The following is a 64,655-nucleotide window of genomic DNA, read 5'->3' as shown; positions in this document are numbered from 1 at the left end:
TTGGGGCTCTGGAGACCTCGCCACGGGGCGACTGGGAACAAAGCCCCCAATTCAACCATCTGGCACTACAAGCTCAGCTGCTGATTTTTTTTTTTTCCCAGTACTGGGGATTGAGCCCAGGGGCATTCTACCTCCAATCTACACCCCAGTCCTATATTTTATTCTTATTTTGAAACAGGGTATCACTACGTTGTCAAGGGCCTAAGTAGCTGAGAATGTCTGCAGACCTGCGATCCTCCTGTCTCGGCGTCCCCAATACTGGGATTACAGTCATGAGCCACCAGCCCGGCTTTCAGCCACTGATTTGAGTTCTTGTTACCCCCGCCCCATTCACTTTTGTTTTCTTTTGATACTGGGGTTTGCTAATAATTGTGGTACTCAGGGGCTTTCTATCTCTGAGCTACAACCCCGGCCTATTTCATTTTTTTATTTAGAAACAGAGTCTCCCTAAGTTGCTTAGGCTTCGAACCCACGATGTTCCTGTTTCAGCCTCCTAAGTACTGGGATCACAGGCGTGTGCTACACAGTGTGAATGCACCATGGCTGGCTCATTCACATTTTTAAAAACAAAAACAAAATCAACCTATATCATTCATCCAATTCACCCATGGTTCAGATCTGTGCCTTAAAGACTGCCCTTCCCTGGAAGACAAGTCGGCCAGACTTTGGGTTTTCCTCCTAGGAAGAGGAGCTGGTGGAGGTCACCAGGGTAACAGTTCATCAGCGCACACGGGGACAAGGGGGCCTGTAGACCTGGTTTGCGGAGCAGTCTAGAGGGCGGTTGGGCCACGCCCGGTCGCCTGTATACAATACCTCAGAGCTTCGTACCTGCACAAGGCCGCGCGGGCAACGCTATTTCTGAGGCTTAGAGTTCTATTTTGATTCAAGTGAGGTCACTGAGCTATTTTAAGGATTTTTTTCCTACCCCCCCGTGCCGGGGATTGAGCCTGGCACCTTGCGCATGCTCAGCACACGCCTGACCCTGAGCTGCACCCCCGGTGCACTGGGCTAGCTATTTTAGAACAGAAGTGTGGCCCGATTCTCGGCCTCCCGCGGTGGTTTCACGTGGTTTCACGTGGCTCTCCAAGGGACAGTGGGGCAGGCCTGACTTTGATAAAATGGGTGAAAGGCTCCAGGCCAGCAACACAATCACTCAAAGTCCAGATGAGGGATCAGTAAATACAACTTGCCTCGGGCAGCCCTGGAGCGCATTCCTCTGGTAGACATTAACTTATTAAATCAATGCTGATGTCAAATATAAACTTTGCCCCCAACTCACTGGCAACCACGAAGACGGCAGGTGTCAGTCTATAAAAGGCAATGGGCACAGCCTCTTCCAGGCTCCAGCACCCTCCCTCTGCCAAGATGTGGCGCCTCAAACTCTTCGCAGCGCTCACGATCTGCCTGCTGCTGTTGGACCAGGTAAGGAAGGAAGCACTCGGCAGCCAGAGCGGACCCTGCCAGCCTCAGTCCCGGGAAATGGCGCCCCTGTGCGGGGTCTGCGGTCCGGGAAGGTCCCCCGTCCAAGGGCGGCCACACCTGAGGTGCTTGGTCTCTGCTCTGCAGGTGGAAGGCTCCCCAGTACCAGAGCTGAGTCCAGCAAGGAGGCGGCCCCGGAGAATGACCCCGTTTTGGAGAGGGGTTTCCCTCAGGCCCATCGGGGCCTCCTGTCGGGATGGCTCCGAGTGCACCACCAGGCTGTGCAGGTACCCAGAGCCAGACCAGGATCCAGAGAGCTGGAGGGAGGCAGACGGGCTGAGGCTGTGAGATCAGGGCAATGTTAGCTTGGTAGGGGAGCGGGGCGCGCCTGTCATCTCGGTGACTTGGGAGGTGGAGGCAGGAGGACTGCAAGTTCCAGGCCAGCCTAGGGAGCCTTTGTCTCGAAAATAAATAAATAAATGGACAAATAAATAAATAGCTTGTAATCCCAGCATTTGGGAGGCTGAGACAGGAGGATCGCCGTTCACAGCCTCAGCTACTACTTGGTGAGGCCCTTTGCGACTCAGTGAGACCCCGTTTCAAAATAAAGAATAAAAAATAGGGCTGGGGGTGTAGCTCAGACGTAGAATGCCCCTGGGTTCCATCCCCAGTACTGCAAATAAATAAGTAAATAAATAAATAGGGTTGGGATGTAGCTCAGTGGTCCTAGGTTTGACCATCCAGTGTCAATAAAAATAAAACAGAAAGAGAGAAGGATAGCACAGGTGGTCCTGGGCACTTCTGGACCCCCCTCTTTTTTTTGAACGCAGGAAAATTCTACTTCTGAACTATATCCTAGCCCTTTTTATTCTGAAATAGGGCCTTGCAAAGTTGTTGAGGTTGGCCTCAAACCTCTGATCCTCCCATCTCAATCTCCCAAGTCCTGTGCAAGCGCCACCATACCCCGCTAGACCCCGGGCTCCTGGGGATTTGGGAGGCTGAGACACAAGGATCAAAAGTTCGTGGTCATTTTCAACAATCCAGTAAGACCCTGCCTCAAAAAGTAAACAAATAAAAAAGTAAAGCTCATTGTAGAGCGCCCCTGGTCCAATAAAGAATCTTTCTTTTCCTCTAGAAAAAGACGCTGTTCCCTGAGTGTGGCGCAGGAATGACATTCACACCAGGCGGACAGAGGCCAGCACCAACGCCCGCAATGATCCGTTGTATGGAATATTAGTCAGCTGCACTCTGGCTGGAGATACGAAAGTGAAGCCATCTTGTGTTTTAATATTTAAAGACAGATGCATGCTTTAAACTGGTCTCCATTTCTTTTTAAAATGTTTATATGTAGATAAGCAGAACTAAGTTTGTCAGTTTAGAGTTTATTTTTGTATGGATACTATTAAATGTCTCAAATTCAAAGTCTGACAAGTCTGGAATTTATACTTGGAAGGATTTGTGTGTGTATAACCCACACTGCTGAAGAATGATACGCTTTTCCAGCTGGAAACGTGGTAAGGGTCAGCAACGTTCCAAGACTCGGAGACAGCACGTGGCAGGTCAGAGGGCTTGGCTGCGTTAGCTGCGTATCCAGGCTTCTGGGTGCAGCGCCGCCCTGCCGCCGCCCCTGCTGATGTGCACAACCCTGTCTGAGTCTCTGAGCAGACAGCAGAACCGAGGGGAAAGCCAGTTTAATCAAACCCAAGAGCCTAAGCCACCAAGAGCACCGGGGGCACGGCGAGCCGGGCCGGGCCAGCGGAGGCGGGCTGCGCAGAGCATCGGAAGCCCGGCCGCGAGCTGCGCGGGAGGGCCCGGTGAGCTGAAGAAGCGTAAGCAGCACAGTGTTTGTAAACTTTAATACAGAAAATCTATTTGATATTTATTAAACTTAGTTTCTCCAGCTATGGTTTGGCATTATACAAAGCATCTTAATGACACAGAAGAGTTAAAAAGATTTTTACAAATTGAAATGTGATACCCTTGTCTCCAAATATTTTAATTGCCATAAATTTGTTTAAAAATACACATTAAACGCATGTTTGACACTCTAAACTTTCTATAATCTCAATACCACAAAATACATATAATATACTATACAGATGTGGAAAAATCTAGTTAGTATATAATACTTTGCCCACCAATAACAGCTTTATTATGTGAAATGCACATATGACTTAGAAATTCTAGCCTTTGAACCCCAAAGTACCTCTGAAATTTTAATGTATTGCAACAAATAAAAATCACAGTATATAATTGAAATTTTGGTTGAAAATGTCAGATGCCTACATATTTTGGATAAAAGAAATGTAAAACAAAGATCTGGATCATGTACAAAACAAAGGCATCGTGTTACTCACTGACAGTGCCTCTCTGCAGAATCAACAGGCTTATCAACGATGTTACCTCCCCTTCAAAACCCTCCCCAAATAGCAAACTGTGTTTACCAAATAATTTTAATTTCAAATAAAAGGATCTTTAATAAATATATAAGCATTTCCATCCTCCATATACAAAATTTCTTAAAACCATTCAAAACGGAGGCTAGATAGAAATCCCCTCGCTGGTGGCCGCGCCCGGCCCCGGCCCTCGCTGAGTCCCCCCCACACTGCGGGGCGAGGACGGCCAGGCGAGTGCTCGGGCTGCACGGTGGGGCACCCGCCCAGCACACAACAAACTCAACAGAATGGGTAATGGCGGTGTTCATCGGAAAGGCAGTGTTTGCGACTGGTGTTTGCGGGAGGACAGAGCAGGTAAGCAAGTATCGCGACGGGTGATGACGGGACCGTCAGAAGCCACAGCAGGGTCACCGGGGCGCTTTCTGGGCAGCGCTCCCTGCTCACCGGTCGCCTTCCTGCGCAAAGGGGCTGCGTGCTCAGCGGAGCAAGGGCCGGGCTGCCACCCTGAAACGACGTCTCCAGGCTGCTGTTCAGAATGCTTGCGCACTGCGCGGCTTGAACCCAAGTAACTGACTCGTGACCAAATGGCTTTAGCTCTGTTCATTCCATTCCCTTTTCTGAAGACAGCAAGTTTTTTTTTTTTGTTTTTTTAAATTAACCACAGGGTTCATGTGAAGAGGATCTAGACCAGGCGTCCCTTTAACCAATGTTCCCATTTTTTGGTGCTGGGGATACAAGCCAGTGGCATTTTGTCTCCCAACTATACTCCCAGCCCCCTCCCCCCAAAAAAACTTTTAAATCTCATTAAGTTGAAGGTCTCACTAAGTGGCTGGGGCTGGGCTTGAACCTGTGATCCTCCTATCTCAGTCTTCCAAGTACTGGGATTACAGGCATGCACCACCCAACCCAAATTTTTATTAACTTTTAATAACTTGCCTTCTGTAGATTGCTAGTTTGGTTTCAGGGCCTAAAGATTTATCTAAATTTAACAATTCCTATCCTGAACTTGTCCATTAGCAAGTATGTGACAGATGCATCGTAAACACAACCCGCTGGCCCCTAGCCACTGCAGATTCCAAGAAGCCAACAATTCCTGAACGCACCATTAGGTCTGCACTGTCTGGCGGGAGCCCGCCCCTCCACGCCGAGGCCCGTGGCCCCAGTGACCGTGTGTGGCCCCGCAACGCTCCGGCCCCAAGTTCGTCAGTTTTTAAAGTATCACCATCTGCCTACAACAGCTGTCCCTGGGACAGACAGCAGCTCCTATAAGACAAAACACACCATGAAGCCATCTTGTTCAATTAGCTACTGGAAAATCAAAATCCTTCCCACCCTGTAAAAGCCCTAGTACACTACAGAAGGGCTCAAATATATTTTAAAAGTTAATTTACTACAAATCATAGTAATTAAGTTTTAACAATCTAAAGGAATACACATTGTACCCTTGAACGTTAACATTCAAGGGTCAACAAGAAAGTGTCTTAGATCAATTTAATAAATAATGTGGAAAGAGTTGCACTAAGCTAAAATACTAAACACACACATTTTTGACAAACTAATTTCATGTTCTCATACATACATACATACATATATATAAAGTGTGTATGTGTACATAATTTTAAGACCCAAAGTCGCACAGCCTCCCACCTGCCGCGCAGCTGGGCCCCACCGAGCGGCGCGCGGCCGGCCTCCCCAGGCCTCGGGAGCAGCCTCCAAGGGCCTGCAGCCCCGCCCCACGCGGGCAGGCGCCCCCAGCGCAAGGTGCCCAAGTCTGCCCCCAAACACAGTGCTGCTGCCTGATCTAGCTGGTCCAACCTTTAATGGAAAGAAACGGACAACAACAAAAGCCACAGTGACTACTAAAGCCACAGTGCGCCAAGCGCCGCGGGTGCGGGAGCCTGCCGAGACCCCGCTGCACGGCGCGGCCTCCTGGTTGATCAGGACCAGAGGTGGCCGGCCCCGCCCTCCCCAGCAGCTCTGTGAACGGCCCTCAGCTGCTCGCTGCTTGGACACCTACCGGCTCCTTGCCAGCGGCGGCCTCCGGGCTCATGAGCGTGGTCTTAAAGAGCGCTCAACAGAGTGATTTTTAAAATCGGTGCCACTTCTAGAATTAACTGTACAGTCAGTACAAGGCTCAGACTAAGCTGGTTTTTAGCCACTTGCCAAACTTAGTGTCAATGGTTGGAAAGCGCGGAGGTGCCTACGGAGGCGGCTGACCACCGCCCGGGAGGCCGACGCAGGGACACAGGCACAGAGGGTGGAGGAGCGGCAGTGACACCTCCCCGGACTGACGTCCAAAGCCCAACTACCAAGGACAGGCTTCCGATCTACTGCCCACTGCCAGCGGCACTAACCCTCCAGGACCAGCTCAGACAACAGGGAAGACAGCGCCCAGCAGCACCGTGAGACATGCAGGAAAGGCTGCGCTAAGGGATGCCAGCGCGACGCCAAAATGGTCCTGGGACACGGACACAGCGACCTCACTGCAGACGAGGGCCGGACGCGGGACGGGACGGGACGGGACCCACACGCACTCGCTCAACCACGCTACGGCCTGCTAAGTGACAGCGGGGAAGTGGTCCTCGAGAGGAAAACGGCTCCTGGAACACACTGAGGTTAGGCAGGAAGCTATCGGAGGCATTGCTCCCAGGAAAAAAGATCCTATTCGACATAATTTGTGGGCCTCGCTCTTGAGGGATGTGTAAAAATTACTTGAGGTACAACACGGTAAGCTCTGTAAGCACGAGGCCACAGGACGAGAGCTCCCTCGATCAGAAACAGTGTACGGCTGAAGACCCCGCCGCTCCGTTCCTGCCCGCCAACAGCTCCCGAGACGGCGGCCTGCTTCCCGGCCGGATGGAGTCGGTTTCAATAAGAAGCAGGCCAAACTCTACTGTGAAGCAGCATCACCCAACGGTTAGACTGAGTCATGTGCCAAAGTGTCAGCTCTTCTCAAGGAATCTGCGTGTCCCTCAAAGAAGTTTTAACAAAGCGAAGTTACCGTTAACCACCAGAGGACCGGCCGCGCGCGGACGGCCTGGTCCTACCGCACAGCTCCATCTGTAAACACCCGAGTCCTCGCTGAAGGTAAGAGTTAAGGCACGCCACACTCGATGGGGTCTCAGACGGCCTCGGAGCGCGCTCTCACCTGTGTGCACCTGTGGGAGGGACTCCGCCCCACGCGCTCCCCCCGGCCCGCTTCCAGGAGAGCTCGGGCCAACCAAGGCAGCCACGGTGCTCGTTCTGATGCCATCAGAAGCGTCACCGATGGCAGCCTTTGAAAGGGGTGCTGCGCCCTCTGCCCGGGCGTGCTGGGGACGGTAGCAGCCGCAGTGCACCGAGCCGCACCGCCCCTGCGAGCACCGCCACCCAGCCGAGGCAGGGCAGACTCGGGAGCTGGATCCCCTCAAGAGTAACCTACGCGGCCGCACGTGTCTAGAGACTGCCAACAGAAAGCACACGCTTCAGCAGAATTCAGGTCAAGACCGCCTGCGTGCCCGAGGGCGACGGCGGGCTCCGGGAACGCGCCTGCGCCCTGTGCGATGCGCTCCACGTGCGCGGTAGTCACCTTGGGATTGCTAGTGTCGTGAACACACAGTTTGTGAAATAATACATACCAGATCAGACACACCTCACTGTACAACACGCAGGCTAGCTCCTCACACTTAAAGTGATTCTTTACGTGTAGACGGATATGCTTAATGCTAAGCATACATTTTACACAATAAAACTTCCGTTAAGATTTGAAATAATATCAGGTAGTAGATACAGAAAAAATATCCCTATTTTAGATGAACCAACTCTTACTCACAGAAGAGCTATCACAAAAAGACGTAGGTAACAAAGCTCCCAAAATACATAAATAAAAATACCTACATTCAATTTATGCTAAATATTTAACAGAGTACATTTAAAGGCAGAAATAACTAAGCTTTAAACAAGCCCCAGTCTGGGAACTTAAAACATTAAAATAAATAGAATTTCATTTGATTAGTTACGAATTGCAACTGGAGTTTCAATTATAGCTCACTAGAACCGTCATATCAATGTGGCGCAGATTTAAAAGCATTTAAATACTTTTTCACATTGGGAATATTGAAGGGGTCGACTGACAGGGCGGCTCTGGACTCCGGACAGCAGCAGCGCGTGCAGGAGGAGCAGCCCTCTCCGCAGCGCTGGCTGGTGGCTATGGCGGCTTCCTTCGTGATGGACACAGTGTTGTGGAGAGAAGCAGAGGCGGCGAGAGCGGTCCAGCTCAGGGCAGCCTGGCGTCCTGGCGGAGCCAGTGCAGGCCCTGCCGCGTGTAGCGAGCCAGATCCGTCATGATGCTGGCGTTGAAGATGAGAGGGCCCATGACTTTATCCAGTTCAGCAAAGAATTCTAGAGAACCCCAAACACACAACGAAACCCCCGTTAAATAATGTATACACATTTTTTTTTTTGCGGGTCTGGGGATGGAACCCAGGGGCATTCTACCTCTGAGCTACACCCCCTGTCCTATTTTTTATTCTTTATTTTGAAACCGGGTCTCACTGAGTTGCAGAGGGCCTCACTAAGTAGCTGAGGCTGGCCGCGAACCCGCGATCCTCCGGTCTCAGCCTCCCGAATGCTGGGATGACAAGAGTGCCCACCACGCCCGGCTCTAATGTATACACTTCTGAATCATGGTTTTACAATTTGGAATCTAGACCGCAGTCACATTCATGTAATGTTTAAAAACGCTCCCTCCTACATTAGAATGATGAGTCTATGTTTCAGAACACAGCACCCAGAGTCTCTCAAGATACACAGCTCTGAAGCCAGACGTTTCAAACAGAATGCATGGTCAAGAGCTAAGCGCCACGCATGTATCAAGATACCACTGACGAAAGCTATACATTGCTGGTATGCAAATGGAGACCTGGTGCCACACACAACGCACTAGGTTATCCCAAACATTCTCTATGAACCAGGAATGGCGGTGCGTGCCTCTAATCCCAGAAACTGAGACAGGAGGACTGCAAGTTGGAGGCCAGCCTGGGCAACTTAGAGACCCTGTTTCAAAATAAAAAATACAAAAGGGCTGAGATGAGCTGGGAGTGACACACACTTGTAATCCCAGTACTTGGGAGGCTGGACAGGAGGATCGCAGGTTCAAAGCCAGCCTCTGCAGTGTAGCGAGGTTCTCAGACCCAGTGAGACCCTGTTTTCAAATAAGAAATAAAAAAAAAGAAAGAAAAAAGAAAAAAAATGCACTGGGGGTATAGCTTGAAGACAGAATGCCTCTAGGTTCAAACCCCAGCACCAAACCAAACCAATAGCAAAAACCACATGAAAAATACTGTGTGGTGTGTTTTTTTGGGCGAGGGGACTGAAGCCAGGGGCATTCTATCTTTGAGACACACCCCCAGGCCCACAGCCCTATTTTATTTTTATTGTGAGACAGGGTCTCACTAGGTTGTTGAGAATCACTACTTGCTGAGGTTGGTCTCAAACCTGCAATCCTCCTGTCTCAGCCTCCCAAGTATTGGGATTACAAACCTGTGCCACCACACCCAGCACGGTATATGTTTTTACACAAGAAGCCAGTTGTTACAGAGAGGAAAATATTCTTTTTGTGTTTCTTATAATAGCTCCTGGTTATGAGAGTCTACATCAAACTTTTCTGCTGTAATCATATGCCATCTACCAGTAATAAATATTTTTTTTTGGTACTGGGGAATGAACCTGGGCAGCAGCCTACCTCCCCAGCCCTATTTTTTATTCTTTTTTTCTTTTTCTTTTTGGCAGGTCTGGGGATGGAACTCAGGGGCATGTGATCCCTGAGCTATACCCCCTGCCCTATTTTTTATTCTTTATTTTGAAAAAGGGTCTCACTAAGTTGTGGAGGATCTAAGTAGCCTAGGCTGGCCATGACCTATGATCCTCCTATCTCAGATTCCCAACTACTGGAATTACAAGCGTATGCCACCATGCCCTGGTATTTTATTACTTTTGTTTTTGGTAGTACTGGGGACTGGACCCAGGGGTTTTCTACCTCTGAGCTATACCCCGAGCCCTATTTTATTTTTTACTTGGAAACAGAGTCTCACTAAGGTGTGAGGACTCATTAAGTTGCTGAGCTTGTCTGCAAACCTGCGATCCTCCTGTCTCAGTTTCTCAAGTACTGGGGTTATAACTGTGTACCACCACACCCAGCAAACACAGTGTTTTGAGACAGTAGTTTTTTTGGGGGGGAGGTTGTAGGGAGTGCTAGGGGTTGAGGCTAGGGACACGGCATTCTACCTCTAAGCTACACCCAATCCTAGCCATATTTTACCATATTTCATTTTTTATTTTGAAACAGGGTCTCAGTAAGTTGATGGTATTGGCTGTGAACCTGCAACCCTTTTGTCTCAGCCTCCCAAGAACAAGCGTGTACCACCACACCATATTGGCAAATACCATGTTTTGAGACAGGTGAGGGTGTGGGTGCGTGTGTGGGCCATTCTACTTCTGAACTACACCCCCAGCCCCAACCTTATTTTATTTTTATTTTACTTTTGTGTGGTACTGGGGATTGAATCCAAGAGCATTCTTGCTCTGAACTACACCCCACTCCTATTTTATTTATTTTGCTTTATTTTATTTTTTGCAGTACTGGGGATTGAACCCAGGGACATTCTAGCTCTGAGCTACACACCTAACCCTATTTTTTATTTTTTAAACAGGGTCTCACTAAGTTGTGGAAGGCCTCACTAAGTATCTGAGGTTGTCTGCAAACTATGATCTTCCTGTCTCAACCTCCCAAGTACTGGGATTACAAACATGCACCACCATGCCCGGCTCTATTTATTTATTCTGAAAGAGTGGAACTAGATTGATGTGTGCTACTACTTGCTGAGGCTATCCTCAAACCTGTGATTCTCCTGCCTCAGTTTCCCAAGTACTGGGATTACAGGTGTGCGACACCACACCCAGTTTATTATTATTATTATTTTTTTGGTGGTACTGGGGTTCCTGGAAGCCCTTCTAACTCCGGGCTACACTCCCAGACCTATTTTTACATTTTTTTAAATTTGGAAACAGGGTCTCCTAAGCCAGCGCACGCAGCTGGCTTTGAACCCGCGCGATCCTCCTGTCTCTGCCTTCCAAGCGTGGGGATGACAAGCGTGTGCCACCACGGCCGGCCAGTTTATTTTTTATTTTGAAACAGGGTCACACTAAGTTGATGAGGCTGTCTTAGATCTGGGATCCTCCTGTCTCAGCCTCCAGTACTGGGATAGCAGGTGTGTGTTACCATGTCCAGCTTCTTAGTCTCTTTATTTATTATATAAATATCTTCCAGTATACCTAAAAATCCAGCATGAACATGCTTCTTATATTTTAAACATCTCAGATATGAGATGTCTAAATGCGATCCTATATTTATAAGCAAATCCATTAACCACCCGATAGTAGGATATGTACTTTACTACTTTTGATAGTCTGAGCTGCATTTAACATGCCATAACAAACACGTCCTTGTCTAAGAGCAAGACTTATTTTAGTTTACCTGAGGTTTTAACTCAATTCAGCTATACTTAGCATGACTGGTAAGTGAAGGCGATCACGGGCCAACTATCAACTCTAAACCAGGTAAAAACACTAAACACACTCCAGCTGACGCTTATGCAGCTGAGTCACGGGAATCCTCTGGACGCGCCCTCCCGCAGGCTCGCCCAGAACGCGACCTACCCTTCTGCTCTCTGGACAGCTGCTCGGCCTGGTCCCAGATCTCGGTGGCGTAGAGGAAGTTGGATGTGACCTGCACGTAGCTGGCTGCCATCTGGTGGATCTTCTGTGGGATGGTCACCGACGAGCCGCTGGCGGAGGCCCCGCCCCCGCCACAAGAGTGACTTCCAGAATTGCCGGGCGACAGCTTGGGAGACACGGGGGACGGCATCCCCGCGGCTTTGCTAGAGGGATGGAAAGATGTCGGACACTCGGCAAGGCCCGGGGGCCGAGGTGCTCCTGCCGGGTGTGACACGAAGGCTCGCCCGTGTTTTGGTTTGGGGTTCAACTCCCAGTACTCCCCCACACACCTTTTCTTCCCCCGTACTAGGGAGAGAACCCAGGGGCATTCTGCCTCCAAGTTCTGCCCCCAGCCATGTTTTTATTCCCTTTTTTTTTTTTTGGCACTAGGGATGGAACCCAGGGGCATTCTACCTCCGAGCAATGTCCCCAGCTCTATTTTTTTATTCTTTATTTTGAAATAGGTCTCACTGAGTTGCAGAGGGTCTAAGTAGCTGAAGCTGTCCACGAACCACGATCCTTTTGTCTCAGCCTCCCGAACGCTGGGATTACTAGCGTGCACCACCATGCCCGGCTTTGTTCTTTATTTTGAAACAAGGTCTCACTAAATTGTGTAGGGCCTGTAAGTAGCCGAGGCCGGCTTCGAACAGCGACCCCTCTCATCTCAGCCTCCCGAGGACTGGGATTACAAGCGTGCGCCACCACGCCCAGCAATGTTTTTATATTTTTATCTGCACTTTTAGCACTGTAAGTTTGCTTAGGAAAATATGAGCAGGCCAAAAACTAAATGTCAATTCACAAAGACAAACTAAGCAAACAGATGAACTTTCGAAGTAAAAAAGGTTTCAAGGTGTTTTCTGTCTTCTGTTGTGGACTGGGTGGAGACTATTATAAAGTCACAATCACCCTGCGGAAGGCCAAGGTGCTGTGAAACTCACATTCTTGCAGCGGGAATGTCTCGGTTCTAGTCTAATTATATGCATTTATATTTCTAATTCATAAATCTGGTAAAAATAATTTCTAAAGATACTTGACAGCTGGGCACAGGATTGCAATCCCACACCTTGGGGGGCCGAGACAGGAGGAACGCAGGTTTGTGGTCAGCCTCAGCAACGCACTGAGGCCCTCTGCAATTTAGTGAGATTCTGTTTCAAAATAAAAGAATAAAATGGGGCGGAGGTGTAGCTCAGAGGAATGCCACTGGGTTCCATCCCCAGTACCGCCAAAAAAACAAGGTAGGGGGGACTTGACTAGGATGTAGTTCATGGCAGAGTTCATGCTTAATGTGTGAGGCCTAATATATATATATATATATATATATATATACATAATATTTATTGTGGTACTGGGGTGGAATCCATGGGCCTTCTACCTTTGGGCTATTTTATTTTGCCCTATTTTATTTTACTTATTTTTTGTGGTACGAGGGATTGAACCCAGGAGCATTCTAGTTCTTAACTACACCCCCTAGCCCTATTTTATTTTTTTGTGATACTGGGGATTGAATCCAGGCCCTTCTACCTCTGGGTTATACTCCCAGCCCTATTTTATCTTATTTTGAAATAGCGTCTATGTTGCTGAGGCTGGCCTCGAACCTGTGATCCTCCTGTCTCGGCCTCCCAAGTACTGGGATTACAAGCATGAGCTACCATGCCTGGCTTCTGTTTTTTTTTTTTAATTAAACAGGGTCTCGCTAAATTGCTGAGTCTTCTACCTCTGGGCTATACACTTAGACCTATTTTCTACTTGAAATCAGGTTCTAAGTTGCTGAGGCCGGCTGTGAATCTGTGATCCTCCTGTCTCAGCCTTCCAAACACTAGGATTACAAGTGTGTACCACCACTGCTGGCAACAAATAATATTTTATAGAATAAAACTTTACCTACCTTCCCAAGCCAGGTGATGGCGCTTGAGAATTATTATAAGAATTCTGTGGAAAAAATAAAATGTACTTAATTTAAGAAAACCTAACAACTTATAAAATACTCTCTATATTCAAAAGCATCAGGCCAGAGCTGATCTTAAGAAGCTTTATAAATTTAAGATACGTGTGTGTGTGTGTGTGTGTGTGTGTGTGTGTGTGAGAGAGAGAGAGAGAGAGAGAGAGAGAGAGAGAGAGAGAGAGAGAGAGAACTAGGGTGTTCTAGAAGACTTGACAGAGGCAAGAGAGGGGTGAACCCCAGCGAGGCGGGCTGCAGGGAACCGACACACCGGGGGCAAAGCTGGCCAGCGTGGGGATGCGCGTGGCCCACACCGCCTGCCCAAAGCAGAGGCTGGAGAGAATGAAAGCAGGATCACCACCTAAAGAAGGTCGGTGGTGACATGGAGTCACGCACGGCCGCCGCACACGGCTGCACGCGCTCCACACTCAGGCGCGCAGGTGCACTCCCCGGCCCGGCGCCGCCCCTCCCTGCGGCGGGCCCGCCCACCTTGAGGTGCTCCGTCAGCGTCTTGGAGTACTTCAGGGCGTTCTCCTTCTTCAGTTTGAACAGCCTCAGGTACAGCAGAGACTGGCATCGGAGGCTAGCGAAGGGAAGCGCAGCTGGTTACCAGGGCGGCAGGCTCGGCCGCCACCCGGCGCCCCGCTCACGCGGCACAACCGCAAGGCGCGCTGTGGTGCGCCAGGGGGAGGACTCGCAGAAACGCAGGGCCGGCCTCCCACGAGCGCTGGCATAGAGATCAAAAGATTCCCCACGAGACACCAACGTGGCACGTAACACGTGTTAAAAACCCAGCAAGGGGCAAGAGCTCCAGACCAAACAATAACCTAGAAATAGAAGTCAGAGGCAGGACACTCGACAATGGAGTGTGCAATCCTGACGGCAGACACAGACCTTACTTAACACGGCTTGCAGAAAGCCTTCCCTGCGCGCCCCGCCTGCTCCTCGCTGCTCCTCCAGGAGGGGTTACTACAGACTGAACCCAGAGGTGCTCTACCGCCGAGCTACACCCAGTTTTCACCTTTTACTTTGAAACAGGGTCTAAGTTGGCAAGGCTGGCCTCGAACATGAAATCCTCCTCTCTTAGCCTCCCAAATACTGGGACGGCAGATGTGTAGTGCCAGGCCCAGGCTCACTGGTATGTATCAGGTACATTCTGCCTCTAAGCTACACCTCCAGCCCCATTTTATTTTTTATTTTAAAGCAGAGTCACACCAAACTGCGGGCCTAAGTTGCTGAGGCTGTCCTCGAACTGTCATTCTCCTTTTTCAGCTTCCCAAGTGCTATGATACAGCCATGGCCGCCTTGTCTGGCTTGGCTGGTCCTCTCTTAGCAACTTGAAAGTTTCCTGTTCCTCTCAACATCCAGTCCCTGTACACACGTTGTACCCTCTCCTAGAACAGGTCGCCCTACTCTCTACCCTCTATTCTTGTGGTTACAGATCCTTTTTCGTTGGTGGTGGTCCTGGGTGTTGAACCCAGGACCCCAGGCATGCTAGTCGAGTGCTCTGCCACTGAGTCATACTCCCAGCTCTCTCTCTCGGTTAGCCAGGCTGGCCTGAAGCCGCAGCTCTCTTGCCCTGCGTCGTGAGCAGCTGGGAGGATAGGTGTGCACCACTGCACGGGGCTGGTCACATAGACTTTTCTTTCCAAGTACTCACTTCACATACTTGAAGTGAGACCCTGGTTAGTTTCTGTCTCCTTCCTCTAGACTATGAACTCCACAATCAAGACGCCGTGTCAGCGCGATTCCCAGCCACGGTGCCAGTGTTAAACACAGTGCCAGACGAGAGGATCACAAGTCAACCGATACTCTCTCCCCAGAACGAACTTTGAGTCACTTTTGACTCTCCTAAAGCACGTGTGTGGATGTCAGAGAAGGCGCCCAGGAAGAGCCGCGCGAGAGATCACGTAGGTCTGGGCTCTGCCTCGCTCCACCCGAGCTTCCGCCAAGAGGCGGTGCCCGGAGGCCTGCCACAGCGCAGCCCCAGCAGGAGTGGCGAGTCCTCTGCTGCTGGGCACGCTAAGAACAGCCGGTGCCCGGGGCACAGGCTTGGAGCGCACGCTGTCACTGGGCCGGCTACGACGCACACTTACCAGAGGACCGTCAGCCTTTTATCTGCAGCTGTAGCGTCGGGGGCCAAGTAATTTTTCAGCTTCATAGTGTATCTGTGAGTTAGGATAACAAGCAGATGGTAGATAACAGGATGGAACGCTTCACTAATCTATGACAAGCCTTAGAATCAAGCCTAGGTCAAGCACTAGGAGGGTATCTAGCAGTCCCCTTCGCCACGAGAAACAGCAGCAGGCATCCTCTTCCGTTTCTCTGGTCCCATCGGCCCTGCCTGGACGGAGCGGGGCCCCGCGGCTGCCCACCGGGGCAGACCTCCCACTCACTTGATGAGCTCCACAGTGTCCGAGTACATAGGGAACGGGGACTTGGATTCCTGCGCGTTCTTCTCCAAGGCGTTTCCACATTCGATGAAAGACACCACGGCGTCCAGATAGTACACGGCTTTCTCAAACCTGTCAGACTGAGAGAGGAACCAGAGGTCAGTGGCGAGCTGCTCCACCTGTGATAACCGGGGCCTCCTGGCCTCCGTGAACGCGCCGTAAGGCTGGGTTTACATACCAGCGCGTCTGCATTGTGCTTCAGCTTTTTTGCTTCTTGTAAATAATGGTCTGCTGAATAATTTCTGCAAGGTAAATTTTTGTCGTAAATAAAACGGAAAATACTTTCGTAAGCTACTAGTTCACTTCAGTCTGGTATCAAAATGTTCACACCTTCAGGTAAAAAAATAAAAAAAGAGCTATTATTAAATATTAGTTTCTTTTATTTTGTTTTTAATTTTTTAAAATTTATTTTGACAGGTCTGGGGATGGAACCCAGGGGCATTTGACCTCCAAGCTACGTCCCCTGCCCCATTTTTTTATTCTTTATTTTGTAACAGGGTCTGAGTTGCCGAGGGCCTCACTAAGAAGCTGAGGCTGGCCACGAACCGCGATCCTCCTGTCTCAGCCTCCGCGATCCTCCTGTCTCAGCCTCCCGAATGCTGGGATGACAGGCGTGTCCACCACGCCCGGCTCTGGAAATTGTTTAAATCAAGTTAAGAACACAAACTGTTTTGGCTAGCTCATGGTAAATCTTCTACTTAAGAAAACTAGAAATCAAGCTCTCTAATATTAAATGCTGACTCAATCATTTTAAAGATTAAAAGTAACTAAGATCTGGGCAGTAGAAATAACTTTTTCTCAAAATGCAGGAAGAGCCAGGCACAGTATCACGGTACTTGAGAGGCTGAAACAGGAAGACTGCAAGTTCATGGGTCAGCCTCAGCATTTTAGCGAGACCCAAGTAAAAAAAAAAAAGACAGAGCCGGGTGCCTGTAATTCCCGCACTTGGGAGGCTGAGCCAGGGGGATCGCGCAGGTTCGAAGCCAGCCTCAGCTTAGTGAGGCTCTCAGCAACTTAGTGAGATCCTGTTTCCAAATAAATTATAGTCTGGGCGTGGTGGCGCACGCTTGTAATCTCCGCGCTTGGGAGACGAGACAGGAGGATCGTGCAGGTTCGAAGCCATCCTGGCTGGCTTAAGAGACTGCTTCCAAAGAAAAATATTTATTTTTTATTTTATTTTATTTGCGGGTCTGGAGATGGAACCCAAGGGGATTTGACCTCCGAGCACATGCCCTGCCCTTTTTTTATTCTTTATTTTGAAACAGGGTCTAAGTTGCGGAGGGCCTCACTAAGTAGCTGAGGCTGTCCGTGAACCACAATCCTCTGGTTTCAGCCTCCGGAATGCTGGGATTACAAGCGTGCGCCACCACGCCCAGCTCAAATAAAAATATAAAATAGGAAGCTGGGTGTGGTGGCGCACGCTTGTAATTCCTACGCTTGGGAGGTGGAGACAGGAGGATCGCGCAGGTTCGTAGCCAGCCACGCTGGTTTAAGAGACCCTGTTTCAAAAATATAAAATAGGTCTAGGGGTGTAGCCCGGAGGTAGAAGGGCTTCCAGGGCCCCCAGTACCACAAAAAAAAAAAAAAAAAAAAAAAAAAAATATATATATATATATATATATATATATAAAATAGGCCTGGGAGTGTAGCTCGGAGATAGAAGAGTTCCATCCCCAATACCACCAATATATATAGTCTGGGAAATATATAAAATAGGTCTGGGAGTATAGCCCGGAGGTAGAAAGCCTCTGGGTTCCAACCCCAGTACCACAAAAAAGAAAAAAAAAAAAAAAAAAAAAAGAAAAGGAGAAAAGGCAGGGTGTGGTATTGGCACACCTATAATCCCAGTACTTAGGAGACTGAGACTGGAGGATTACAGGTTCCAGGCCAGCCTGAGCAACTGGTGAGACCTGTTTCAAAGTTAAAAAAAAAAAAAAAGAAAAAAATTGAAACCGGGTCTCTGAGCCACACGCCCAGCCCTATTTTTAAATTCTTTATTTTGAAACAGGGTTTCATTGAGTTGCAAAGGGCCTCACTAAGTAGCTGAAGTAGTCCTTGAACCCGTGATCCTCCTGCCTCAGCCTCCACCTGAAGGCTGGAATTATAAGCGTGCGCCACCACACCTGGCCAACCTAGAGGCCTTCTAACTCTAAGCTACACACTCAGTCTTTTTTTTTTTCCCTATATGTGTGGTGCTGGGGATGGAACCGGGGGGCATTCTACCTCTGGGCTACACTCCCAGACCTAATTTTATATTTTATTAGAAACAGGGTCTCACTCAGTTGCTGAGAGCCTCACTAAGTAGCTGAGGCTGGCTTCGAACCTGCGCGATCCTCCTGTCTCAGCCTCCCAAGTACTGGGATTACAGGCCTGTTTTATTTTTTGACACAAGGCCCTCATTAATTGCTGAGGCTGGTCTCGACCCTGCAATCCTCCTGGCTCGGCCTCCCAAGTCCTGGGATTGGAGGTGTGTGCCACCAGGCCCAGAGGGGAACACCTACAATAAACATATTCTCAGCAGTGACAGTGCACTAGAAGACACACTATTCACATTCCCTAGGGAGTCATGGGGTTAAGTTAAAGGAGCAAGAGCTGAACTAAGTGGGCGCCTTTCAGTTAGAATGAATATTCTGTGGAGCATACACAAGTACCGGGGCTCTAGTCAGTAGCAGAAATGAACATTTCCCATATACTGACTTATGTAATGACTGGAATGTCTTTCTTTTTCTTTTTTTGGAACAAGGGATCTGAACCCAGAGATCTTGTACAAACTAGGCAATTGCATTTCCAGAAGCACACCCACCCTTTCTTTTGAGGTGGGTATCACTAAAGTGCTCTGCCGCTGGGAGCTTGTAAGCCTCCTGCCTCAGCCTCCCGAGTAGTGAGCACCACTGTGTCCCAGCTTGAAATGATTTCTAAAATGTATTAAAAACAAACAGCTTAGCCTCACCTGTCATCAAAGGCAAGCTTCGTTCTCCGAGGCTTAGATGCATCAGAAGCTGGTGTGGATGGAGGGCAATTAGAGGAACTATTTGGAGCCTTTTCCTGAGCAAAAGAGAGAGAAGTATGTTGAAAATTGTGAGAAGATTAAAATCAGGGTAACAGTGTTTCTTCAGCCACTGCCACAATAGGAACAAGATTCCCCTGCCCCCCTTAATTTCCTTGTTACAACTTTCATGAGGTTTATAATGTAAAATTTTTAACAGAATGGATCCACTGTATGTAAACAAAACATTCTCTCTCATTTACTGAGGTCCAGTATGTGCCAAGCCCTGCCCAGGCCTTGTTGAAACAAGGAAGACACAAACTTAGTATCAAAACGGCAGTATTTTACTTAGGGAAAAACATATAGGTAATTATCCATGAAAACAGCAGTGACAATATCATGTTTACTCCGTACTTACTACTTACCAGGCAGTAAGTTAAATAAGAACTTAGTATAGGCATTAATCCTTAAAAAACACTCATAATATAGGTAATGCCGTTGGATAAGATTATTTAAAAAGCAGCTCAAGGAGGCCGAGTAACTTGCCTAAGTTCAAACAACTTTAAAGAGGCATCCCTGGAATTTGAGCGTAAAAGCCAAAAGCCACATCTGCCTGATTTCAAGAGCCTGGCCACTTTTCTTAAACTTCATCTTGCCTCTCAGTAATGTGTCTCTTCTGCCTCCTATTGATGTATCCCTTTATGGAAGCAAGGACTCACTCTTTCCTTCTACCCGGCCCTTTTGTCTTCTTTTTTTTCTGGTACCCAGGGGCATTCTACCTCCGAGTTACACCCTAGCCCTATTTTTTGATTCTTTATTTTTATATTTGGGAGGCTGAGACAGGAGGATTGCAGGCTCACAGCAAGCCTCAGCAACCTCATGAGGCCCTCCATAACTTAGTGAGGCCCTATTTTAAAATCAAACATAGACAGGGCTGGGTTGTAGCTTGGAGGAAGAAGGCCTGTTGAGTTTAACCCTCAGTCACACATACACCATCACCGTCACCACCATCACTGTCGTCAGGAAACACGTCCCTCGCCAGCTTTTCCAGCTGCGGCTTCTCTCTTCAGCGCTCTGAGGCTCCCTCCGACCCCCCCTCCCCGCCCCGCACTGCGCGGGCCACGAGCCTAACTAGATGTCTCGAGGGCTTGCGAGCACCGAGCAGGCAGGCCCAAGCACAGTGCGCCTGGAGGCTGTACCTTGGCCTCCTTGGCGCCGCCGGAGCTCTTGCCGTCGGGTTTCTTCTGCTTGGAGGCGGAGGAGCCGCCTTTGCTGCTGCTGCCCTCCTTGCTGCTGCTGCTGCCAGGCTTCAAGGATGACGACTGGCTGGCGGTCCTCTTCCGAGAGCCGTGCTCTGCTCTGGGCTCTTTCGAAGGGGCCGGCCCGGCAGGGGAAGGCAGCAAGTCCTTCTCTTTGGCCGCGCTCTGCTTGGATGACCTGCAATGGAACCAGTGGTCATCCCCACAGGAGCACAGGGTGACGGCGGCGCCGTCCTTTCTGCTGGTTGCTAACAGGCTTGTTTCTTCCCACGTGCTTACGAGGACATGCCGTCACTGCGAAGCCACAGCACGACAGTGCCTCCCACGCGGGGCGCATTTGATCGGTTTGGCTTCCGTGCCCCCCACTCAGCTTTCTGCACAGCCGTACGCCCGCTTCCAAAACATGGCCGGCCACACGCCGCGCGCTCAGAAAGCCTGGCTGAAGAATGCGCAGAGACGCACGGTGAAGACTAACACCCAACAATGAGCAACTAGTCTCGCTGAGTTACACGTAAGCTTGCCATCTACCCAGAGGACAACAAGGCTTTCAAAGCTCACCCCATACACGCTCCTAGCCCATCAAAAGAGAAAGCGAGCCGGGTGTGGTGGCACGCACTTGTAATCCCGGCATTCAGGAGGCTGAGACCCGTGGACCGCGGTTCGCGGCCAGCCTCAGCTACGGAGGCCCTTTGCAACTCAGCGAGACCCTGTTTCAAAATAAGGATTAAAAAAATAGGGCAGGGGGCGTAGCTTGAAGGTTGAATGCCCCTCGGTTCCATCCCCAGACCCACAAAAAATAAAGAAATTAATTAATTGAATTTTAAGAAGAGGAAAGCGTAACCCTTCAACGCTTTCCATCCCCGTTAGCTGAAGGCCAAAGCTCCCACTGCACAGCGTCCAGCTGCACGTGCCCCGCTGACGTCCACGTACTAACAGCGACACTAAGCGCCCAAAACCAAAATCACACAGACGCGAGCCGCGCGGACGTACTCCCTGCCGCTGGACGGCTTGTGGCCCGGCCCGCTCTTGTCCTCGCTCCTGGGCCTCTTGCTGTCACTGGCTCGGCTATCATCCTCGTTCTGAATGGAAAACAAAACACAGCACCTACTAGGTCGCATTTTTTTCAATTTAATTCCAGCTTCTACTACTAGAAATTCCCAAACAGTTTACCCCTGATAAAACTTCAGGGGTTAGCTGAATAAGAAAGCTGGGTGATACACACATGTAATCTCAGTACTTGGGAGGCTGAGAGGAAAGTCTTAAGTTCTAGGACAGCCTCAGCAATGTAGCCAGACTCTCAACAGGCTAGCGAGACAATTTAAAAATGAACGAATGAATAAATGGGGTGGGGGCAGAACTCCAAAGCAGAATGCCTTCCAGTCCTTGTCTTTTCGTTTTTTGGTACTGGGATTGGACCCAGAGGCATCCTACCTATGAGCTACGCCCCCAGTCGTATTTTTTATTCTTCATTTTGAAATAGGGTCTCACTGAGTTGTGGAGGGCCTCATTAAGAAGCTGAGGCTGGCCTTGAACTGTGATCCTCCTGCCTCAGCCTCCCGAATGCTGGGATTACAAGCGTTCACCACCATGCCCGGCTAATCAATAATCTTAAAAATGTGGCTTGGTCTGGGTGTAGACAAGAGACTAGTAGGGATTGATGTACTGCGATTAACAACCCCACAACTCAAAATGTCCAGCATGCTGAACATGCGCTGGGCACGGCTCACTTCTTATTCTAATTCAAAACTCTGCTGCCTCACTGAAGGGCACGGGCGGGCAGGACACGGAGGCCGTGCTGGGCACCCGCTGTCCTGCCGCGCATGACGTGTGCCGAGGCGTGCTGGGGCTTCTCCAGCACCGCGGGCCGGCTCCAGACCCCTCACAAACCTTGTGTTTCCTCTTGCCTCTGCTGGGAACCTTCTCGGAGGCGGGCTTCTGCACCTCGCGCGCGTGCTTCTCCGGCGCCGTCCTCCTGTCTCCCTTGGGCGCCTCGGTCTCCTTGCAGGGCCTCCCGGGCACTCTGGTGAGGAGGTTGAGGTCGATCTTGACGATGAGCGGGTACCTGTCGTCGGGCTCGCTGAGCGGGGAAAGGAGCTCCTTCTCCTCCATAGGTGAGAACATGCGCTGCCGGAAGAAGCTGTCGTCCTCCTCCACGGAGGGGGGCTTGGCGGGGGTCCTGCTGCTGTCGGGGTGCTTGGGCGTCTGTGAGGAGGGAGGGAGGCTCTCGCTTTCGTCCGACTCCGAGGACGAGGTGTCTGTTTCGACGATCTCCCTTGACTTCTGGGAGGACTTGCTGCCTGCCTTGTGCTTCCTCTTCTCGGCCGCGGGCCGCGGGGAGGACTTGGACTCCTTCTTTATGTTGGGCTTCCGCGAGCCTTTGGTGGCCGCCTTGTGTCTGCTGGAGGGCATGCTGGCGGCCACGTCCACGGGCGTCTCGCTCTCTATCTTCAGGCCCCCCCGGGGCTCCTCGGCGGCCGCCTTCTCGGCTCTTTTGGGCTGCTTTTTGCCCACTGTTCTCCTGGGGGCCGCGCCGTCGCTCTGCGCGGGGGACTTCTGCCTCCCGCGCCCGCTCTCGGGCCCCTTCTGGGAGGCCTTGGCGTCGCGGCCGGGCGTGGTGGAGCTGGTCTCCTGGGGCCCACCGGGGTCGGCATAGCTGCCCGCGGCGCCCGGCTCCCGGCCTTCCTTCTTGTAGCCTTGAGAGGGCGGGGCGCTGCTGTCCACAGAGGACGCGGGAGACACCTTGTGTGGGTTCACTTTATTCAGCCAGTTGTCGAGCTGCCATTTATTGGTTGGCGGCGGCTCAGGCTGAAAGCAGAAACACGCAGGCTTTTATCAATACGGAAGTATTCTCCCCCTTATCCCATCCAGGGAGAGGAAGATAACCCAAGGCGTAATCCGATGAGGGCATTCACTCTTCACCATCGGGCTGGGCCAAAGCGCAGTGCGAAACACTGGCCATCCGCGCTCATCATCGAGTGAGGTTAGCGCCACGTTTAAGTGGCTTTTTTTTTTTTTTAAGGTACTGGGGATAGAACCCAGAGGCATTCTGGGAGACACCCCAGCTTTATTTTTTTTATTCTTTATTTAGAAACAGGGTCTCACTGAGTTGCAAAGGGCCTCACTAAGTAGCCGAGGCTGTCCATGAACCGCAATCCTCTGTCTCAGCCTCCCAAATGCTGGGATCACAAGCGTGCGCCACCACGCCCAGTTTAAGTGGTCTTTAAATATCAAATGTTTCTGCTAGCAATTTAACTTAAAGGGACTTTTACAAATGATGATATAGTATATGTAATTCAAGAAAGTAAGCAATGATGTACGCAAAGATTTTTAATTGCATTAAAGCAAGCTAGAGTAACTGTATGTCCATAACTATATAGTATAAATTTCCATGTTGAAAGCCAGGCGTGGTGGCGCACGCCTATAATCCCGGTACTTGGGAGGCTGAGACAGGAGGATCGCGCAGGCTGGAAGCCAGCCTCAGCTACTTAGTGAGGCTGTCAGCAACCTAGTAAGAGCATGTTTCCAAATAAAATATAAAATAGGTCTGGTTGTATAGCGTGGAGGTAGAAAGCCCCTGGGTTCCACCCCAAGTACCCCCCACCCACCAAATACCACGCTGAGACACAAAAACAAAGATCAAAGTAAAGAACTCCAGAAGCACTTAGGTTTTCTGAGATACGCGATTCCACTGCCCTTTCACGAAGCCTAACGCCACTGTCCCTGCACGGTGCACACGCGGTCCGGTGTGCACCTCGGCCGGGGCCTCCGTGCCGCTGGCGGGAGCCTCACCTCGGGGGACGCGCTCTGGGATGGCTCGTTGGCCTCGCTGTCACTGGAGCTGCTCTCGCTCTCTGAGTCAGACCCAGAACTGCTCTCGGACCCGCTGTGGCTGCTGGAATCATCCCTGGAGTTATCTGCCCCTTCGCTATTATGATGTGAAGGTTCAGAGTTACTGGAGGAGGAAAAAACCCACGTGAACAAGTCTCTTTTACAATGACAACAGGAAACCACCCAAATCTGACAACTATCTTTAAATGCAACGCTTGAAGCTGTTACAATTCAGTGGGCCCAGGACGTAGTACAGATGAGAGACACTTCCCTAAAATCAGTTTCTGATGTACCATTCAAGCTATTAATACCCACCTTTAAAAAAGTCTGAGGTATAATTTGCATACCATAACTTGCCCAGTTAAAGCGTATATTTAATGGCTTTTGGTTCATCTATACAATTCTACAACCACAGTTGTCAATACCTACAAGCCCTCTATCCTGCCACTGTACCACTAAGTAGGGTGACCTCACTCTTTCAAAAGAAACGCAGCGCCTACCTTCCCGGGGTGCTCCGCGGCGCTGTCTTGTCACAGTCCTAAATGGAAGTGTAAGAAGGGAGGCTATGAATGGGTAACAGTCCTCGATTTCTCGATAACGTGAACACGTCAGCAGGCTTAGAGAAGCTAGCTTCCCCAACGCACGGGGCAATGCTTACTTAGCACGCTGCTTTTACTTATGAATAGCTGACTTGCAAGGGTAAGATAAAAACTTAGTATTTCTTCCTGTCAATAATCTCCTGCTTTACAAACACGCTCTGATCTACAGCAAAGGTTAAAAGGCAATTCTTAAAAATAAGGAAGAAAAAAGATATTTAAAGATAGCGCAGTGTCAGAGAGCTTACAGGAAGGAATGTGGTAAGTGGCTGGCCGCAAGCGTGCGGCACACGCACCCACCTGGTCCCCGTCGCTGTCGTCGCTGCTGCTCAGCTTCAGGTCGTCCTTCAGCATGCTAGGCGGAGGCAGAGCAGAGAGGAGGTTATTTCTGGAGCAGCTTACATGGATTCCAGAGCGTCAGGTATCCACCAGCACTTCCAGAAGTCACCACGGGCAGCCAGGGCCTGACTCGGACCCGGCGGCCTTCTGTGTCTGGCTAGATCCACATTCAGAGCGCAAGGGGAGGCTGCTCCGGCCTCAGCTCCCGCCCTCCTGCAGTGAGGCCTCGCCTTCCCTGCCTTTCTCCTTCCCTTGCCTTTTCTTCTCCCTCGCCCTCTCTCCTTTCTTTTTGTGGTACTAGGGTTGGAGCCCAGGGGCATCCTACCTCCGAGCTCCACCCCCAGCCCTTTTCTCTTTATTCTTTATTTTGCAACTGGGCCTCCCTGAGTTGCAAAGAGCCTCACTAAGTAGCTGAGGCTGTCCGTGAACCGGGACCCTCCTGTCTCAGCCTCCTAATGCTGGGGTGACATGCGTGTGTCCGGCTCGTGATTTAGAGACAAAGCCTCACTAGGTTGCTGAGGCTGTCCTCCAGCCTGTGACCCTCCTGTTTCAGCCTCCCCAGTACTGGGACTGCGCTTGCGCCACCAGCCTGGCTACAAAAGCCACTTTGTATAAACTCTCCTATTCATCTCTGTTACTGCCAAGTATTCTCTAACCACACAGTACATTTATAATGAAAAATAAACAAGGCAGTACCCTTCACTAGAGAGGTATTATTCCTAAAGAGAAAAAAAGGTAAAATTAAAACATCAAACAGTACTTTGTCTCCAGGGGTCTACGATGAAAGATCTGTAAAACTGTTGGTAGGTAACTGGGTAACTGTGAAAACCAGAAGAACATGCTTTCCTAAACGCAGGCTGGTTAACCCATTTTGTCTCACTGTTCTAAATATGGAGTATCCTTGAAAACTCAAATATAGTATGTAGCCAGACATGGTGGCACACGCCTGTAATCCCCAGCACATTTGAGGCAGAGGACAGGACAATCATAGGTTCAAGAGCAGCCTCAGCAGTTTAGTGAGACTCTCAGCAACCTAGTGAGACCTTGTTTCAAAAACAAAAACAAAAAGCCGGGCGTGGTGGCGCACGCTTGTCATCCCCGCGCTTGGGAGGCTGAGACAGGAGGATCGCGCAGGTTCAAAGCCAGCCTCAGCTACTGAGTGAGGCTCTCGGCAACTTAGTGAGACCCTGTTTCCAAATAAAATAGAAAATAGGTCTGGGAGTGTAGCCCGGAGGTAGAAAACCCCTGGGTTCTACCCCAGTACCACAAAAAAATAAATAAATAAATAAATAAATAAATAAATAAAAAATTTAAAAAGGGGCTAGAGGTATAGTTCTGACTGAGGTAGGAATGCCCCTGGGTTCAACCCCTAGTACCACCACCACCAAAAAATATATATATGTATATATAACATAATTATCCTACTATAATATGTAACTACTACATAATAACTATAGCATGTAATGTAACCTATAATTAAACTCTAGATTATGATTTTCCAACTATTTTAATGCATCTTTGTCAATTTCATTGAAATATGAGAACTGAAAGACTGACGCTTAAGGGGTTAACAAATGTCTTGCTATAAAAGACAAATTGTAGGAGCAGCATTTTTGGGTGAGAATGTTAGAAAAAAAAAAGGTTATAAATTTATAAAACTCTAAGCTCCATCCAAATCTTTCTTGATTAAAAAAATTCAAATCAGGGCCGGGCGTGGTGACTCACGCTTGTCATCCCCGCGCTTGGGAGGCGGAGACAGGAGGAGCGCGCAGGATCGAAGTCAGCCTCAGCTACTGAGTGAGGCTCTCAGCAACTTAGACCCTGTTTCCAAATAAAGTATAAAATAGGTCTAAGAGTGTAATCTGGAGGTAGAAGGCCTCTGGGTTCCACCCCTAGTACCACCCAAAAAAAAAAAAAAAAAAAAAAAAAAATCAAATCAGGCCACACCTGTACTTCCAGTATTTGCGAGGCTGAAAAAGAGGACTGCAGGTTTGAGGACAGTCTCAGCAAGTAGTGAGACTCTTATCAACTTAGCAAGACTGTTTCCAAATAACAATAAAAAATAGGGCTCAGGGGTAGAATGTTTCTGAGTTTCATCTCCAATACCACCACCCCCACACACAAAAAAGATGGCCTCAAACTAAAGTTATCAGAGGATTCTGTAGGAAGAGTAGTTTAAGACTAACTCAATTCAATGGATGAAGGAGTTTTCTTTTGGACAAGGGCTGGATGCATCTCTATGATCTCCTGAGAAGAAACGCACTTACTCTGAACTTTCTCAGGCCTTACAACTTAAATAATGGCAATTCAATAAAACTGTTCACACACGTGAACATGTCAGTGCTTTGACCTGACTGTAAACAAACACATTTTGGTGACTCCAGGAACCCAAATGACACGCGCAGCTACAACAGGTAAACGTCACATTTTTTTTGGTGGTGGTGCTGGGTGGACTGAACCCGGGGAGCGCTACCTCTAAGCCACACCTTCAGCCTTATTGCTGTTTTTCTGAAGCAAGGCCTCACGGAATTGTTGCACACTGGCCTCCAATCCTGCCATCCTCCTGCCTCAGGGTCCCAAGCACTAGGTTTTCAACCACACACCACAACGCCCAGCCATGCACCACCTTTTTGGATATAACACGATAAACAGAAATGTGATCTGGCTTCTTTAGCAGCAGGGGGAAGCCTCTGATTTTCACTCTCGGTCTTCCCTTTGTTCAGCTGAAGAGCATAAGCAGGCTGAGGTCGCAGTACAGTGTGCAGCTGTGTCATCAAGGCTGGACATGGCTGCAGTTTCCCTAAGAACACTGGATTTATTTTTCCCTACTGGGCACTGAACTGGGTGGCTTTCCACCTCCAGGCCACACCCCAGCCCTCAGGTCTTTTTATTCATTTTTTGTTTTGAAACAGGGCCTTCCTAGGTTGCTGAGCTGGAGCCGGCTATCCTCCTGTCTCAGCCTCCCAAGTACTGGAATTAAGGGTGTGCGTCTCCATACCTGACAGAACTTTGTTTTAATCCCCGAGGTGATTTATGGCCTTAGAAGTTCAAGAAGTCATGCTTTGGGGGAGTGTGGGGGTAGTAGTTGAGATTGAACTACCCTGAGTTAAATAGCTCTTTATTATTTATTTATTAAGTGGTACTGAAGGTAGAACCCAGGGCCTTCTACCTCCAGGCTATACCCCAGCCCTGTTTTTAGTTTTTATTTGGAAACACTAAGCTGCGGAAGCAGCATTCAAGCCTATGAACCCACTTCAGCCTCCCAGGTACTGGGATTATAGGCAGGCCCCACCAGACCTGTCTCCTATTTTTTATTTTATTTCATTTGTAGCACTGGGGATTGAACCCAGAGGCATTATACCTCAGAGCCCTATTTTAAACCCCCAGCCCTATTTTATTTTTTATTTGGAAACACTAAGTTGTCGAGGCTGGCTTTGAACCTGCGATCCTCCTGTCTCAGCCTCCCAAGTACTGGGATTACAAGTGTGAGTCACCACGCCTGGCATTCATTTATTTATTTATTTATTTATTTATTTATTTATTTATTTATTATTTTGTAGTACTGGGGATGGAACCCAGGGGCATTTTACCTCTGAGCTATACCCCCAGACCTACCTTTTTTCTTCTTTCTTTTTTAAAATTTTTTATTTTGAAACAGTCTCACTAAATTGCTGAGGCTGACCTTAAACCTGAGATCCTCCTCTCTCAGCCTCCCAAGTACTAGGATTACAGGCGTGTGCTACCTAAGCCAGCTAACAGTTCATTTTTTCTTTCAGGTTTGGGGATAGAACCCAGGGGCATTCGACCTCCGAGCTACACCACCTGCCCTATTTTTTATTCTCTTATTTTGAAACCAGGTCTCACTGAGTTGCAAAGGGCCTCACTAAGTAGCTGAGGCTGGCTGAGAACTGCGATCCTCCGGTCTCAGCCTCCCGAATGCTGGGATTACAAGCGTGCGCCACCACGCCCGGCTAAGAGTTCATACTTTAAGGCTGAATTTATCATCATCCAATATACTACCCTATTACACTCTGATATATATTCCTGGCTATGCCTACAAAATAAAAATAAAAAGAGCTGGGAGCCGGGCGTGGTGGGCGCGCTTGTCATCCCAGCACTTGGGAGGCTGAGACCAGAGGATCGCGGTTTGTGGACAGCCTCAGCTACTTAGTGAGACGCTCCTCAACTCAGTGAAACCCGGTTTCAAAATAAAAAATTTAAAAAATAGGGCAGGGGCTGTAGCTCGGAGGTGGAATGCCCCTGGGTTCCATCCCCAGACCTGCAAAAAATAAGAAAAAAAAAAAGAGCTGGGCATGGTGGTGCACACTTGTAACTCCAGTACTTGGGAGGCTGAAATAGGAGGTTCTCAGCAGGCCTCAGCTACTTAGTGAGACTCTGTTTCAAAATACAGAATAAAAAAAATTGGGCTGGGGGTATAGGTCGGTTGTAGGATGTTCCTGGGTTCAATCCCTAGCACTATGGGGAAAAAAGACAAAAAAAGAAAATTTAAAGAGAGTACAAACTGTGCTGCTTTAAAAAACAATTAGTGGCTAACTGGAGACCTAATCAGAATCCCGTACTTTTTAAATAATTTTCGTGTGTGTGTGTGTGTGTGTGTGTGTGTGTAGCTGGGGGTTCAACCCAGGGGCCTTCTACCTCTTAGCTATGCCCTGAGCCATATATCATTTTTTAAATTTCTAAACAGGCCTTAGCACCACATTAAAATATAAAGATTAATATTCCTAAGTATTATCCAAAATACCCAGACATCATAATGTTCAGCAAAACAGACAAATTTATTGAGCACTACACTTACGACTTGGACTGGTGCCCATTTGACGTTTTGGCAGAAGGATTGTATCTTTCTAGAACAAAAAGAATACAGGAATGAGCGACTATTTAGATCCAGAATATCTATGCAAAATCTGTACCTTGAGAAGACACACACATCCCAGCAGTGAGAAGGGAGTGTTCACCCACTAAGTGATGGCACACTCGAGTCTCCTGAGGCGACGGGCGGAGGTGGGCCGCAGCCACGCGCTCGGGGCGGTGAACACGGGTGCGCTGAGCGCGGGGGTAGCAGCATCTTACTAACTCTGTGAGTGCACTGCTCTGACCTATTTCAACCCAAGATCTTACCTCCAGGATACCTGGAGGTACACACATTTGTGACAGCATGGTTTAAAACAATGGAAAGTAGAGATAAACGTTCACGGTCCAGGATTAAATAAATTAGGATACTTCCATATAACATAATTTTAATATTAGAGAGATAAACAGGGCTTTCTACTGAGAGAAACAGTTTTGAAATAAATGAAGCCAGGTATGGTGGTGCATGCCTGTAATTACAGTGCTTGGGAGGCTCTAATAAGTAAAAATCGCTTATTCTGATCTCGACCTATAGTTTTTCTATTTTTTAACACTTTTTAGAGAGATAGTAAAATCAGGACAAGACACGCAAAAGAATTATTAAAGCATGCAAGGCGTGGCCCTGGGATAACGTGCTCAATAAACAACTTAATTTGAAACCAAGAGAAATACTCACTTTGTTCTCCAGGGCCAAAACTGGACTGCTGAGACTCCTGAGGAAGAAGGACACAGTCATACAGAGTGCTAGGAGGAGAGGGCCAGGGGCGGAAAGTGCTCCATGTACATAAGAAAGTGCTGAGGAACGTCATGGCCCGGGTGTGGGGCGCACACCTGTAATCCCAGCACGCAGGAGGCTGAGAGAGGAGGGCTGCGGGTTCGAGGACAGCCTCTGCCAAGTAGTGAGACTCAGCGACCTTGTGAAAGAGGCGAATGAGGCGGCACCTGCCTCTCAGTGCTTGGGGGGCTGAGACCGGAGGGTCAGAGGTTTGTGGCCAGCCTCAGCAACTCAGCGAGGCCCTACTGCAAATTAAAAATAAAATAGGGCTGGCCGTGTAGCTTGGAGGTAGAATGCTCTGAGCTCAATCTCCAGTGTGAGAAAACGAGAATGTGTTGGAGCCCAGACAGCTTTGAGGTCTGCAGTGGACTGTACCAGAGCTGGACTCCAAGGGCACTAAGTGACCCAATGGTTTTTGTCATTCATTTCTTTACTGCAGCAGCCAAGCCACTTATAACCCACTTTAGAGGCCTAAGGAATAAACAATTTCAATTAATTTCCTCGTCTTAGAAAATGTTTAAGGTTTTAAGAGGGCAATACCAAAACAGCACAGTAGGTTAAAACAGGCAACCGGTGTGTGTGCACTCAAAGGCCACTCCTTCCACGGTCTGCGAGCTGCATCCCTGTCCCCTCCCTGGCCTACCCTAACAGCAGCGGCCCGAGGACCAGGCGCCACGTCCGCCTTCCCAGAAGCCCTGCGGACAGCAGTCGGCACGTGAGCTGCACCAACGGAATGGAAACCAAAATGCCACTGTGGGCGAGAACCACGGCTCGCAGGTGCCTTTCAGGATCAGAACAGTGTGTTAGATGAAAACTGTAAGCGTTTCTAGGTACGCTTGGTACCAGACAGAGTTCTAAAGCTACACAGAGATCCCCAAAGAGCCTACCTAAAAATAGGCATCATTTCCATTTTTTTAATTTTGTGGTACTGGGGGACTGAACTCAGAAGTATTGTACTTCTGAGCTCCATCCCCAGCCCCTGTTTTAATTTTTGTTTTGAAAGAGGCTCTGCTGAGCGTCTAGCTACATTACTGAGGCTGGCCTTGAGCCTGCAATCCTCCTGTCTTAGCCAAAGAGTTGGGATTACGGTGTTGGGAGTTGGGATTAATTCTTAATCCCCAAAACTGGGGTTAAGGCTTGCACCCCACACCCGGCGATAATTTCTCTTTAATGACAAATTACCTGTGAAAGAGCAAGTCAAGCAGTAAGAAAGCTAAATACAGTCTGCTGTTTAAAACTTCGTAACCTTTTACCTAGAGCTAACTGGCTTTCATATGGTGCCGAGACCACCCACTGAGAAAGAGCAGCCTTCCTCCGCAGGGCTAGGGCAGCTGGAGAGCCGTGGACAAAGGAACAAGGCCACCTCGTGGATGAGAAGACACACAGCCTTAGAGCTGTAGAGCTCTCAGAGGAAAACGTGGCACCGAATCTAAAGGGCCTGGGGTCTGCCAGGGCATTCCCGTAGGATACCAAGCACGAGACACATGCAAGAGAAATGGACTTGGTGAAAGCTGACTGCGCCTGTGCCTCAAAGGCCATCGTCAGAAAAGTGCAAAGGGCGGCTCCCAGAGGGCGGAGAGGAGCGGCCCACACCTGCCAACAGAAGAAGGGCTTGCGAACTCAGTGATACAAGACGACCCCAGGGAGAGGGAGCTCAGGAACTTGGGAAGACCCCGCTTCAAAGGCCCTGGCTGCAGTCCCCACTATGCACAGAGGAGGCGGCCAAGGGCTGGAAGGTGTGGGCACACCAGAACCTGGCAGAAACGCCGTGCGGTGCACACGCTTCGGAAACGCGCTGCCACTTCCTCGGACGGTTAAACAGAGTTAGGCCGGGCGTGGTGCACACGCTTGTAATCCCCGCGCTTGGGAGGCTGAGACAGGAGGATCGCGCAGGTTCGAAGCCAGCCTCAGCTACTGAGTGAGACCCTGTTTCCAAATAAAATATAAAATAGGTCTGGGAGTGTAGCCCGGAGGTAGAAAGCCCCTGGGTTCCACCCCCAGGATCATAAGATAAATAAACACAGAGTTAACAATTCTATTCTCAGGTATCTGGCCAACTCAAATGAAAGAATACGTGCGCACAAGCACTTCTACAGGGATGTTTGCAGCAGCTTCATCCCAAATAGCAAAGGTGAGACGGGCGCGCCACCGTCCCAGCTGTCTGTACTGCGTTTTAAGAAGCATTACTGAGATCAATTCACCCGCCATGTGACTCATCCATCTCGTGTACAGTTCAAGCCGTGTGTGGCGGCTGAGACAGGAGGACTGCAGGTTCGAGGGCAGCCTCAGCAGCTTAGCAAGAGTCTCAGCGAGCTCGCAAGACCCTGTCCCAAAACAAAAATTAAGAGGTTTGGGATGCCGGGCGCGGTGGGCGCGCTTGTAATCCAGCACTCGGGAGGCCGAGACCGCAGGATCACGGTTCGAGGCCAGCCTCAGCTACTTAGTGAGGCCCTCTGCAACTCAGTGAGACCCGGTTTCAAAATAAAGAATAAAAAACAGGGCTGGGGATATAGCTGGAGGTAGAATGCCCTGGGTTCCATCCCAAATATCCAAAAAATAAAGCGTACAATCCAATGGTTTTGAATATGATAGAATGTGAAGCCACCAACACAATTTCAGAACATTTTCCTAACCTCTAAAATAAAAGAAAAAACTTCACTCTTTATCTGTCCTCTTCCCCTCTAGTCCCCCTCCCAGCCGCAAAAACCCGCTCAGCTGCGTGAACGTCCTACTGTAGACGCTTCGCATCGACAGAAGCCTACGTGGCTTCAGGCCTCAGTACTTTTCACTTAGCGTAAAGCTTTCCAGAGCCGTTCAGCACTCTGCGCGCGTATGCATACCGAGGACTGACCTCTAACCTCCACCCCTAGCCTGGTTGTGTTTCTTTATTTATTATTTTATCTATTTATTTATTTTGGTGGTACTGGGGTGGAACCCAGGGACCTTCTACCTCCGGGCTATCCTCCCAGACCTATTTATTTATTTATTTATTTTTTTTGGTGGTACTGGGGTTCCTGGAAGCCCTTCTACCTCCGGGCTGCACTCCCAGACCTATTTTTGCATTTTTATTTGGAAACAGGGTCTCCTAAGCCAGCGCGCGGGGCTGGCTTCGAACCTGCGCGATCCTCCTGTCTCTGCCTCCCAAGCGCGGGGATTACAAGCGTGCGCCACCACGCCCGGCTCCTATTTTTTATTCTTTATTTTGAAACCGGGTCTCACTGAGTTGCAGAGGGCCTCACTAAGTAGCTGAGGCTGGCTTCGAACCTGCGCGATCCTCCTGTCTCTGCCTCCCAAGCGCGGGGATTACAAGCGTGCGCCACCACGCCCGGCCCCCCAGTCCTATTTTATACTTTATTTGGAAACAGGGTCTCACTAAGTTGCTGAGTCTCACTCAGTAGCTGAGGCTGGCTTCGAACCTGTGCGATCCTCTGTCTCAGCCTCCCAAGCGCTGGGATGACAAGTGTGCCCACCGCGCCCGGCTTTTCATTCTGAAGCAGTCTAAGTTGCTGTGAGTGCTTCGCTAAGGTACTGAGGCTGGCCTCAAACTTGAAATCCTGTCTCAGGCTCCCAGGTTCTGAGATTACACTGTGTGCCACCATTACTTTTTAAGGTTAGTACTACTGCACTGTACGGATCACTTTTTATTTCTCTGTCCTCCCACCTCAGCCTCCCAAGTACCGGGCCTAATGGCACAGACTGCCATGGCTCCTGGGTCTCCCAGACCCTCCAACGGCTGCAAGTTTCCGAGGGACGAAGCCCAGACTTCTCAGCACCGCGCTCACTCCCGTACCCGAGCAGTGTGGACACAGAACGAGGAGAAAACGTGGGCAACAACCTGGCCGCGCGGGGCCTGGCCCCCCGGAGTCACGCCGATGACCGCTGTGCAGGTCAGGGTCCACGGGCCACACAGGCACACTGCGCGACGCAGACAGCTCCTGGGAGCTCGGCGCTGCTCTGAGGTCCATCAGGAGAGAAGCAAAGACTTCCAGGAGCAGCCGAGGGGGACGGGTGCGCTGGGAGCCAGCACTGTGCGGCAGGACACACCAGAGCTCGTCTGGTCTGAGACTCCAGGCCGCCCGCCAAGAGGAAGGACGCAGAGGAAGGCGGGACTGGAGGTGTGACCGCGAACCCGAGACGCTGGCCCGCACGCGGAGAGACCACTGCGGCTCTGTGTGTGTTCGCTGAGCACACAGAAGAGTCGGGTGGCGACACTGCATGCTGTGAAGGCCACCCTGGCTGGTGAGGAGAGAACAGCTTCGAGAAAGCCAGAGAGAAGTACAGATGTTTAGGGGCTGCCATGATGATAGGAGGAGGAGAGGACTGAGCGTAAACAAGCCCGTCTGCAAGCTCTCTGACCATGCATTCCATCCTTAAGGACGTTTCCAAAGCTGGGCGGGTGGCGCACTTGGAATCCCAGTACCCGGGAAACTGGGACAGGAGGATCGGAGTTCGCGGCCAGCCTCAGCTACTTAGTGAGGCCCTCTGCAACTCAGTGAGACCTTGTTTCAAAATAAAGAATTAAAAATAGGGCTGAGAATGTAGCTCAGAGGTCGAATGCCCCTGGGTTCCATCCCCAGTACTGCAAAAAAAACCCAAAAAACAAAAAAACAAACAAACAAAAACATATATCTCTAAAATATGCACACTATATGCATTATTACTCAAGTAATGCAGGCATTAAGTAAGGTTAAAATACTGAGACTTGAAGAGAGGAAAATAAAAATAAAATAAAATAAAATAAGTGGTATTTCAGAGTTATTTAAAAATTCTATTACTAACAACAAAACCTTTCTTCTAAACACACACACACCCCCCCCCCAGTGCGTCCAGAGTCAAGGACCGCCCCGACCCCTGGTCTGACTAGATGGTACAAGGGCAGTTCTACAGGGCGGCCTATGCTAACTACAAGCCTCTCACCTAAACCGGTTTGCAGAAAGAAATTAAAAGGCTGCATGGTAATCTTTTTAGCAAATCTGGTTAAAAGCCAACACATTTAGAAAACTGTTTCTACATCTTTAAAGTTTGTACAGGTAAGTCATAGCGGTTTTATTAACAAAAAACAAAAAATATAAAATGAAATGATTGATTTCATTTCTTTTTCTTTGTACTGGGGGCTGAATCTACAGGCAGTCTGTCTGCCCCCATCGTACACTTTGTTTTTGTGATTCTGGGGATTCAATTCAAGAGCATCCCATCATTGAGGCATACTCCCAGCCCTTCTGTTTTTTTAATTTTGAAATAGTCTTGTCAGATTTCTCAGGCTGGCTTTGAGCTTGTGAACCTCTTGTCTTAGCTTCACAAGTACTGGAATTACAGGCCAATTACAGTGCCAATGTGCCAAACTCCAAATTGTATACATTAAATACTGTTTATTGAAAGACAAACCTCAAAAAAGTTATTTACTTATTATACTAGGGGTTGAACCCAGGGGCATACCACAATTGGGCTATATCCTATCTATCTATCTATCTATCTATCTATCTATCTATCTATCTATTTTTGCAGTACGAGGGATTGAACCCAGGGGACATTCTACCTCCAAGCTACATTCTCAGTTGCGCGCGCGCGCGTGCGTGCGTGTGTGTGTGTGTGTGTGTGTGTGTGCGCGCGCACCCTAGGGATGGAACCCAGAGACTTTTCTACCTCTAGGCTATACTTCCAGACCTATTTTCTATTTTATGGAAATAGGGTCCTACTTAGTTGCTGAGAGCCTCACTAAGTAGCTGAGGCTGGCTTTGAACTTGTGTGGTCCTCCTGTCTCAGCCTCCCAAGTGCTGGGATTATAAGCATGCGCCACCATGTCTGGCTCAGTCCTATTTTTTTTTTTCTCTTTATTTTGAAATAGGGTCTCACTAAGTTGCAAAGGTCCTCACTAAGTAGCTCAGGCTGGCCGCGAACCTGCGATCCTCCTGTGTGTCTCCCAGGTTACTGGGATTACAAGCATGCACCACCATGCCTAGCTTATTTTGAAACAGGGTCTCACTAAATTACTAAGGACTTTGCTAAATCGCTGAGGCTGACCTCCAACTCCTAATCCTCCTGTCTCAGCCTCTCAAGTACTAAAATTATAGGTGTGTGCCACCACACCTGGCTTTATTTAAAAATCGTAAATAAACTGGAGTGGTGGCAAACACTTGTAGTCCCAGCATTTGGGAGTCTGAGATGTACTGGGGATGTAGCTTGGAGGTAGAATGCCCCTGGGTTCCATCTCCAGTATTGCAAAACAAAACAAGATAAAATAAAATAAAAATAAAAATCGTAAATAATATATTTTGAAGTTTGTAACAAGTATTATATTGCAGAGGGCCTCACTAAGTAGCTGAGATTGGCTTAGTAGCTGAGGCTGCCTTTGAACCATCATCCTCCTGTTTTAGCCTCCCAAGTACCGGGATTACAAGTGTGTGCCACCATGTTTGGCTAAATACTTATATTAAAAAACAAACAAGCCAGGCGTGGTGGCACACGCTTGTAATCCCTGCGCTTGGGAGGCGGAGACAGGAGGATCGCGCAGGTTCGAAGCCAGCCGCGCGCGCTGGCTTAGGAACCCTGTTTCTAAAATAAAAATGTAAAAATAGGTCTGGGAGTGTAGCCCAGAGGTAGAAGGGCTTCCAGGAACCCCAGTACCACCAAAAAAAAAAAAAAAAAAACAAAAAACAAGCCGGGCGTGGTGGCGCACGCTTGTAATCCCCGTGCTTGGGAGGCCGAGACAGGAGGACTGTGCAGGTTCAAAGCCAGCTGCGCTGGCTTAAAAAATATAAAATGGGTCTGGGAGTGTAGCCCAGAGGTAGAAGGGTTTCCAGGAACCCCAGTACCACCAAAAAAAGCAAACAAACACACACAAAATCTTGTTTTCAGTCAATGGTAGAAGCTTCTACCTTAAGAAGTTGGAAAAGCAAACAAACCTCAAAAAAAGAACCACTGTAAGTAAAAGGCAAAGGAAGAAAAAACAGAAAAAAGGATGGTTTGTAGACTGATGGAGGAGAGTAAAAAACAAAAAGAAAACACAAATCTCCATTACCAGAAAACAGGGACATTTGGGAGGCTGAGACGGGAGGATCGCAGTTCGCGGCCAGCCTCAGCTACTTACTGAGGCCCTCTGCAACTCAGTGAGACCCGGTTTCAAGATACAAAATAAAAAATAGGGCTGGGGTGAGTAGCTCAGAGGGAGAGCTCCCCTAGGTTCAATCTGCAGTACCACAATGAAACAAAAATAAAGGAAAGAATGCCCTTGGGTTTAATTCTCAGTACACAAAATACAAAACAAAACTTTTTTTTTTTTTTTTTGGTGGTACTGGGGGTGGAACCCAGAGGCTTTCTACCTCCGAGCTTTCCTCCCAGACCTATTTTCTATTTTATTTGGAAACAGGGTCTCACTACATTGCTGAGAGCCTCACTAAGTAGCTGAGGCTGGCTTCGAACCTACGATCCTCCTGTCTCAGCCTCCCAAGCGCGGGGATTACAAGCGTGCGCCACCACGCCCGGCAAAACAAAACTTCTTCAACTGTACATTAAGTATATGTGCAAGTTGAATGTGTGAGTAAAGCTGATTTACAACGTAGAGTGGTGTGGCACGTATGTATACAGAAAATTACATCTCTGCCTACGTCATCCTCGAAAATAAGCGGGGTTAAAGATAAACATGAGACAAAACCAAAATCACATTAAAAAGAAAATAAAGCCGGGCATGGTGGCCCTCACTTTGTAATCCCAGTACTTGGGAGGCGGAGACAGGAGGGCTGCAGGTTTGCGGCTAGCCTCAGTGACTTAGTAGGGCCCTCTGCAACTTGGTGAGACCATTTCCAAGTAAAAAAGAGGGCTGGGGTACAGCACGGAGTTAGAATGCCTCTGGATTCCATCCCCAGTACCACAAACAAACAAACAAAAAAAAAAAAAAAAAAGAAAGAAAAAGAAAGAAAAGAAAAGAAAAGAAAAAAAAAGAAAGAAAGGGTATGTTATTATGTTACAAAACTATGGAATATGTACACAATGGAATATTACTGAGCCAAAAGAAGAATAAAATTGTCACTTGCAGGAATACGCATGGAACTGGAGAACAGTACGCTACGTGAGATTAGTCTGTCCCCAAAAGTGACAAGTTGGATGATTCTGGTAACAGAAAAGCATCCTTTTTACATGACCTTAAAAAGGCAAAGGCTACAGAAGGAGAGAAGGCAGTAGCTGGGAGGCGGAGACGGGGACCCAGGGCCAGGCTAGCAAACAGTAACTTAGTGAGACCTGGTTCAAAACGAAAAATAAAAGGGCTGGGGGTGGAGCTCAGAAATAGAATACCTCTTGCCAGGTGTGGTGGCACAGGCCTGCAATCCCAGCGCTTGGGAGGCTGAGACAGGAGGATCACAGGTTCACAGCCAGCCTCCACAACTTAGTGAGGTCCTATCTCAAAAAAAGAACAAAATAGTGCTGGGGTAGATCCTGGAGGTAGAATGCCCTGGGTTCCATCCCCAGTACCTGAGGAAGAGGATGAAGAGGAGGAGGAGGAAGAGGAGGGAAGACAAGGACAATAACAACACCCCCCACCACCACCAGCAGCCCTGAGTTCAACAAAAAAGAAAGGGAAAGACATATTTATTCATCAAAATTAACATATTCTAAGCTGGGCATGGGGGTGCATACCTGTCATCCCAGTATTTGAGAGGCTGAGACAGGAGGATCACAGGTTTGAAGCCAGACTCAGCAACTTAGTGAAACCTTGTTTCAAGATAAAAAATAAAAAAGATTTGGAGTGTAGCTCAGAGACGAGTACCGCTAGGTTCAATATTCAGTACAAAAAAAAAAAAAAAAAAAAGAACATAGAATAAAATAAAGTTTTCTTGACCATAAAGCTTAAGAGACAAGACGCCAACTGGGAGATAAATTATTAATCATCAGAATCAAGAATTCAAACAAAATAATGCAAAACCAAACAATACTCCCAAAACTCATTAGGGAAAAGATGCAACCCAAGCTGGGTGTGGGTGTCTGTGAACCCAGGACTTGGGAGGCAAGAGGGAAGATCGTAGGTCCAAGGACGGCCTCAGCAACACAGGGAGACTTCCAGCAGCCTAGCAAGACCCCGTTTCAAAGTAAGAACACAAAAAGAGCTGGGGGTGAAGCTTAGAGATAGAATGCCCCTGGGTTCAATCCCTAGTGCCAAAAAAACGCCAGAAGAAGCCCACCAACCAAAGGCCAGCAAGAAGGAGCAAATTCATCACAAAGAAACGGATAGGACTTGAGTCTCACCAGCAGGCCAGCAGGCGGGCTTACTTTTCACCCAAAAGACGGGCACTTCCTATCAGGTGGTCTGTAGGCGCGGGCACGCGAGGGGAGCCCTGACACAGACCCTGCCCTCTGGCTGCGGAGCCTCTGAGAGTGCGGGAGGACTACACTGAACGCTCAGCGAGCTGCGTCCTGTTTTATACCATAAAGAGATGCCGATACAGAGGAGAGGGCGTGAACAAAGGCAGCCACTGAATAAATGTTTAGAGAAACCGACTAACAATTTAAATAACAACGAGAAATGGCTATATGAGCTTGAGTATACTCACACTAGAGTTCAAAGAAATAGCTATGTTTAATAACACGAGAAGTCTCTAAGACTACTGCTGACAGATCAGTGATCAGACAATTTGATCAAGAAAATGAGAAAATGCTTATGTAATGATTACATGAATACCATTCCATCCATGCATGTAAATGCATATAAAGACTTTAAAGGTATATACAGAGTAGGGGTTAAATCGGTGATGTGTGCATGTCTGTACACACAAGTTTTTACCCCAATATGATGTCTGAAAATAATGCACCAGTAATAAAAACGGAGTATGCAGAGGCGCCGTGTGGATGGAGAAGCAGGAGTGGGAGGCTGACTCACGGGGCCTGGTCAAGCTCAGAAGGACTTACTGTGTGTGCCTTGTGCACGTGTGACTCGTGCTGAGACCCCCGTGCTCGCCGTGCCCGCGAGGCTCTGAGCCTCCGGCCTGGAGCAGCAGCTGGTGCGCAGTGAACCTCAGCGCCCAGCTCCTCCCGCTCTGCCTTGGCTCCGCGTCTGGACCCAGCGCACCCCTGAGCTCTCTACAAGCGCTCCCAGAACGGGGTGACAAGTGTGACCTCCTATGACTTTAGTCGGGGCATTTAAAGTTTCTTAAATTATCAAAGAGATATTTTATTGACTTACCTTAGTTGGAAAAGGAAATTTGGAAGGTTCTGTTTTGCATGGTGTATGAATAGCCGTGAGAGGGGGAGGCCATGAATGCGTCATCTCCTGAAATGTAATTATTACAGTTTGTTTTCAACCAGGTCAAGGATAGAAACTATACAGCTAAAAACCAGATCTGTACTTATCAATACTGGTTTCATGAATGCGCCTCTAAAATCACACATACTTAATAAATACTAACAAAGCCCAGCGCGTGTAAGGCACTGTGGGCGGGAGAGGAGGGAAGCGCTAACACTCCCTGGCTAGGAGGAGTTACACTTGGGACAACCGAGTCTGCGAAGGCTCACAAATCGCCTGTGCCCAAATCCAAGACGCGCAGTGAATGGCAGCCCGGGGCGCGGAGGGAGCGCGGGCGTCCACTGTGTGCGGGCCAGGCAGCTCAGCTGGCACTCATAATGCCATTGTGAGGTAGACGCCACTATTATCCTCCCTATGAGGGTGACGCTGAAGCGCACTTAATGGTGGGCAGGATTTGGTCCTGACAAGCCCGACTGAAAGGCCCAAGTGCTGACAGAAGAGCGTGGTCTGGGGAAGAAACAGGAGGAGAGCAGGTGAGGAGGACAAGAGGGAGCCCGCCAGGCTGGCTGGGGAGCCCGGGGCGCGCGGGGGCCCTGGGGGGCGCGGGCAGGGAGGCCTGCACAGCCGCCACCTCACTCAGCCAGCGAAGGCTGCGGGCAGGACCTGGGACGCCCACGGCGAAGGCCAGTCGGTAAAGACCGGCTCGCACTGAAACGGTGGCGCCTGGGAATCCATGCCGAATAAAGGAACTGGCAGACAGCCACACAACGGAACACCAAGCACACAGCAGAAGGAGGAGCTGACGGACACGGAATGCTGTGCAGAGCAGGTGCCGAGCGACTGTCCTAGCAAGTGTGCTGGACACGGGCTCGGGAGGGACAGCGAACATGGCCGCCACTGGGCAGGAGAGAGGCAGTAGGGCAGAGACGGGCACTGCCACGCGGTCCCCGCGGCTGTCCTTCACAGCGCTCTGGCTGCTCCACACCCAGCGCTCCACTGTCAGCTCAGAGGTACAGCGGGCATCACCACCCCGCGCCCCCACTGCTTGGTACATAATAGGTGCTCAGCACACACCGAATGAAATTTCCAATAAACATATACTGTTTTTAGATTTAAAATGTTCCTTGGGTTCCCAATGGTGTTCCTAGAAACAGCATTTCTACAAACCATATGAAACTAAAAAATAGAAGAGAAAAGAAAAAAAAAACCACGAGAGGAATGTGAACCCAGAGTTGCTGGCACACTCAGACAGGAAGAGGAGGAAGCACACTGAGCCCAGGTGTTAGTACTGGCGTTTCGGAGCTCAAGCACCAGAGCTCCCGACTGAGAGCCTGTTTACTCTCCACCATCGAGTGACTGAGAAACCTCTACTCGAAGGGTCCCGGTGCCAAGCTCCGCAGACGATACATGAATGTAGAATAAACAGCAACACCCAACAGCTAATTAAGGCTGGAAGTCTTTGTACTGAGATCCCACACACTGCCGAGGGTTCAAGGGGAGACAAGCTCCCCAGACTTTTGGTCTACACATCATCTAGAAAAGGAAGGCTACACGAAATTTATTGTGGCCTGACACAGGAGGAAGGGTTTCTCACTGGTATTCTAAAGAAAAAGAGAATCAAGCCGGGCGTGGGGGCGCACGCTTTAATCCCAGCATTGGGAGGCTGAGACCGGAGGATCGTGGTTTGCAGCCAGCCTTAGTGAGGCCCTCTGCAACTTAGTGAGACCATATTTCCAAAGAAAGAATAAAAATAGGGCTGGGGGTGTAGCTCAGAGGTAGAATACCCCTGGGTTCCATTCCCAGTACTGAAAAAAAAAAAAAAAAAAAAAGAGGGAGACTCTATATACTACTGAGGAAGGAAAAGCACATCCAAGGAAATGTATAAAGTGACCACAAGTGAGCACATGGCACAGAAACACCATTTGGCAAAAGCAGTCAACTGGTAGGAGAAAAGGTGAGGTCTGACCCGCGGAAGGTCTGGAATGTTAAATTTCGTCACAATTCTTTCCATGGGTCTTAGCGAACCAATGAATATTCCTACGGTATGAAGATCAGGGACTGAAGCCAAGGACTGGAAGACACAGACGGCAGGCGAGCAGAGACCGGAGGCAGAGAGGGTGAGGACTGTCGGGTCACTGCAGCCCTGGGCGGCTAGAGTGGCAAGAGCTGGGCATGCGCGAGGGACTCCCCGTCCACACCCAGCGGAGTGATTCACCAGGAGGAAGATGCTGGGGCTAATTAGGGCTCTACACTCGCAGGCTTGGGAGAATGGTGGCTCCACCAGTAGAGGGAAGTCTGCTAAGTGTCGCCTGAGACACGTAAGGCCTGAAGAAGCAAAGGCGAACTCAAAAGGACACCCATTAAGAGCAACGAGCAGCCACAAATCAAAACACAGGAGGCCAAGGCCACACACAGCGCATGATGACGCCAAGCACGGCGGGAGGGGAGCGGGAGCGCAGAGAGGAGGGAGAGGCTGGCGGTGGCACCCCAACTCGAGGCAAGCCAAGAGGACCCCAGCAGCGGAGAGAGAGGCTGGACAGGCGAACAGGAGGCAGAACAACGAAGCCAACAGAGTCGAGGAAAGAACAGAGACGTTCTCAGAAAGAAACACGTACGGCTCTTCAGCAGCAGAGGGAGCGAAGAAATAACTCAAAACAAGCCCCTGGAAGGAGGAGAAGACCGTGACTGGAAAAGCAGGCTCAGCACCACGCGAGGGGTACTGGGCAGAGCGGGGGGTGGCGGCGGGGGCACAGGCGGCCTCTGCGCAGAGGCTGGCGCTCACGCTCACTGCGCCTTCTTTCCCCAACAAAGAAACAGACTTTTTTGGTAACATGTAGATCTTAAGCTTATCCAACAGACACTTAAAATATATAGTAAAAAATGCTTTTACCTGTAGGGTTTGCCCACTATGTATAGATGAATTATAAAGCAAGCTATTATTCAACATAATGTTCTGACTGATAACTCCTAGATTTTTTTTAACACTTCAAATTATTAAGTTATAAACCCAAGAAACTGCAGTTACATCTGGTTTCTTCATATCGTTTTTCAAGGCAAACTGTTAAAACTATGTTTTACTTAAAAACGAAGGCAACTCTTTGAAGGTAAACAGTAAGCAAAGCACAAGACTGAGAAGCTCGTGTAAGCAAAGCGTCATTGTGATGGGCAGAATGAAGCTACACGTGGAAGCAGCCCGCTGCTTCAGATCCTTTGTGAACCTGGTTGAAGAGGGCGGGGCTGGGAGCGTCGGAGTGAGACTGAAAGGACTCTTCTCGAGACTTACTTTAAGGATCTCATCCACACAGCTCACGTCACCAGAAGCCGATGCCTGAGGAGAGATGGAAAGATCCGTTAGAGTCGGAGACATAGGTACTAGACTTTGGGTCTTTACTACACAAATTTTAAAACATCATCAGAAAGTAAAAATTTTCAGTGTTTATGACCTCATTCCTCTAAGAACACCGACAATTTTTAGACTAATTTCCCCGAATACAAACTTTGTAAGCACTAGAAAATTTTAACCCCTAAACTGTACAGAGCTGGGGAAATATTACTTTTCAAAGGCTTTAAAATTTTTACCTCTTAAACTTTAAATATTTTTAAAATAATTTCCAGGCGAGCAGTTCATCCAAAAGTTCAAGTGTACTCACATAAAAAATATCCCATGACATTGACATGTGTCATTCACACCAACTAATATAACAGTAAGGCAAGTACTGGGGTCTAGAATACGATGGCGTTTTACACTACTTTAAACTGCAGAAAGTAAGCTGCTTATTCTAAGGCACAGATAAGACTTGAACTCAAGTTCCACCCTAAGGAAAATGCTGTTTGAAGAGAGAATGAATGACCGCTCTGTTTCCTAGAGAGGAGTAATTAGATGGCAAATGCCGCCAGCATGGCGTTTCCCGAGGCCACAGGACAGACTCTTACATGTTCTCAGAACGGTAGTGTATGTATCTCTGACTCCTTCACAATTCTGAGTTCTTATTTTTGGCTACTGACATTCGTTTCGTAATTTTTCATTGCATAAACTACATTAAAAGATAAAATTTCAGCCGGGCATGGCGATGCACTCTTGTAATCCCAGCATTCGGGAGGCTGAGACCAGAGGGTCGCGGTTCACAGACAGCCTCAGCTACTTAGTGAGGAGGGAGGCCCTTTGCAACTCAGTGAGATGAGACCCTGTTTCTAAATAAAACATAAAAAAATAGGTCGGGGAGTATAACCCGGAGGTAGGAAAGCCCCTGGGTCCCACCCTCAGTACCACAGAATAAATAAATAAATAAGACTAAAAAGTAGGGATGGGGGTGTAGCTTGGGGGTATAATGCCCCTGGGTTCCATCCCCGGTACCTCAAAAAAAAAAAAAAAAAAAAAAAGGTCAGCTATTCCACAATCAATGTTTACTTCTTTGGTTTTATTTATTTATTTATTTATTTAACTTTTTAACTTTTTGCAGTGCTGGGAATTGAACCCACGGGTATTCTACCTCTAAGCAACATCCCCAGCCCAATTGTTTTTATTGTTTATTTTGAAGCAGAGTCTCACTCAGTTGAGGAGGGCCACTAAGTAGCAGAGGCTGACTGCGAACCCAAGTATTGGGGTTACAAGCATGCACCACCACGCCCGGACTGGTTCTTTTAAATACTGTTTGAGTTCACAGTTGTTGTAACTGTCGTGTGTGTGTGTGTGTGTCGGGGTGCTTGGGATTGGACCCAGGGCCATTCTACCTCAGAGATGCACACCTCATTTTGAAATAGGGTCTTACTATAAGGTTTCTGAGGTCCTTACTAAGTTGCCGAGGCTGACTGCAAGCCTGTGATCCTCCTGTCTCAGCCTCCTAAGTGCTGGGATTACAGCGTGTGCCACCTTATCTGGCCACTTCAATTCTTTAATTTAAAAAGGATGCATCCAGACTCTACAACATTACCATTCCACGAACCCAAAGCCCCAAGCAGGAGTCACGCCCACATATTATCCATGGCATAACTAAAAACAGAAGTTAGCCAGGTGTGGTAAAGCCAGACTCAAGCAACTTAGTGAAGCTGTTAGCAGCTTAGGGAGACTGTTTCCAAATAAAATATAAAATAGGGTTGGGGCTAGAAGCCTCTGGGTTCTATCTCCACCATTATACACACAAAAGTTAATGTTCTTAAAAACAAAAACAGCTGGGCATGGTGGCGCACGCTTGTAATCCCAGCACTTGGGAGGCTGAGACAGGAGGATCGCGCAGGTTCGAAGCCAGCCTCAGCTACTGAGTGAGGCTCTCAGCAACTCAGTGAGACCCTGTTTCCAAATAAAGTATAAAATAGGTCTGGGAGTGTAGCCCGGAGGTAGAAAAGAAACAAGCAAACAAAAAAGAAGCTGCAGGCTATGTTATTTTGTAAAAATCAAAAGGAGGAAATCTAAGGTATTGGTGGGTCATGCTTTTATTCTATAACTGACTTATTTTAGAATTTACAAACCAAGAATGACATCTTCTCTGTCTTCCAAGAGGGGAATCGCACAGCTCTATGGGTTCACTTGGGAGTCAACTGACAGGTCTTTCCTTAAACCTTTTTCTTTTTTTCATCTTTAAACTTTGATACCCCTTACTGATTTATTTTTTCCTTTTTGGTGGTGCTGGGGATTGAACCCAGGGGCATTCTACCTCTGAACTATACCCCTAGTCTGATTTTTTATTCTTTATTTTGAAAAGGGGGTCTAAGTTGCAGAGAACCTCACTAGGTAGTTGAGGCTGGCTGTGAACCCCGATCCTGTCTGAGCCTCCCAAGTACTGGGTTCACAAGTGCGCGCCGCCACGCCCGCTGCCCTGTACTCTCGCGGCAAGGTTCAGGCTCTCTAGTCACCCGGGGTCAACGCTGCGGGCCCTAGGTGAGGCTTACATCGAGCGGCTGGGAGGGTATCTTCAGTTTGGTGAGGTGGGCTTTGCCGCTGGACTTGAGCTCCGTCACGCTGTTGCCATGGGACTGGCCGCCGTAGTGCTCCGAGGACAGCTTTGCCTCCACGGACTCCTGTCCGTCCATGGGCCGGACGTAGGCAGTGGGTTTCTGGAGCATTGAACTGGACTTGGACATCAACGAAGGCGGGAAGGACTGACTCGAGTGCTGCCCACTTGAGAAGGGGACGCGGGAGGGGGAGTCCCAGCTGGCGTCTGCATCCCGCGGGGACTTGGCGCGCTGGTGCTCCTTGGCGTGGTGGTCACTCCCATGGGGCCGGGAGTGGCCTAGTGAGGCCGCGGCCTGCGGCTTCCCAGGGCTGGCGGCGCGGGCTTTGGAGTGCTCCGCCCCATGCTGCCCTTTCTTGCGGCTGCTGCCGTGGGAGTCGCGGTCGTGCCTCTGGCCGCCGGAGGCGCTCCCGCCCGTGCCCCGCTGGCTGCCCTGGCCACTCGGCAGCCCCGAGGACCGCTTCTGAGACTGAGAAGTGCTGGGCGCGGGTCCTACTGGAGTCCACTTGCTGCTCTGGTGAGAGCCCCCATGTCTCTGTTCAAAGAAATTTGGGTTGGACTTTTCGTCTGCCGTGGACGGCAGCGCAGGCTTGGGAAGCGCAAGAAGCTTTGGCAGTGCTCTGTCTCCGATGAACTCCTTCATTTCATCGTAGTTTCCAAGCATGCTCTGAATACGACTTGATAACTTATCTTCCTTGCTAGTCTGCAAAAACAAGGAGGGTTATACTATTAATATGGCCAGGAATAAAATATGCTTCTAAACGGACTTCCTGACCTCCAAATGGAAGGGGCTTTCAAAGGGAGGCTGGACCCCTAACAGAGTTACCATCCAGACACAAACTACTCCAGGTATATACTCTGCTTTCTGTACGTGTGTGGGGGGACTGAGGCTCGAATCCAGAGGCGCTCTACCTCTGAGCTACACCCTCAGCCTTTTTACTCCTTTATGTGGAAACAGGATCTCCTTAGTCATTGTACAGCAGCCTGGAACCAAGATCCGACTGCCTCAGCCTCCAAGTGCTGGGTAGCAGGCCTCTGCCACTGTGCCCGGCTCCACGTACATCCTCTTAAACACTCAGGGGTACCTACGGGCAAAGGCTGAGGATGGAGCTCAGCAGCCAGTGCTTATCCAGGATGTGTAAGGCCCTGGGCTCAACCCCAGCATGAGGGGTGGGGTGGCCAAGGAGGAAACGAGACCCCGGATCTCACCAATAAATGTATTAGAACGTGCAGCACAAGTCCTGAAGAACAGAAAAGCAAGCTGTCCTGTCCTGTCCTGTAAAATTCTCAGGCCTGCTCCCTAACACTGACATTTGGGTACTCAATCCAATGTTACAGTTAGGAGTACAAACAAAACTTTAGTGAAGTAAGGAATACCCAACCGTTTGTTAACTCTTTATTTTTTGTGGTACTGGGGGTGGAACCCAGGGGCTTTTCTACCTCAGGTCTATACTCCCAGGCCTATTTTTTAAATATATACTTTATTTGGAAACAGGGTCTCACTAAGTTGCTGAGGCTGGCTTTGAACCTGTGCTATCCTCCTGTCTCAGCCTCCGAAGTGCTGGGATTACAAGCATGAGCCACCACACCCTGCTTTATTTTTTATTTTGAAAAGGGGTTTAAGTTATGGAGAGTCTCTCAAAGTAGCTGAGGCTGGCTATAAACCTGCAAGCCTCCTGTCTCAGCCTCCCAAGTACTGGGATTATAAACAAGCTCGTACCACAATGCTGAGCTCCCAACTGTTTTGTTATTTTAATTTATTCTGCTATTGTGACTTCAGAGTTAATACAAATCTCAACAAATTAAACATGGAAAACAGAGAGACAGGCATGGTAGCGCACGCTTGTAATCCCAGCATTTGGGAGGCTGAGCCAGAAGGATCATGGCTCACAGACAGCCTCAGCTACTTAGTGAGGCCCTTTCAACACAGTGAGACCTGGTTTCAAAATAAGAAATAAGAAGCTGGGTGTGGTGGCGCACGCTTGTAATCCCCGTTCTTGGGAGGCTGAGACAGGAGGATCGCACAGGTTCGAAGCCAGCCTCAGCTACTTAGTGAGGCTCTCAGCAACTTAGTGAGACCCTGTTTCCAAATAAAATAGAAAATAGGTCTGGGAGTATAGCCTGGAGGTAGAAAGCCACTGGGTTCCACCCCCAGTACCACCAATAAAAAAAAAAAAAAAGAAATAAGAAATAGGGCTGGAGGTATAGCTTGGAGTTAGAATGACTCTGGGTTCCATCCCAGTACTGGAAAGAAAGAGAAAGAGGGAGGGAGGGAGGGAGGGAAGGAGAGAGGGAGGGAAAGAAAGAAAGAAAGAAAGAAAGAAAGAAAGAAAGAAAGAAAGAAAGAAAGAAAACTGATAACATTTTTAATCCTGGTTATTAACTCTGACCACTGAATGATCCAGCTTTTAAAGTTAGTGCCGTAAGTTTCAAAGAATTTTTCTTGGGTACTAAGAAGGTAAGATGTCTATAAGCATTAGGATTCTTTCATTTCACACATACTGAGGAATATTTACTGATTATATTATGAAGAATGCAAGACTGAACCACTATTATTTATTTTGAGATTGATAAATATCAATAACTTTGGAGTGCTTGACCCTACTGAATAAGACAGATAAATATACAGCTACTGAAAGACATCAGAGCCGGCGTGGTGGGCACGCTTGTAATCCCCGCGCTTGGGAGGCGGAGACGGGAGGATCATGCAGGTTCAAAGCCTGCCTCGCTGGCTTAAGAGACCCTGCTTCCAAATAAAAATATGAAATAGGTCTGGGAGTGTAGCCCAGAGGTAGAAGGGTTCCATCCCCAGTATCACCAATAAATAAATAAATAAAGAAAGAAAGAAAGAAAGAAAGGCAGGCAGACAGACAGACAGACAGACATCAGCATCAGAAAACAAATCCAATATGCTACACTATCCTTACAAAATAAATGGCGTCTGGTTCGAAGACTCTAGAGAGAGTTCTTGATTTTTTCCTATATGCCTTTGTTCTCTACTCTAATCCCCAATCTCTAACTGCAGGTTTTGTGTCACATTCACCTACATGATGTCAGTAAGACGGCCTTTAAATTCAAAGTCCCTCCAAGCCCTGGCTACTGGCTCGAGCACACACACCGGTGGTTCCTATAAACACCAGCTGCTGCACGGGTGAGCTGGTGGGCACAGGAAGAGAGCCTGTGTTGACTTAACACTTCACCTAGAGAGAGGTCCAGTGCACTTTCAATCTTATGCTATGAACCAACCATGGTCATTGCTGCTACAATACACAGTGCTACTGCTATCACGCCAAGTGTAAACTCTTAAATAAATGAACAGCTGGAATGAAATCCAGTCAAGTCAAATGGAAACATCACGGCCACTACAGCTGACTACTAGCGTTGTCAGAAGTGCTACTATTTAGCTGGGCAGTGGGGCATACTGTGACCCCAGCAGTTCAAGAGGCCGAAGCAGGAGGACCTCAAGTTTGAGGCCAGCCTGGGGCAACTTAAGAACCCTGGTCTAAAAATAAAAATAGCTGGGCCTGGTGGCACATGCTTGTAATCCCAGCGCTTGGGAGGCTGAGATAGGAGGATGGCACAGGTTCAAAGCCAGCCTCAGCTACTTAGTGAGACTCTGTTTCCAAATAAAATATAAAATAGGTCTGGGAGTATAGCCTGGAGGTAGAAAGCCCCTGGGTTCCACCTCCAGTACCACACAAATAAATAAATAAATAAATAAATAGACTAAAAAATAGGGCTGAAAAAAATAGGGCTAGGGGTATAGCTCACAGGCACAATGCCCTTGGGTTCCATCCCCAGTACTACAAAATAAATAAATAAATAAAATAAATAAATAAAACAAGCAAGGCGTGGTGGCGCACGCATGTAATCCTTGTACTTGGGAGGCTGAGACAGAAGGATCTCAGGTTTGCAGCCAGCCTCAGCTACTTAGTGAGGCCCTCTACAACTTAGACCCTGTTTCAAAATAAAGAATAAAAAATAGGGCTGAGGGGTATAGCTTGGAGGTTAAATTCCCCAGGATTCCATTCCATCCCCAGACTGCAAAAAAAAAAAAAAAAAAAAAAAAAAAAGGTGATGCTAATGAGATTCTAGTGGCCATGATGTTTTTCTAACATTTGATTTGACTGAATTTCATTTCAGTCAATTCCGTGTTGTAATCTCAAATGAGGCATAATAAAAGTATAAAAGCAGCAGCTGATTCAGGTTACTGAACAGAAGTGTTAGAGGAAAACAAAACAAAACAAAACATGCTTTAAGAGCTGGGTGTGGTGGCACACACTTAATCCCAGCATTCGGGAGGCAGAGACCGGAGGATCGTGGTTCACGGACAGCCTCAGCTGCTTAGTGAGGCCCTTCACAACTCAGTGAGACCCTGTTTCAAAAATAAAGAATAAAAAACTGGGCAGGGGGTGGAGCTCAGAGGTCGAATGCCTCTGGGTTCCATCCCAGACCCGCCCCCCCCCCCAAAAAAAATACAGATCTGGTAGCTACTTGGACATTAAATGCACTAGAAGAAAAAAAATCAGAGAATGTGGTCTGTAACACCAGAGAAAGGACACGATACTGAAGGCACAGTTTTCACACACTGATAGGCAACGCTCAGTAAGCAAATAGCAAGGAGGGAGAAACGAAAACCCGTGAAACCGCCGTCTCTGATCAACGCCATCACCAAAGAACCCGTAGGAGACAGCAGACGATCATACTGCCCGAGAACGCCTGAGTGCCGCCCCAGCCGTCCAGCCAAGAGCGCTCAGGCCAGTACTGGGGCCAATTCAGATCACAGCAGTGGGAGGGGCTCGAGGACTTGCAGGTGCTGGTAACAGTCTAGTTCAGTTTTTATTTTTTTTTATTTTTGCAGTACTGGGGATGGAACTCAGGGGCACTCTACCTCCAAGCTACCCCCCAGCCCTGTTTTTTATTCTTTATTTTGAAACAGGATCTCACTGAGTTGCAGGGGACCTCGCTAAGTAGCTGAGGCTGGCCGCGAACCGGTGATTCTCTTGTCTCAGCCTCCAAAGTACCGGGACTGCAAGTGCGCCACCACGCCCGGCTGACACTCTAGTGCTTGATCTGAGACTGGTTATAGGTGAAAACTGCTGTGCACTTTTCCACTTGCATGTTATACACAAAAAAGCCAGCTTGAAAAGGGTGAGTTCAATTTAGAGGAAAGAAAAAATAGAAAATGGTATTCAAACTAAGAATTGTTTTCTAATATAAAAATTAACATTTTAAAAATAAAAAATGTCGTGTAGGTGGGGGAGAAAACTCAAAGGAGGAGCGGGAGTAGTAGCACACACCTGTAATCCTAGCACAGGAGAGACTGAGACAGGATCACAAGGTCTTGGCCAGTCTCAGCAACTTAATGAGACCCTGCTTCAAAAGAAAAAATACAATAGGCTGGGTGTGGTGGCACACTCTTGTAACCCCAGTGCTTGGAGGCCGAGACAGGAGGATCACAGGCTCATGGCCAGCCTCAGCTACTTAGTGAGGCCCTATGTAACTTAGGAAGACCCTGTTTTCAAAGAAAAAGGAATAAAAAATAGGGCTGGGTGTAGGTCGGAGGTAGAACACCCTTAGTTAAATCCTCAGTATCAACTCCCGCCAAAACCTTAGAAGAGCAACTTACAACTTTGTAGGGCTCGGCAAAGAGGGGGGAGCTGGGTGGGAAGGGGTCCTCGCCCTGCTGAATCTCCTGGTTCCGCCTTTCCCGTTCTTTCATACGCAGCACATTCCGGTCTTCACGGTTCATGTTGCTATGAAGACAAACACAATCTTTGCATCACAAAAATAAAAGTGAAAACCACATTTTCTGAGCTGATTTCATCAGTTTAAAACTGCAATAAAAGATTCCCTTCCGACTTCCAAATAACAACAGGCATACTTTGGCAGTGTTTTTATCAACTCATACCAACAGTGTCTTCTACAACTATCCGAAAAGAAAATACGAATCCAGAATATAGACCCTCCCCCATCAAAACGCTTACTTTTGTGTGTGCATGATGCTGGAAGCTGAACCCAGGGCCTGGCACACACGAGGCAAGTGCTCTGCTGCTGAGCTACACACCCCAGCCCAACCTTGTCCATGTCTAGAGGACTCGGCTGGCTAAGAGTCAGGTCAACCTTGCGCTCCGAGGGCCCAGCCTTCAGTGTTCCCGAGACGCCCTCCTGACCGGCTCTGCAGAAGCCTGGCCTTCGCTCTCAGAGGCAGAAGCACCCCACCCCGCCCGCCCAGGGCCGGTTCTTCCTCTCCTTCGCATCTACCTTATCTCGATTTCTTTCTGTCCCAAACACAGCTTCCTTGGTGTCCATCCTTACGGCAGTTTGACCTCAGCTTTGCTGTTGCTCTAGAGTCCCTAAAAAACGACATTTCTGCTCTAAATATATTAGTATTTCAATGAACACCTCAATAAACGGCAACACTGAGGCTTTCAGTGATAGGCTCTAAAATTAACGTGGGTTAGTAACTTTAACTGAAATCTGTATTGGAAAAGAAAAGGTCCTTTGAGGTGGGGAAAATGGAGTGTCATTTGTACAAGCATGACAGTGTTTGTACCTTCACTGAACAAACCAAGGGACACGGCTGAGTGGCGGCCGCAGGGAGCGTGGCTAAGCAGACAATGCTGGCAAAGGCCGTCAAACCCACGAGGGACTACGAAAAACACGCCTCACACCTTTCCCTGGAGACAGATGAAATCATCTGTCTTGACTTCGCTTTAAAAAAATGTAAAATCCCATGGCAGGCTAGAGAGAGAACAGGTTATACCTGTGGAACATTTCTAGCCTACAATTTAAACCGTATCAGAAAACTGGAGTCAATCAAGTTTGAGGAAAACTTTAATTATGAAATCAGAATGGTCAGCAAAACGAATACACTCTTTGGAAGACTTTTCAGTCGTTAGTATAAAAGCAAACATCCCAAAATAAAACTTCCTGATTTGCACAATTTAGAATCATGCAAATAAAGCAATTTAATGTCAGCAGGAAAGAGCGTGTTTAAGGGTTTCAACTGTATATCAAGTTGTTCCTTATTTATATAGTATTGCAGCAAGCTTATATAGAAATCCTATGGTTTGGTTTCTCTAGTACTTAGTGAACCACAGAACCGTAAAAAGTATTCAGTCTTTTATTAATGGATACCATAAAACATCAACACTTGAGTATTCGGAGGAAAAAAACAAAAGATTATCACCTAGCACATCTGGACCAACTATTTTATTTTATAACACCAACAATCAAGTTTCAGGCCTCTAGAGCCACAATGCTACCAGTACACAGTTACGCAGAGTCCAAACGGCCAAGTCTCACGGGCAAGTTTCAAGGGTATGCTAACTTCCAGTTCCCTTAAAATCTCCTAAATTCAAATCCTGAAAGATCAACCAGGGGTGTGGCTCAGTGGTAGAGCACGTGCAAGGCCCCAGACTGAGTCCCCCCCAAAAAGACAAACACCCTGAAAAACCAGAACACGTGTTCAAATGATTACTTAATATTACGTATCCCACAGTACTAAGACAATTGTTCAAGAAATACCCGTGTAAGCCAGGTGTGGTGGCGTCCCACCAATACACAGTTATTTCAATGTAGCCCGCAGTAAGCCACGCTGAAAGCTAACAGCAGGTTCGCTTTAGTGAGACCCCATTAAAAAAAAAATCAAAGAAAGAAAATGCTTGCTTGTAAAAATGGTGTCATTCCAAGAATAAAACTCTTTCTGTGATTTAACACTAAAGAAATTTTGTTTTCTTGGCAATGAAAGTTATGGAATTCAATGTTTCCTCTTTTATTTTTTTAATTTATTTTTTATTTTTTATTTTTTTTATTTTTTTTATTTTTTATTTTTGGTGGTGGTACTGGGGTTCCTGGAAGCCCTTCTACCTCCGGGCTACACTCCCAGACCTATTTTTACATTTTTATTTGGAAACAGGGTCTCCTAACCCAGCGCACGCGACTGACTTCAAACCTGCGCGATCCTCCTGTCTCTGCCTCCCAAGCGCAGGGATTACAAGCGTGCGCCACCACACCCGGCCCTATTTTTTCTTTTTTTTTGCGGGTCTGGGGGTGAAACCCAGGGGCATTCGATCTCCGAGCTACACCCCCTGCCCTATATTTTATTCTTCATTTTGAAACAGGGTCTCACTGAGTTGCGGAGGGCCTCACTAAGTAGCTGAGGCCGTCCGCGAACCGTGATCCTCCAGGTCTCAGCCTCCCAAAGGCTGGGATGACAAGCGTGCGCCACCACACCCGGCTTCCTCTTTTAAACTAAGCTGCTCGGATGCTCAGAATTAAGTTAACTGATTGCTTATATAATAATATCCCAGTTGTAGCTCTTTTATTTTTCCTTCTGATTTATTTTTGTAGCTAACTTAAGGATTCCACTTTTTCCTCATGTGTTTCTGAACATCAATGTCTCTGCCTAACATAGTTTTTCCTCCAAACCAGTAAATTCAGTAATCTGAGAATCACTTAAATTAACAGTGTAAACGTGAGTCCCTATGAAGCATCTTTACTTCATAACGACTGAGGCAAAACTATTTTATAGCTTATCCCTCAGGACACGTGCAATTATTGTAGGGAAAAAGAATTCAATGAAAATGAGCTCACTGTTACATCATAACAAAATCCACCGGACCCATTTTTTTTAAACTATTATTTATTTGTTTGTTTGTTTTTGCAGTGCTGGAGACAAAGCCCAGGCCCTTTCACAAGCCAGGCAGCTGCTCTACCACTGAGAGGCGTCCCCAGCCCTAAATAGATTAAACATTTTTACTATTTATAGACTCTTTCAAGTGCACATTAAATAAGTAAGTTAAATTGATACATTCATTACACATAATACTTGATGAAGTCTGCGTTGGTGGTGGTGGCGGTGCACACTTGTAATCCCAACATTCAGGAGGCTAAGACCTGAGGATCAGGACTCGTCTGAAGACAGCCTCAGCTACTTAGTGAGGCCCTCTGCAACTCAGTGAGAGCCTGTTTCAAAATAATGAATAAAAAATCGGGCTGGGATGTAGCTCAGAGATGGAATGCCACTGGACTCCATCCCCAGCACCACAAAATAAATAAATAAATAAATAAATAAATAAATAAATAAATAAATAAATAAATAAATAAGAAATAAAGAACAGCCAGGCGTAGTGCCTCATGCTTGTAATCCCCACGCTTAGGAGATAGAGACAGGAGGATTGTGCTGGTTCGAAGCCAGCCTCGGTGGCTTAAGAGAACCTGTTTCCAAAAAATATATATACGCTTGTAATCCCCGTGCTTGGGAGGCAGAGACAGGAGGATCACGCAGGTTCAAAGCCAGCCGCGCGCGCTGGCTTAGGAGACCCTGTTTCCAAATAAAAATGTAAAAATAGGTCTGGGAGTGTAGCCCAGAGGTAGAAGGGCTTCCAGGAACCCCAGTACCATAAAAAAAAATATATATATATATATATATATTCCCCCCCCTTGGCAATGAAAGTTATGGAATTCAATGTTTCCTCTTTTATTTTTTAATTTAATTTTTTAATTTTTAATTTTTTTATTTTTATTTTTTGCAGGTCTGGGGGTGAAACCCAGGGGCATTCAGAAAAAAAATATATATATATGTGAAATAGGTCTGGGAGTGTAGCCCAGAGGTAGAACCCCAGTACCACCATAAATAAATAAATAAATAGCCAAATATAGGGCCGGGAGTGTAGCTTGAAGGTGGAATACCCCTGGGTTCCACCCCCAGTACCGAAAAAAAAAAAAAAAAAAAAACACCCTTTATGGACAGAAACACTGCAAAGCATTCTTCAACTTTACTTAGTAGGGTCGATGCTTAGTGGTGATGACAGTGTTGACGACGGTGTAGCAATTTCACTGCTACAGACTGAACAAACGAGTAGTTTAAAAAAATGAGAGCTTAGGGGAACCACAGATCTTGCTATGACAGAGGGAGAAACAGAGTAAGGAGAGAAAGACCCCGGGGCTCCCAGCCACATGGTGAGCTCTGGGCTCAGTAGGTACACATGTATGTGTATGCTGGCCTGTTCACTGATGCAGAAACACGACAAACCACGGCAAGGGCGCCTCCGGCACCTGCAGATCCCTTTTTCTTTTTCTTTTTTTGCGGGTCTGGGGACAGAACCCAGGGGCATTCGACCTCCAAGCTACACCCCAGCCCTATTTTTTATTCTCTATTTTGAAACCGGGTCTCACTGAGTGGCAGAGAGCCTCACTAAGTAGCTGAGGCTGGCCGCGAACCGCGATCCTCCAGTCTCAGCCTCCTGAATGCTGGGGCTGGGATTATAAGTGTGCGCCACCATGCCTGGCTGCATTTTGATTTCTAATGTTATTTTGCACTAAACGGAAAAAAAACTCCTTGGAGAAATAGCAGATTCCAGCCTGTGGCAGGGAAGTACAGTTACCCTAAAGTAGTAATTAATCATCGATGACTGTATCAATGAACCCATTTGGTGAAAAATCTGGAGAGTTAGGACATTTGGTATTACAGCATAATTAACCATAAAGAGAAAAGATCTTTTTTGGGGGGCAGGTCTGGGGATGGAACCCAGGGGTATTTGACCTCCAAGCTACACTTCCTGCCATATTATTCCTTATTTTGATTCAGGGTCTCACTAAGTTGCGGGGGGGGGGGGCTTCACTAAGTAGCTGAGGCTGTCCGCGAACCGCGATCCTCTGGTCTCAGCCTCCCGAATGCTGGGATTACAAGTGTGTGCCACCACGCCCAACGAGAAAAGATCTTTAGAACAGAGAAATAAAGTAAACATTGCTCTTAGTCAGGTAACCAAAAAATGTAAATACAGAAGAAACTGACATCGGGTGCCTCCAAAGGTGATACAGTGCAGACACATACATCTGGGAACGTCTTCTAATCCCAGTGTTTGGGGAGGCTGACAGGAGGTCACAGGTTTGAGGTCAGCCTCAGCAACTTATCAAGGTTATGTTTCAAAATTAAAAACAAAATAGGGCTGAGGGTGTAGCTCAGAGGTAGAGTACCCTGGGTTCAGTCCCTAGTAACCCCTCTTAAAAAGACATACTATATAGGTAGTCTGCAAATAAACAAGCCTAATTTAAGACCATTCTGCAAAACCGATCTGACTCTTTAAGAAACAAGAGTATCCTGAGATCAATATAGAGGCGGGGACTGGAGATGACTTCTACGTTCAAGGAAACATTTCCGAATGTAACACATGGCCCTTATTCCCTAGATCCTGCACTGGGGACAAGGATGCTTAAAAGGACATTATTAGATAAGCTGGGAACGTTGAATGTAGGTGACATTTCACAAGGTCCCATCAGTGTTAAGCTTCTCAACTGTGATAAATGTCCTGGGTTACGCAAGAGAGTGGCCTTGATTGATAGCACACACATACTAAGAAAACAGGTGGCAAGTCAGGGTGAATACAGCTCTCAAAGGGTGCAAGCAACCACCTAAATACGTACCTAGTATTACAAGTATGACACGGAGCAGCAGCAACTACAACGAAAACCTTATCAGCTGGCCAGGCACAGCGGCACGTGTCCGTAATCCCAGCTACTCAGGAGACAGAGACGGGGTCACACAGGTGAGGTCAGCCCCAGCGATCGGCAAGACCCTGACTCAAAATCTAAGAAGGGCTGAAGGTGTAGCTCAGTAGTAGAACACTGCCTGGCATGTGTGCAGCCCTGGGTTTGATACCAGCCCCATACTCCTACACACACAGGCATGACGGTACGAACCTGAGAAGCCCATCAAAACACAAGAGCCGAAGATATGCCCAAAGACACACGGGATTTTATCAGTCTGCAAGTCCAATTCAATGGGGAAGAATATATTTCATTTCATAATAACAATAAAATATTTTTATAGATGGATACGGTGGTGCACACTGGTAATTACAGTACTTGGGAGGCTAAGATGGGAGGATCGCAGGTTCACAGCCAGCCTTAGCAACTTAGTGAAGCCCTCCCCAAGTTAGTAAGACCCTGTGTCAAAATAAAAAACAAAATGGGTTTGCAGCCAGCCTCAGTGAGACTGACTGTCTTTCTCTGTCTGTCTGTCTGTCTGCCTATTTCTTTCTTGTACTGGAGATGGAACCCAGGGGGACATTCTACCTCTGAGCTATACCCCAGCCCCATTTTTTATTCTTTTTTTTATTCTATATTTTGAAACAGGGTCTCACTGAGTTGCAAAGAGCCTCACTAAAGTAGCTGAGGCTGGCTTCAAACCTGTGTGATCCTCCTGTCTCAGCCTCCCAAGTACTGGGATTACAAGCGTGCACAGCCACGCACGGCTTAGTGAGACCCTGTTTCAAAATATAGAATAAAAAAAATAGGGCAGGGGGTATAGCTTAGAGGTAGAATGCTCCTGGGTTCAAATCCCCAGTAACCCTCCCAAAAAAAGTTTTAAGTACTTATCCTATGTTGCCGAAGATGAAGACAATAAAATAGCGAAGGCAGTTCAAGGATACCCTCAGCTACTACTTAGTGAGGCCCTTTGCAACTCAGCGAGACCCTGTCTCAAAATAAAGAATAAAAAAATAGTGCTGGGGGTATAGCTTGGAGGTAGAATGGGTTCCATGCCCATTCCACACAAAAAAAGAATCATATAAAAGAAATGAGATTAGCCGGGCGTGGTGGCGCACACTTGTAATCCCAGCGCTTGGGAGGCTGAGACAGGAGGAGCGCACAGGTTCAAAGCCAGCCTCAGCTACTTAGTGAGGCTCTCAGCGACTGAGTGAGACCCTGTTTCCAAATAAAGTATAAAATAGGTCTCGGAGTATAGCTCGGAGGTAGAAAGCCTCTGGGTTCTACCCCCAGTACCACCAAAAAAAAAAACAACCAAAAAACCAGAGAGAGAGAGAGAGAGAGAGAGAGAGAGAGAGAGAGATAGATAGATAGATATTAGCTGGGTACAATGATACACACCTGCAATCCCAATAGTTGAGAAGCAGAGGCTGGTTTGAAACCAGCCGTGCTGGCTTAAGAGACCCTGTTTCCAAATAAAATATAAAAAATAAGTCTGGAGTGTAGCCCGGAGGTAGAAGGGTTTCCAGGAACCCCAGTATCACCAAAAAATAAAAATTAATTAATTAATTAATTAAATAAAAAATAAAGAATAGGGCTGGAGGTGTAGCCCAGAGGTAGAATGTCCCTGGGTTCCATCCCCAGACCTGCAAAAAAATAAAATAAAATAAAAAAAGCGAGACACCAAGAGGCAAAAACCAAAAACCAGTCTTACTTGTGTATTTCATTTATTCAACAAGTGTATGAGCCTGACTATAGAATTCATGTCGACTGTGCCTGGAGCTAAAGACAAATGAGGACTGACACTAGATGACCCCGGCCTCACGGGCGTCGCCTACAGCACACTGACCTTCTCTGAGAACCGCCTCGCTTCTGACCATTCTTCTATTAAAGTGATCTTTTTTCTTTTTTCCCTTTTTTGGTGGTACTGGGGATCGACCCCAAGCATGCTCTACCTCTGAGATACCCCAGGCCAGCCGGCCTGCCTGCCTGCCTATCTACCTATCTATAGTACCGGGAATGAAACCCAGGACATTCTACCTCCGAGCTCTATCCCTGGCCCTATTTTTATATTTTTTATTTTGAAACCGGGTCTCACTGAGTTGCGGAGGGCCTCACTAAGTAGCCGAGGCTGTCCACAAACCCCGATCCTCCTGTCTCAGCCTCCGGAATCCTGGGATCACAAGTGTGTGCCATCATGCCTGGCTCTATTTTTTTATTTTTTTATTTTTTATTTTTTTGCTGGTCTGAGGATGGGACCCAGGGGCATTCAATCTCTGAGCTATACCCCCTGTCCTATCTTTTTATTCTTTATTTTGAAACAGGGTCTCACTAAATTGCAGAGGACCTCATTAAGTAGCTAAGGCTGAATGTGAACCACAATCCTGTCTCAGCCTGGGATTACAAGCATACACCACTATGCTCAGCCTGTTTTTAAGTTTAAAAAAATTTTTAAACTGAGAGTGGTGGAGCATGCTTGTAATCCCAACATTTGGGAGGGTGAAATCAGAGGATCGCGGTTCGCGACAGCCTCAGCCACTAAGTGAGGCCCTCGGCAACTCAGTGAGACCCGGTTTCAATATAAAGAATAAAAAATAGGGCAGGGGGTGTAGCTCGGAGGTCGAATGCCCCTGGGTTCCATCCCCAGACCTGCAAAAAAGAATTTAAACCAGGTTAGAGTAAAATGTGTTACTTTAACCTGCCTCTTTTAGGTGGAGCTCAGAATCTGTTACATTTTTTTTCCAATTTGTGTTTTAGAACAATTATCTTACTGAAAAGTCAAGCTATTCAACTAACAGATTATTGCAAGATCTAAGCTCTACAAGTCAAAATGAGATAGGCCATGGGTCTACGATTTTCCAGCTCACTATCTCACAAGCGCCACCCAACTCTGCCCTCACCACAGGCGCTGCGGTGCCCTCCAGGCCCGGCCTCGAGAGCACGGAAACCCCTCCGGGCCTCATTTGGTAGGGCCTCCTCCCAGGCAGCGCAGGGAAGCGAGCGAGCTGTGGCAAAACACCTGCTCCCAAGACAGTACTGTCCGGAGGGCTCTAGACCCCAGACCTGTACAGTCTTTTCTTCTTGTAGTGTTGGAGAGCGGCCTGGGGCCTCACACAGGCCAGGCAGGCAGTCTCTCACTGAGCTCTGCCACCAGCCCCTAGACTTCAGATTTAAAATAATGTGAAGCCAAGTGTGGCGCATGCCTGTAATCCCAGGATTTGGGAGGCGGAAATAGGAGGGTTGAACGTTCAAGGACAGCCTCAGCACGCAGTGAGACTCACAGCGACCCAGAGAAACCACTTCAGAATAAAAATGTAAAAAGGGCTGGGATGCAGTCCCACGGAAGAATGCTTCTGGGTTCAGTTCCACTGTCACAAAAAAATAAGCAACAGTAACATGAAGTCGGGCTTGGGGGCTCACATCTGTGATCCCAGTACGTGGGAGGCTGAGACAGGAGGATCACAGGCTTGAGGATATCCTCCACAAGTAGTGAAACTCTCATCAACTTAGCAGGAATCTGTTTCAAAATAAAAACAGAAGCCCGGCATGGTGTGCGCGCTTGTCATCCCAGCACTCGGGAGGCTGAGACCGGAGGATCGCAGTTGGTGGACAGCCTCAGCTACTCAGTGAGGCCTCAGCTACTCAGTGAGACCCTGTCTCAAAGAATAAAATATCAGCTGGGTGTGTAGCTCGGAGACAGAATGTCCCGAGTTCCATCGCCAGTACCGCAAAAATAAATAAAGAGCTGGGGTTGTAGTTCAGAGGTCAAACGCCCCTGGGTTCAATTCCCAAGTATTAAATAAATAAATAGAAAAATAAGAAGCAAAGATAAGAGTTGAATAGTTTCTGCTCTTCCATCTTTATGTTTATAGTTCTCACGGGCCCATGTACAATGTCTCAAAATCAAACTCCACTAGGCTTTCAAAGCTTCCAAGAATGTGTATGGTCTGTGCTGAATGCTCCTTCCCGTCCCGTGGCGCCCCAAACCTAACTTCCATCCCACAAAGGATCTGTCCCACTAGACGAAGAAACAGAATATTAAAATCCAGAGAAACCTCCTCGGCCAGCCATCAATTCCCAAACTATCAGCACCTACACCCACTCCTCAGCCTAAGTAGGGAGGCTGGCTGGAAATCCTTCCAGATTACAGAGCTTTCCTATCCAATACTTCTTCCTATCAAAGAACAATTATCACCGGGGTGTGTGTGTGTGTGTGTGTGTGTGTGTGTGTGTGTGTATGTGTGTGTGTGCGTGTATGTGTGTGTGTGTGCGTGTGCATGTTTGTAATCCCCGCGGCTTACACAGGTTCGAAGCCAGCCTCAGCTCCTTAGTGAGGCTCTCAGCAACTTAGTGAGACCCTGTTCCAAATATAAAATAGTTCTGGGAGTGTAGCCCGGAGGTAGAAAGCCTCTGGATTCCACCCCCAGTACCACCACGAAAAAAAAAAAAAAAAAGAACAATTATCCCAGTCGGGCTTTATCATTACTGCATTCTAGCAATACTGTCAACATCGCCCTCTCTGACTTTCCAGATCCTTCCCATCAGCACTCAAATACTTTATTTATTCATTCATTTATTTGTGGTGCTGGTGATGGAAGCCAGGGGTATTCTACCTCTGAGCTATGTACCCAGCCCTATTTTATTCTTTGAAGCATGGTCTCACTGAGTTGTGGAGGGCCTAAGTAGCTGAGGCTGGCTGTAAACCCACGATCCTCCTGTCTCAGCCTCCCAAATGCTGGGATTACAAGTAGCACCACCACAGCCAGAGAAGAATGTATATACCTAAAAGAAAAAGGTAAGAGAAACACACATGGTACAGAAATGACCTAGTTCTCTTTTTACCCCATGCTCTCAAATATTCACCAGGTGAGTAGTAACTGCTCTCTCAGGCTACACCTGTATTATAGATAAGGTATGTCAGCACTCAGTTCTTTCAACAGCTATTCAACTAGTGTATGTATTGTGACAGACATACAGTGGAACTAAAGATTAAAATAATAATAAAAGTAGTTGAGTACGGGGGCCTGCAGCTGTAATCCCAGTACTTGGGGGGCTGAGACGGGAAGATCGCTGGTTCAAGGCAGCAATTTACCAAGACCTTGTTTCAAAAAATTAAAAAAAAAAAAACAATAAAAAATAGGCCCGGGTTAGTCTGGATGTAGAATGCCCCTAGGTTCAGTCCCCAGTACCAAAAAAATAAAAATATAAATTAAGCTAAATTAAATGCCTATCAGCCCCAAGATCTGCTTGTAGCTGACATCACTAGAGAAAGCTGACCGGAAGGAGGGAGGCGCGGGACGCCTGTGTTCTAAGGAGAGGACAAGAAAGCAGGCCACGCCCAGGCAAGCAGGTGGATCCGGTGCAGTCAGAAAACAGGGGCGGGGCTGCAGGGAAGAGAGGACTGAGAGCTGTGTGATGGCCACACCTGCAATCCCAGTACCCGGGAGACTGAGAGGAGAATCTCAGGGTTGAGGCCAGCCTCAGCAACTTAGCTGAGACGTGGGATACCCGTCTTCAAACCCCAGCGCCAAAAAAATGTTTAAATATCATTAATGTAACAGGTAATGTTGTCTTGCAAAAACTAGACCAACAATGTAGTTAGTGTGCTGTTTCTTTGTGAGGCTAAGGATTGAACATAGGTGCACTGTACTTTGAGATATACCCTGAATCTGTTTTACATTTTTTCCTTGGAAACAGAATCTTGCCAAATTGCTGAGAGCCTCACTCAACTACTGAGGTTGGCTCTGAACCTTCAATCCTCCTGTCTCAGCTTTCCAAGTACTGGGATTATAGGTGTGGACCACCACTCCCAGCTCCAACAATGTGGTTAAACAGAGAAATATATAATCTCAAAGTTGGTTCTATTTTTTAAAGATTTATTTATTTTTGCAATACTGGGGATGGAACCCAGGGGCATTCTACCTTCGAACTCCACCCCCAGCCCTATTTTTCATTCTTTATTTTGAAACAGGGTCTCACCGAGTTGCGGAGGGCCTCACTAAGTAGCTGAGGCTGTCCATGAATCGAGGCCCTCCTGTCTCAGCCTCCCAAGTACCGAGACGACAATCGTGTGCCACCACACCTGGCTTGGTTCTGTATCTTTAAACCACTTGTAATATTATTTCAATAATAATAATAATGTAGAAAACACTTATAAATGTATTAAATGGGCTTAATGACAACAAGTCTTTATATGCTGGTTCAGGGAAATCTTTCCTTATGTTACCATTAACAGCTGGCAGTTTTTAATGTTAACTTTATTTTTGGCGGGTCTGGGGATGGAACCCAGGGGCATCCGACCTCCAAGCTACACCCCCAGTCCTATTTTTTTTTTTTTTTGGTGGTACTGGGGTTCCTGGAAGCCCTTCTACC

General features: G+C 47.9%; 2 protein-coding genes across 2 annotated transcripts; one reads left to right on the top strand and one right to left on the bottom strand.

The window, feature by feature from the left end:
• Positions 1-1,365: 1,365 nt before the first annotated feature.
• Positions 1,366-2,591, top strand: LEAP2 (liver enriched antimicrobial peptide 2; the record flags this gene model as incomplete). Its single annotated transcript, XM_080698187.1, has 3 exons — positions 1,366-1,422; positions 1,567-1,706; positions 2,555-2,591. 3 exons carry the CDS (start codon positions 1,366-1,368, stop codon positions 2,589-2,591), a joined length of 234 nt encoding a protein of 77 aa, XP_080554313.1.
• Positions 2,592-8,070: 5,479 nt separating this feature from the next.
• Positions 8,071-52,542, bottom strand: AFF4 (ALF transcription elongation factor 4; the record flags this gene model as incomplete). Its single annotated transcript, XM_080699354.1, has 20 exons — positions 8,071-8,195; positions 11,511-11,731; positions 13,453-13,496; positions 13,996-14,089; positions 15,603-15,674; positions 15,903-16,039; positions 16,138-16,201; positions 18,910-19,004; positions 20,145-20,382; positions 21,195-21,283; positions 22,092-23,009; positions 23,994-24,156; positions 24,533-24,570; positions 24,929-24,983; positions 29,784-29,832; positions 30,513-30,549; positions 40,783-40,869; positions 44,126-44,170; positions 46,729-47,493; positions 52,420-52,542. The coding sequence occupies 20 exons, from the start codon at positions 52,540-52,542 to the stop codon at positions 8,071-8,073; spliced, it is 3,459 nt and encodes a 1,152-aa protein (XP_080555480.1).
• Between the last annotated feature and the right edge of the window lie 12,113 nt (positions 52,543-64,655).

This window comes from Muscardinus avellanarius (assembly GCF_963383645.1).
Source record: "Muscardinus avellanarius genome assembly, chromosome: 7".
NCBI lineage: Eukaryota > Metazoa > Chordata > Mammalia > Rodentia > Gliridae > Muscardinus > Muscardinus avellanarius.
Note: the sequence above shows the minus strand (reverse complement) of the source record. Positions and strands in the feature narration are given on the sequence as shown.